At 39.5% G+C, this 54,859-nt stretch overlaps 5 protein-coding genes across 5 annotated transcripts; all 5 read right to left on the bottom strand.

Annotated features, from left to right (window-relative positions):
- Positions 1-3,684: 3,684 nt before the first annotated feature.
- On the bottom strand, positions 3,685-4,677 carry LOC100426988 (olfactory receptor 11H6). Its single transcript, XM_015143155.3, has one exon. It carries the CDS (start codon positions 4,675-4,677, stop codon positions 3,685-3,687), a length of 993 nt encoding a protein of 330 aa, XP_014998641.2.
- Positions 4,678-15,568: 10,891 nt separating this feature from the next.
- Positions 15,569-21,506, bottom strand: LOC703038 (olfactory receptor 11H4-like). The gene is made up of 2 exons (XM_001091345.4): positions 21,500-21,506; positions 15,569-16,506 (listed from the first exon to the last, which is right to left on the bottom strand). The coding sequence occupies exons 1-2, from the start codon at positions 21,504-21,506 to the stop codon at positions 15,569-15,571; spliced, it is 945 nt and encodes a 314-aa protein (XP_001091345.4).
- A 5,970-nt stretch (positions 21,507-27,476) lies between these two features.
- LOC702914 (olfactory receptor 11G2) lies at positions 27,477-28,502 on the bottom strand. The gene has a single exon (XM_015143153.3). It carries the CDS (start codon positions 28,410-28,412, stop codon positions 27,477-27,479), a length of 936 nt encoding a protein of 311 aa, XP_014998639.3. The 5' UTR covers positions 28,413-28,502.
- Positions 28,503-39,324: 10,822 nt separating this feature from the next.
- On the bottom strand, positions 39,325-40,092 carry LOC700872 (large ribosomal subunit protein eL20-like). Its single transcript, XM_077940478.1, has 2 exons — positions 40,036-40,092; positions 39,325-39,895 (listed from the first exon to the last, which is right to left on the bottom strand). The coding sequence occupies exons 1-2, from the start codon at positions 40,050-40,052 to the stop codon at positions 39,382-39,384; spliced, it is 531 nt and encodes a 176-aa protein (XP_077796604.1). The 5' UTR covers positions 40,053-40,092; the 3' UTR covers positions 39,325-39,381.
- Positions 40,093-46,661: 6,569 nt separating this feature from the next.
- Positions 46,662-47,910, bottom strand: LOC100424007 (olfactory receptor 11G2-like). The gene is made up of 2 exons (XM_015143141.3): positions 46,986-47,910; positions 46,662-46,711 (listed from the first exon to the last, which is right to left on the bottom strand). The coding sequence occupies exons 1-2, from the start codon at positions 47,908-47,910 to the stop codon at positions 46,662-46,664; spliced, it is 975 nt and encodes a 324-aa protein (XP_014998627.3).
- Between the last annotated feature and the right edge of the window lie 6,949 nt (positions 47,911-54,859).

The raw sequence follows: 54,859 nt of genomic DNA, 5'->3' as shown, positions 1-54,859 counted from the left end.
TTGACTGATAAGAGGATAATTTGCCTTATATTTTTTTCAATTAAAAGTAGCACATATATAGTATTTGATTGAACTGGTGTGTGTGTGTGTATATATATATATACACACACACATATATAGTGTGTGTGTGTGTCCGTGTGTGTGTGTATGCATATATATAATATTTATATACTCATTGAACATAATCAAATAGAAAAAAACCCTCCTATTCAGTGAGGCGCATATATATGGTATTTACAGTACTCACTGAACATAATCAAATAGAAAAAACCCTCCTATTCAGTGAGGTTATATTAAATAAGAAATATATTTATGATCATGAAGCTGTTGCAGTTAGTAATGCACAAGGTGAACTATGAATCTACCCATCTAGAAGGAAATGTAAACCTTTTCATAGAGCTGGTTTTGCAAAAGATTGTAGTCTGGTGGACAAGAAGCCAAAAAGAGAAAGAAACTGCAAGATGGGGATCAGTAATTTTTAATTTTTTAAACTAGGATGATTATGAAGAGCTAAGTTAAACCTGCATCAATGGTCATTTTCGTAAGACATCATAAAAGAATGGTTCCCCACTATGGGTATTCTATACATTCTCCTTCTTTCCGAGCAAGAAACCTCTCTCCTCAACAAGATGAGAAAGCAGCGATGCAGGGAGCAGCCACTTGTGCTTGGAACAGAGAAGGAGCAACAATGATTTTGAACTCAGATTCACAGACTTTGACCCAAAATCAAAATGCACAAGACTGAGCTGCTTCTTTGAGCTCAGACTACATTCATTGACATTAAAAACAACAAACAAAAACCTTGCAGAAAAACAATTTGCCACAGGGAAAGCATGGTAAATAAATATCACAGATAATTTCCAACATAATTTTAAGAAATGGTTCCTAATATATTCACCACTAAATCTATGTGAGATCTTAGTCCTCAAAAACCTTGATTTTATCTTTTCTTTTTTTTTTAAATGTCACTTCTCCTGAAGGTGCAGAATGAGTAATGAAAGGGACAGGGAGAGGAAAACTGAGAGAGAAGATTAAAAAGAATTTCCAATTTTCTGTTGGTTTTAGTCCCAGTGGATAAAGCTAATTCCATACTATTAAGCTCAAAATCTCTACAAATGTCATAGCATTCCTGGTGCCTTGGCTCTTCCTGAGAAGGAGAAGACCTGTGGATGACTAGTGCGCTTATTTTGGAAAGTGTGAATTGCATGGAGATCTAAACACTCTGAGGGATTTTTTTTTTCTTTTGGTTTTTGAGCTGAGAGATAAACCAATATTCTTTGATACTCAACCTCTGAAGCATGTTGAATGAAGAAATGTATGGGTGAGTAGTTCCTCTGTGGTGTATAACAGCAGCAACACCCAACAAAGAATACGTGTCCTACATACCGGGAAGCTTTCCTAGGTCATCCCGGGGAGAGCCTGCAGGGAGGCCTCATGGATTCTCTCCTTCACTGGCTCTAATATGGAAGTCCTGTGTGAGAGCTTCACCAGTGGCTCATTTCACTTCTCTTGTACCCTAAGATTCTAGTGGCTTGTTTCTCACTGAGAGTGTTGAACCATGTGTTGGTCTTAATTTATGCCTCATTTGAGCCACTGTTGAGAATTCTCTGGTCTCCTTTCATGTTCATGTGATTCTGTAACTTTCTGTGCTGTCCCTAAGGACCTTCATACATCTTACCTGGGGGTTTAATTGATATTTTTGTTAACATTTCCTATAGGGATTATTTAAAATAACATGTTACATTAACTCTGAGGAAACCCCACGGTCTCCTTGAGTTGTGCTCAAACAGCATGTGCTATGGGATATGTAAGGCCCCAGACTAAATGTCTTCCTGAGGGGCCAATTTTACCTAGAAAGGTAATTTTATATCACACTAAATATGTATGTACTATGAATTAGGAAGTATAATTTATGATAATTTTTGAGATAAAACTTTGAATTTAAAGAAATATTATCCCCCAATGCCCCGTGTTCTCTGACCACTGTTGCTAAACATGCTTTGGTGGAAAGATTTGAGAAACACGGTATGAGAGCATTACATCACTTAGCACCGGCAGGCCCATCTTCCTTGCACGCCTGATTTCATTGTGGGGTGGCCATAACTAAAAGGTGTGTTTTCATTTTAAGTAGATTCGACTCTCAGTTGATGGCCTTTTTTGTTTCAGCATAGAGAAACATTTCAACAAATGAAATTTGTTCTTGGCATAATTTTCTCTGAATATTTTTCTAACTTAGACTTTGCCCTACAGCCTCTGAGAGGCACCTGATGCTTTGTGGTTAACATGAAAACTGCTAGGTACAAATAATGTTTAGGGCATTGTTCCGTAGTATAAGTAATATTGGGGTTGTCACAACTCATTTAGAGAGGAAGTACTATGAGTAAAGATATCCAGTTGGGAATAAATATGTTTGAGGACTGATCATGAAGTACAAGACTTGTACAGTGGATCACTAGGAGAGAAAACTGAATGGAGCAGTCTATTGAGTGAAGGCTTTGAATGGCAAAGAGTTTGGTTTTCATCTCTAAGGGATAGAGGTATGAAGCATAGAGGTTTAAAGCGTACTCTGTTCTTGGTGTGAAAGACAACCTCAAACAATGGAAGATGTCTATTACTACTTTTTTTTTCTGGTGGCCTCTTGACACACAAATATTCTTTAAGAATATGTATTTTCTGGCTGTGTGGTGGCTCACGCCTGTAATCCCAGCACTTTGGGAGGCCAAGGGAGGGTGGATCACCTGAGGTCAGGAGTTCGAGACCAGCTTGGCCAACATGGTGAAACCCCATCTCCACTAAAAATACAAAAATGACCCCGTCTCTAGTAAAAATACAATTAGTCAGGTGTGGTGGTGGGTGCCTGTAATCCCAGCTACTTGGGAAGCTGAGGCAGGAGGATCACTTGAACCCGGGAGGTGGAGGTTGCAGTGAGCCAAGACTGTGCCATTGCACTCCAGCTTGGGCAACAAGAGCAAAACTTTGTCTCAGAAACAAACAAACAAACAAACAAACAAACAAACAAACAAATATATATATTTTTTCTGAATTGAAAAGATCTCATTTTTTTTTTTTTTAGATGCAGTCTTGCTCTATCATGCAGGCTGCGGGGCAGTGGCGTGATATCAGCTCACTGCAACCTTTGCCTCCCAGGTTCAAGCAATTCTCATTCCTCAGCCTCCTGAGTAGCTGGGATTACAGGTGTGTGCCATCATGCCCAGCTAATTTTTGTATTTTTAGTAGAGACAAGGTTTCATCATGTTGCCCAGGCTGGGGTTGAACTCCTGATCTCAGGTGATCCTCCCTCTTTGGCCACCCAAAGTGCTGGGATTACAGTCATGAGTCACCGTGCCCAGCCAGATCTCACTCTTTTGAAAGGCTTCAGTACACATGCAATTGATTTCTTCCGTCAGCTAAGATTAAAACTAGCAAAGATACATCACAGAAAAATAATATACATATATATACACCCACCCACCACATAACTACTCAGTGAGGCCACATATGTTTAAAATGTTTTATTTAGCATTGGCATTTATCATTAATGAGCTGAACTTAACTGCTAAGGAACTGTGAAAGATAAGTCTCTCTACCTGAGTGTGAGCCAGAACATATTACTGAAGCTACTTTCTATAGTTATAAAAAATTAGCGTCAGAAGTGGCCAATTTGGCTTCTTTTTCAAAGATATCTCAGTTTCGACTAACTGTTAACCCCAGGACTCTCTTTAGAGCATCTTTCATGTCTTTGTTTCGAAGACTGTAGATAAGGGGATTTAAGAGTGGAGTCATTGCTGAGTATACCAGAGTGATGATCTTCTGCATTGCTGCTGGGTTCTCCGATCTTGGGCTCACATACATCACCATAAGGGTTCCACAGAATAGAGACACCACCATTAGGTGGGACCCACATGTGGAGAAAGCTTTAGTTCGACCAGCACCAGAGGGAATACGAAGCACAGCTCTGATGACCAGAGTATAAGATCCCAGGATGAAGAGGAAGGGCCCAAAGATAATCATCGAGTTGAAGGTGTAACAGATAAGCTCAGTGGAAGGAGCAGAGATGCAGGCCAGTGCAAACAATGGGCCTGGGTCACACACAAAGTGGTCAATGATGTTGGGCCCACAGAAGGGAAGCTGGGAAATAAGAACAATAGGGACTGGATAGCAGAGAAATCCACCTACCCAACATACACAGACCAGAATTACACAGAACTTCCCAGTCATGATGGAGGGGTAGTGTAATGGACGACAGATGGCCAGATACCGATCATAAGCCATAACTGATAAGAAGAAACACTCTGTTGTACCCAGTGAAAAAAAGAAATAGAATTGCAGGAAGCAGCCAGAGAAGGAGATGGTTTTAGTCTCTGAGAGGATATTGACTAGCATGTTTGGGACAGTGGAAGAAATGTACCAGATCTCTAGAAAGGCAAAGTTTCCCAAAAGGATGTACATGGGTGTGTGGAGCCGCCTGTCCCATTTCACTGCACAGACGATAGCTCCATTCCCTAGCAGTGTCATGAGATAGAGAACAAGGATGAATGAGAAAAAGCAGCTCTGCATCTCTCTTTGACCATGGAAACCCAGGAGGACAAACTCAGTCACAAAATGCGTTGTTCTGTTCTGGGGTCCCAAAGCTGTTAGAAAAACAGAAGTAATCAAAGAATGAATAATAAAGAACATTTGGAGATTTTGCTAACTCATGCTGGATGATGTACTATTTTTACACACGTTATCTCATTTGGTCTTCCTAATGACTCTTTGAGCTGCGAGGAGGTATTCTTTACCCTTCTCTTTCACAGACAGGGTAATTGAAGTTCAAAGAGATTTGAAGGGTTCACTTAAACATATGTACAAAGCCAGTAATGCCCAGATACACTGGCCTATTTGGAGATTGGTTTGGAACAAATCCCAATTCACTTCAAATGTTTCTATAACCCTGAGTCTCAGTAATGTTTCATCTTTAATGGTAAAATAAAATACCTTAGATACTCTACATATAAATATAAACTTTGGACACATCCTTTTACCTTAAAGCAAAATTGAGTATAAATCTGAAGCAAAAATAGCTGCTATATTAAATTGCCTTCTTACAGCCTCATATGTAGAAGTCCAGTAACAAGCAGATAGGAATAAAACTTTTGGGAGTCTTCAGCTCCCTTCCTTTTGCTACTCTTAGGGAGGTGCTGCAGAACCCTCAGGAATCTGTAAAATGGTTTGAAAGCTACAAATCTAGTTCCCCCTAGATCATATTCTCCCTGGTGGCATCTGGATTTGCTGAAAAATCAAGCCCCTTTTTCTCCTGAGGAGCTCGAGTTCTCCCAAAGCCCTTCTTTACGAAATGGTGAGCAGACTTTGTCTCCTTTATTACTTTTACCCATTGATCTTGGTACTCCCCAAGTCAGCAGGTAAACTTCAATTTTGTTGAAACTATACAAAAGAAGTCTAATTCCTGGCCGGGCGCGGTGGCTCAAGCCTGTAATCCCAGCACTTTGGGAGGCCGAGACGGGCGGATCATGAGGTCAGGAGATCGAGACCATCCTGGCTGACACGGTGAAACCCCGTCTCTACTAAAAAATACAAAAAAAAAAAAACTAGCTGGGCGCGGTGGCGGGCGCCTGTAGTCCCAGATACTCGGGAGGCTGAGGCAGGAGAATGGCGTGAACCCGGGATGTGGAGCTTGCAGTGAGCTGAGATCCGGCCACTGCACTCCAGCCTGGGCGGCAGAGCGAGACTCCGTCTCAAAAAAAAAAAAAAAAAAAAAAAAAGAAGTCTAATTCCTCTCCCATGATGGTGGTAGTGAGGTCTTAAATAACTGAAGGCAACTGTTATGTCCCTTACCTATGACTTCTTTGGCAGGCCACCATTTTCCCTGCTTGTCAACCTCCTTCTCCACCAAATTGCACTATTCTACATCATGCCTCAGCTCTTGAGGGACCTTGCTATTGGGTAAATCAATTTCTCTAGTAATAAAACCACGTGCCTTTATTTTTGCTAGAAATTAAGCCCTAAGCTTTACAATTTGTCCCTTCATTATCTTGCTTTTCACTAAATTAAATAATGAACAAAAGGGACCACAAAGATCTTTCTGATATTTGCTAAATCAGGAGTTGAGACAAGACAAATAACTTAGATATTTTGCTAACAATTTTCTAGAAACTATTGGTCCAGCAGGCTTATTTCTATGTCCTCAAATATCCTTGTTAAAGTTCAGAATATTTGGCTGGGTAAGCCACTATCAATATTTTAAATTTAGCAATATAATGACTTTAAGAGTAGGATAATTTACTGTATTGTTAGTGTCACTGTTAAGATACTCACAGAATTCCATCTTTACATCATTTATATGATCCACAGAGAGCAAGGGGCCTGCCTTTCAGTACTTGATCAAACCTGGAGCAAACCCAAAAGCATAAATGTTTTATTGCCGAGGTAACTTTGGATATTCATGTTAACAATATTTTAAGAATAATACAACAATTTCTCTAATAAACATGATTTTGATAAAAATGTAAATTTTGTCCAAGCAGTTCAGTTTAATGAATGATAATTATGATCACATGTATCAAAATTTTTAGGACAGTTGTAATTTCAAATATACTTTCCATAACTGCTTGTATTTGCCAGGCTACATGCTGTGTCATTCTTGGAAAATATAATTACTGGGCTTGCAATTTTAAAAAAAGGTTGGATGCTAAATTTAAATCATAGCATTTCGTATATTTGTTTGTTTATTCAAAAATTTAACACATGCTTATTCACCATTTATTATATTGCTAGCAGTGTGTTGAGTTCTGGGGGTATAATGGTGAATATAAAAAATAAAATTCCTCCCCTTTTGGAACTTAGGTTTTATGAAAGCAATCAGGATTACAGCCTACATCTGCCCAGTCATGTGCATAGACTGGGGATTCCTTGAGTCGTGTATTTTTGCAGCATGTCCAACTGCATGCTGTGGGTCTGAAAAAATATATTTATTCCAGTTAGAAATAACTTGAATACATCTTTATAGTACAGGGGACATGATAACAAATTTTATTTGGCATAAATTAGATAGTTTGGGCCTTTCGAGGCAGTAGGCAGAGAATGAAACATTAGTTAGTTTACCCTACTCACAGGCCAGCAAATTTTTGGTACTGAGAAAAGAAATGTAATTCCAACTGATGATTGATCTGGAACCAGACCTCATAGGTCTTGACTCCCACCTGCTTATTATTAATTATTTTTGAGACAGAGTCTTGCTATGTGGCCCAGGCTGGAGTGCAGTGGCATGATCTCCCTGCACTGCATGGTCACTGCAACTTCCGCCTCCTGGGTTCAAGGGATTCTCATGCCTTAGCCCCCTCAGTAGCTGGGATTACAGGCTTGGGCCACCACACCTGGCTAATTTTTTTTTTTTTTTTTTGAGAAAGAGTCTCACTCTATCCCCCAGGCTGGAGTGCAGTGGCATGATCTTAGCTCACTGCAACCTCCACCTCCCGGGTTCAAGTGATTCTCATGCCTCAGCCTGCCTCAGCCTGCCAAGTAGCTGGGATTACATGTGACTGCCACCATGCTCAACTGATTTTTGTATTTTTAGTAGAGACGGGGTTTTGCCATGTTGGTCAGGCTGGTCTTGAACTCCCGACCTCATATGATCTGCCTGCTTTGGCCTCCCATAGTGCTGAGATTTCAGGCGTGAGCCACTGCATCCGGTCCCCACCAGCTCATTATTTGGCTTCATAATGTTCAAGACCTTGGTGACATTATTTCAAAAGCAGTGAAATTTTAGTTATCTATGGAATACAGGGTCAGAGAAAGATGGATAAATAAATTTCACAGATAATTAAAAAATCTCACTGAATTCATTTCTACTGCCTCCATCACCAAAGTACATTCATTTGTAGCTCAAATTCACCTCTTTTGTCTTTCTATTCACCTCAAGTGAGAGTACACATGGGCAATTGGAGAGGAGGAACAAAGCGCTTGGGCAATGCATTCTATGTGAACTGACAAGGGAGTCACATCCTCCTCCAGTCCCATCCACTTGCTGGGAATTTAAGACACTTGCCCACGGAAGAGCACTTTTAGAATTATAAGTGCTGGGGCTCTTCTCTTAAGTATTTACGTTTTAAAAGTTAATCTGTAGGTAAATCCAAAGGAAAGGAGAGTCTGCTGTTCTACTTCTTTCTCGAGAGGTTTTCACTTGCCACTTGTCACTTGCCAACAACTGAAAAAAATAACAGCTTGCTTTAATTACTGCAGCTGAAGAACAGTCTGTCAATAAAAACGTCACTGACTAATTTACAAAGAGGTGTAAGACTCAGGATACATTCTAAGGGAATTTAATGGTCGCCCCAAATAAGCAAGACATTTGACCATTATTGTCCCTAACTGAGTTGTATAGTGGGAACTCTGAGATACCTGAGTGAGCCCTTAATGTGAATATATCACCCGGGCATTCATAGGAGTATGTTGGAAGAAGAGAAGTGAGGGGCCAATGTTCCTGCAAAGAACAAAGGAACAAAGAATTCACAAATTTGCAGAAGAACCATATATTCTTAGCATCTGGCAGCGCTGAAAGCACGGGAACGGTGGGGTACTGCTGCAGGGAGACTTTCCTTACATACCTAATGGCATTTTTGTCTCCAAGAGGAAGATGTGAGACAAACTCCAGTCACAGGAATCTCGTCCTTTACGCAACCAACAAGCTGAGTCATGGTTGGAGAGTGTTATGTGTGGTTCCAGAAACTTGCTTCCTTTAGTATTCCGAACCAAATGAACTGTGTTTTTCACATCAGCAATTATTAAGAGTTTACAAGTCTCTTCTGAATAGGATCATAGTTCCCCAGTGTTCACTGGCAGGCACCTACTTCCTTTGCTTGTGAGCATGTATAGAATTCCATCTATATCTGTGTATAATTTATGTTTTCCCCAGTGGTTTGACTAGTGAGACACAGAAGTCAGGATAACTATCCAAGAAATACCATAAATACTTTCCCCTTTGTGGAGATATCCTCCTTCTAAGGAACTGATCTACCTGGGGATGGGGGGTGGGAGGTTAATGGAGGAGGAGAAGAGAGAAAGAATATGGGTGTACATGTGTGTATCTGAGTGTATGTATTTGTGTGTGATTTTCTCTCTAAAATAAACTTCATTCTTTTTAAAAAATTCCATATAATTAGCAAACATTTGTCAGTTATACATCAACTGTGCACCTACTATGTGTCAGACTCTGGGTTAAACATTGAGTATACACAGATAGGAGCCAACAAGGTCAAGACTTCACAGAGATTACATGTTTGTTTTGGGCTCAAATAAAAAGATATGAAGCAAATCTTTATTATATAATTTGAACTAGACTTGCTTCATACTTGGTGCCTAACCTGCAAACACTTAAATTTTTTTTATCTATATATTGTTTGCTTAATTTTGTTATAATGAACATAAGATAAAGAATCTCCTGGCCGGGCGTGGTGGCTCATGCCTGTAATCCCAGCACTTTGGGAGGCCGAAGTAGGTGAATCACTAGGTAAGGAGATCGAGACCGTCCTGGCCAACATGGTGAAACCCTGTCTCTACTAAAATACAAAAAATTAGCCTGGCGTGGTAGTGCATGCCTGTAGTCCCAGCTATTTGGGCGGCTGAGACAGGAGAATTGCTTGAGCCCGGGAGGCGGAGGTTACAGTGAGCTGAGATTGCGCTCCTGCACTCCAGCCTGGCGACAAAGAAAGACTCCATCCCCCCACCAAAAAAAAAAAAAAAAAAAAATCTCCCTTATTAATTTTAAGTATAGCTTGAACATAGATATTTGAAAAATTCAGTTATCTGTAAAGGCAGATTTGTAATTCTAATTCTGTTGACTGACATGATTCAATATTAGTGAAAATGAAAATTTGGCACTGTAAATGGTTATGAATTCTTTCAATGATATAAGGTGAAAGAGAACAAACTGAGATGAGAACCTGAGATTAATATAAACATAGCAAGAGCTCAAATGGAGAACATGACTGAGCTTAAGGGTAAGGCTGTTTAAGTGTAGAGTGGATTCTTGAAAATTTAATCCCTGTACCAGCAGTATTAGTATCACTTGAGACCTGTTAGAAATACATGTTCTCAGTACTTACCTAGATCTAGTGAGCCAAAAACTTGGAATGTGGAGCCCAGTTGTCTGTCTTAACAAACTTTCTAGGTGTTTCTTTTATTTTGCTTTCTTCCTTTTTTTTTTTTTATGGAGTTTGTTGCCTTGGCTGGTATGTAATGGTGTGGTCTCGGCTAACTGCAACCTCCACCCTCTCAGGTTCAAGTGATTCTCCTCCCTCAGCCTCCTGAGTAGCTGGGATTACAGGCATGAGCCCCCATGTCAGACTAATTTTTTTTGTATTTTTAATAGAGATGGGGTTTCACCATGTTGGCCAGGCTGGTCTTGAACTCCTGACCTCAGGTGATTTACCTGCGTCAGCCTCCCAAAGTGCTGGGATTACAGGTATGAGCCACTGTGCCCGCCCTCTAGGTGTTTCTAATGCACGCGGAATCTTGAAAGCCACTATGGATGATCATAAAATGTTAGAGTCTGGGTTAGGGATGTTTGAAAACACTTCTAAGTTTGGGAGGGATTTCAGTAGAACTGGGAATTAATTAAACATGTTTGGGATACAAGGTTAAGACTGATATTTGAAGGGATAATTGGCCCATGGAACTAAGTTACAGGTTATTTGTATGTCAGGCTAAGAGTTAGGTATCTGGAAAAGCATTAGTAGATTAAACATCTAGAGGAGCTTTTGAGAGAGGTCTGGGATAGGCAGAAAATGGTGGAGAAGATTATCCAGGCATTGTATGAAATGAGGTGACCTGGGTTAAAAAAAGGGAGCACTTGGGTAGGAACAGAGTTGAACTTAAACAGAAGGTGGTGAGAAAATATAAAGAAAATCATGACATAGAAAGTATGAGTCTTAGTTTGAATATTTTCACTTATTAGCTGTAAGAGCTTGGTGTGCTCTAATTTCCTCAATTATTAAAGCCATGTTTATCCTCCGTGTGTAACTCATAGGGCTAATATGAAGATTAAATGAGATAATAGACTTGCAAATGTTTTATAAATGTCTATATAATTATAATTATGATTAAGTGTCATTAAAGAGCCTCAGAAGCATTGTCTCTTAATTAATGTCATGGAACTACTCCAGAATTAGAATTTCTTAGGGTCCAGAGGACTTCCTATTCCTCTGGGGCAACTAGAGGATTCTTTTCCCCTCCCCATATATATATTCTCAAATAGGTTACAGATACAAATTCCTTTAAAAAGAAATGAGTGGGGAGCAGTGGTGCGCATCTGTAATCCCAGCCTTTGGGAAGCTGAGGCAGGAGGATCACTTGAGTCCAGGAGTTCGAGAAGAGCCTAGCCAACATGGTGAAGCTCTGTCTCTCCAAAAAAAAAAAAAAAAAAAAATTATTGGGCATGGAGGAACATGCCTGTAGTCCCAGTTACTCGGACAGCTGAGTTGGATCATGTGAGCCTGGGGAGGTTGAGGCTATAGTTAGCTGTGACTGCATCACTGCGTTCCAGCCTGGGTGTCAGAATGAGACCCTGTCTTGAAAAAAATAAAAAAATAAAAAACAAAAACTTTCTAAATTTGACAATTAGAAAGAAGAGTTTTAAAATGCCCATTTCTCTTTCTAGTGTATTGCCAACAAAACAGTCAGGGGGATAATTCTTTTATAATGTAAATAAGAGTAAGTTACTTCCCTGCTCAAAACCTCCCAAATGCTTCTCATCTCATGCAAAATTACATATAAAACATGAATAAAATAAATTGAAGAAGACACAAATAAATAGAAATATATCTTGTGTTCATGAATTAAAAGCATTAATATTGTTAAAATGTCCAGACTACCCAATGTGATTTCCAGAGTCAATGTAATCCCTATTAATTCCTGTCATACCAATGACAGCCTTCAGAGAAATAGAAAACACAGCCCTAAAATCCATGTGGAATCACAAAATCCCTCAAATAGCCAAGGCAGTTATGAACAGAAAGAACAAAGCTGAGGCATCACACTGATTTCAAACTATACTACAAACTAATAGTAATTAAAACAGCATGTCAATTAAAATTAGTGTAAAAAAATGACTCATCAACCAATGGAAAAGAATAGAGCTCAGAAGTGAACCTATGCATAGTCAATTGATTTCTGACAAAGGTGTCAAAAATACACATTGGGAAGAGGACAGTCTCTTTAATAATGATATTGGGAAAACTGTACATTCATATGTATAAGAATGAAATTGGATCCTTATTTCACTCTATATACAAAAATCAACTCAAAATGGATTAAAGACTTGGACATAAGACCGGAAACTCTCAGCAATGAGAAGGAAACATAGGGGAAACACTACCCAATATTGGTTTGGGCAATGATTGTATAGATTTGACCACAAAACACAGACAACAAAAGCAAAAATAGACAAATAGGATCATGTCAGTATAGCTCTAATCTGCAAAGGAAACAATTGATAGAATGAAGAGATAACTACAGACTGGGAGAAAGTATTTGAGGCCATTCATCTGATAGGGGTTAATATCCAAATCCATAAGGAACTCAAGCAACTCTATAGAAAGAAAACAAATAATCAGATTAAAAAATGGGCAGTGGCCCTGAATAGACATTTCTCAAAAAAAAAAAAAAAAAAAAAAAAAGACCTACAAATGGCCAACAGGTATATGAAAATTGCTCAACATCACTAATAACCAGGAAAATGCAAAGTGAAACCACAATGAGATTTCACCTCACAGCTATCAGAATGACTGTTATAATAAAAGACAAAAGATAACAGGTGTTGATGAGAATGTGAAGAAAAGAGAGCCCTTGCACACAGTTGGTGAGAACGTCAATTAGTACTGTCATTATGAAAAACTGTCTGGAGCTTCCTCAGAAAACTAAAATAGAATTACTATATGATCCAGCAATCCCAGTTTGGGTATTTACCTAAAAGATTTGAAAGCAATATGTCAAAGAGATGTCTGCTCTCCTATGTCCCTTGCAGCCTTATTCACAATAGCTGAGTTACGGAATCAACCTAAATGTCCATCAATAGATAAATGGATAAAGAAGATGTGGTGTATGTACCCAATGGAATACGATTCAGCCTTAAAAAGAGGGGAATTTTGTCATTTGTGACAACATGGATGGAACTGGAGGACATTACGCTAAGTGAAATAGGGCAAGCCTAGAAAGACAAATATACCACATGTTCTCACTTATTTGTGGAATCCCCAAATTTAAAACTCAAGGAAGCAGGACAGTAGAATGGTGGTTACCAAAAGCTGTGGGAAGTGGGGTGTGGGTAATGTTGAGGCAATGATGGGCAAAGGGTGCAAAACCTCTGGTAGGAGGAATTGTGGTGTTTTTTTTTTGGCAATATATTGCCGAGGGTGGTAAACATTGTAAATGATAATGTGTTATACATTTTTAAATTGCTAAGATAATAAATTTGAAATATTCTTTTTTTTTTTTTTTTTTTTTTTTTTTTGAGACACAGTTTTACTCTGTCACCCAGGCTGGAGTACAGTGGCACAATCTTGGCTCACTGCAACCTCTGCCTCCCAAGTTCAACTGATCCTTGTGCCTCAGCTTCCTGTGTAGCTGGGATTACAGGTGCGTACCACCATGCCCAACTAATATTTGTATTTTTAGTAGGGAGGGGGTTGCACCATGTTGGCCAGGCTAGTCTTGAACTTCTGGCCTCAGGTAATCTGCCTGCCTTGACCTCCCAAAGTGCTGGGATTACAGGCATGAACCACTGTGCCCGGCCGTAGATTTCAAATATTCTTACTACAGAAAATATTTGAGGTTATGGATATGATAGCTGATTCAATTTTTCTGCATTATATTCATAAATCATAATATCGCTTTGTTCCCCATACATATACACAACTCTAATTTGTCAATTTATAATTTTTAAAAAAGTTATTACTATAGTTTACAAGGTCCCACAGAATTTGGAACGCTGTTCACTCCCTGACTTCATCTCTAATACTCTTCCCCTTAAATTTTTTCTTTTTTTTTTTTGAGATGGAGTCCCTCTCTGTCGTCCAGGCTGGAGTGTGGTGGTGCTATCTCGGCTCACTGCAAACTCTACCTCCTGGGTTCACACCATTCGCCTCAGCCGCCTGAGTAGCTGGGATTACAGGCTCATGCCACTACACCCAGCTAATTTTTGTATCTTTAGTAGGGACGAGGTTGCACCATATTGGCCAGGCTGGTCTCGAATTCCTGACCTCATGATCTAGCCTCCTCGGCCTCCCAAAGTGCTGGGATTGCAGGCGTGAGCCGCTGTTCCCCACCTTAAATTCTTTACTCCAGTCAAACCAACCTCCTTGCTGCTACTTGGATACAATCCTGCCTCCAGATCTTAAAGATAATTTGCTTCCCTCTCTTTGGAATGCTCTTCTCTCACTGTCTACATGGCTCATTCCCTCATCTACTTCAAGCATTTGCTTAAATGTTGCCTTCTCAGTGTAGCCTCCCTGATCATCCTGTTTAACAATGGCAGCTCTTTTCTTTCTTCCACATTTCCTGCCCTCTTTGCCCTTTTTGCATAGCACTTATTACTCTCTGATATGCTATATATTTTACTTATTTTTTTATCGTCTGTCTCTCCCTTACGAGAGTGTAAATGCCAGTTGGATAGTGGTTTTGATTCTTTTGGTCATAGTATATATCTAGTGCCTGGAACATAAGAGGTATTCAATTAATATTTGTTGAGTGAAAGAATGACCACTATTTTACTATTTTTTTTTTTTTTTTTTGAGACGGAGTCTCGCTCTGTCCCCCAGGCTGGAGTGCAGTGGCCAGATCTCAGCTCACTGCAAGCTCCGCCTCCCCAGTTTACGCCATTCTCCTGCCTCAGCCTCCCAAGTAGCTGGGACTACGGGCGCCCGCCACCTCGCCCGGCTAGTTTTTTGTATTTTTTAGTAGAGATAGGGTTTCACCGTGTTAGCCAGGATGGTCTCGATCTCCTGACCTCGTGATCCACCCGTCTCGGCCTCCCAATATTTTACTATTTTATGTGATGCTAAAACATATGCTGCTTACATAAGCATTAAACTTTCAGTCTGTCCCTTGCCTGTAAGACTCTCAACCATCAAGAGCCAAGGGGGCAAGAAAATTGTTCTGTTACTAAATCCTTTAGTTCTGTATTCATTAGGCATTTAAATTTGATTCTTTATTCACTTTAAAAATATTGCACAGTCTTAGGAAATACCTTAAGTATAACTGCTCTTCTGTCTTCCACCCCATCTCCAATAATCAAAACTATACAGTATGAAATAGGACATATAAAATACCCTCAAATATCATCTATTGGAGTCACCCATGTTGAAAATATGATTGTTTCATTTGGAATGTACTATGATTCAAGTATGATTTAGCTCTGCCAGGTTAGTTAAGAAACAAAACAATGAGAGACCTCACTGAGAAAATATCTTCTTTAAAGTGTGTATTGGAGAAGTAGAATCAGAAAATCAGGTCTTTCTTAGTTAATGTTTTATGTCTGAACAATGGTTTGCTTGGTCTCAGGTAGATGACCTTGTTCTCATTCTATCCTCAGGACTTTCTTCAATGCAGCCTTCATCTCCTTGTTTCGTAAGCTGTAAATCAGGGGGTTTAAGAAGGGGGTCACCACAGAATAGAACAAAGTTATAATCTTCTGAATTGCAGCTGGGTTATCAGTTGTGGGGCTCACATACATTGCCAATAGAGCCCCAAAGAATAAACACACTACTGTCAGATGAGATCCGCAGGTGGAAAAGGCCTTCTGCCGGCCAGCTGCTGAAGGGACTTTTAATACAGCTAACAGTAAAAGCATATAGGAGCCACAGATGTACAGAAGAGTGAGGATGATAATGAGGGAGCTCAGGATATAGAAGACGATCTCAGTGATAGGAGCTGGGGCACAGGACAGAGCCATCAATGGGTCCATGTCACACAAAAAGTGATTGATGATGTTGGGCCCACAGAAAGGCAATTGAGACAGTTGCACAGTGGAGACAGAGTAACTGAGGAATCCAAACACCCAGCAAAAAGACATCAATATGTAACAGAGTTGTGGGGTCATGATGGTTGGGTAGTGCAATGGGCGGCAGATAGCAAGGTACCGATCATATGCCATGATGCAGAGGAAGTATGCTTCTGTTGTACCAAGGGAAGTAAAAAAGTAGAATTGGAGGAAACAGCCAACAAAAGAGATGGTTTTTCTCTCTGAGAGGAAGTTGACTAGCATGTTGGGTACAGTGGAGGTAACGTACAAGATTTCAAGGAAAGCAAACTTCCCTAGGAGAATATACATTGGGGTATGAAGCCGTTTGTCCAATCTCACAGCAAAGACAATGGTCCCGTTTCCTATTATGGTAAATACATAGATCACAAAGAACAGTGAGAAGAGGAAACTTTGCATCTCCTGACAACCAGGAAAGCCAAGGAGAACAAATTCCGTCACAGTGCTTGTCTCTGAATTGTTTATGAATTCCAGGGCTGTAGAGACGACAGAAAACACCGTTTATACAAATAGTTTTGTTTTCTGAAAAACTCGTAGGGAATCTATGCTAGCTATATATGTTGGCTATTTGGCAATTAGTTTGCAACAACCCATCCACTGACTCCTAACTTTTATTCAGAAGCTACAAATCAACAATGCTAATGATCCCAAATTTCTTTCTTTTTTTTTTTTTGAGATGGAGTTTCGCTCTTGCTGCCCATGCTGGAGTGCAATGGCATGATCTCAGCTCACCACAACCTCTGCCTCCTGGGTTCAAGCGATTCTCCTGCCTCAGCCTCCCGAGTAGGTGGGATTACAAGCATGCACCACCATGCCCGACTACTTTTGTATTTTTAGTAGAGATGCGGTTTCTCCATGTTGGTCAAGCTTGTCTCGAACTCCTGACCTCAGGTGATCCACCCACCTCGGCCTCCCAAAGTGCTGGGACTACAGGAGTGAGCCATTGTGCCTGGCCCCAAGTTTCTTTAAAATTAGGCTTATAACAATAGAATATACATTATTTGGATATTTTTCATCAGTGGGTGATTTTTGAGAAATCTCCCTTCCCTTTGAAATTGTGAAAGCTCAGAAACATTATCCTCTATGAAAGCCAGCAAAGTGGCCATTTGTATTTCTTTTTCCCACCCATAGTTAATTATTTCTAATAGAACAGCTGTTAGTTTGACTTAATTTTTAAACCAAGAATTAGGAGTAAAATAACTGCTTTTTCTGACATCTTTCCCAAGGTGGAAAATACTTGACATACTTCTCAGATACTTGAGAGCTGTAAGTGACCATTATTCACTCTGTATTAGTGAATTTTAAGTCTAAGCATAGAATCCAAGAGAAAATATCATGGCAATATTTTTCTGGAGAGTAGAGAATTAATAGTTACCTGAGATTGTTCCTTGAGTTTACTTCACACTTTTAAACTTCCCTGTAAATAGAATTTCTACTACTGTAAACAAATGCAGTGTTTTGAATCATTTAAACATAAATCTCTCATTAAAATAAACAATTTGTTACAATATATTGTTCTGCTACAAGAATTCATTCTTGTACTTGTTATAGATTGTAGGTTTCAACATCTCAACTGTAATCTCTACTGTCCACCTACAAGAAACTCAGAATCTAGATAAGTTTGGAAGGTCAGTGATCAAAAGTCAAACAGAATGAATAGGTAAAGAAAGTGTGGCATATACACACAATGGAATACTCTTCAGATTTTAAAAAAGAAGGGTATCCTGTCATTTGTGGCAACATGGATGAACCCAGGGACATGGTACTAAGTGAAAAAAGCCAGCCTCAGGAAGACAAATACTGCATGGTTTCACTTGTATGTATATGTGGACTCCAGAAAAGTTGAATTTATAGCAGCAGAGAGTAAAATGGCGGTTACAGGGACTGGGAGGTTGGGGAGATGTTGGTCAAAGGATACAAAACTTCAGTTAGATAGAAGAAATAAGTTCAAGAGCTCTATTGTATAACATGGATAACTATAGTTAATAATTATTTTTTTCTTGAAAAAATGCTAAGAGAGTAGATTTTAAATGTTCTCACCACAAAAAAGTGGTAAATATATGAGAAAATGCATATGTTCATTAGCTGGAGGTAGCCATTATACAATGTATATATATTTCAAAACAACATGTTACACATAATAAATATATACAATTTTTATTTGTTAATTTAAAAAGTCAAACATAAATAAACATAGCTCTAAATGTTGCTAATGGCAAATTCTTGCTGAAGACAAATGATATTTTCTTTCATTTGGTGATGAAAGAAAATATATATGTAAAAAATATTCAATAAGCCTTCTCCAAATGTGAGGATATTTATTAACGTTAAGTTTTTCAATGCATTTCAAATGATCTAAAATGCTTATGTCTTGTTGTTTAAATTTATTAATGCTACACTGTTCAAAATTTACCAAAATACTGTAATTGTTTTTTATAATTATAAACATAAAAGATATAGAAAAAGATAAAAAAAATTCTACCTCCCAGAGAAAACAAATTTTAACTCTTTGGAGGAGTGTGCTTTTCTTTATAATTAAAATGGAATTTTTCAAAATTAACTGTTTTATAATTTGTTTTTAAACTTAATATATTTGTCTTTTTTCCGTGTCAAAAATAGAGCTCTGAATCATCAACTCAATGGCTTCATTGTTCTTCTTGTCTATAGATTCAATCAACCCTCTAATGATAGATTTAGATTGTTATCAATGTTTTCTATTATAATCACCACTGTGATGAATACTCTTGGACATATATCTCAGTATCGTTTGACCCATAAAGCCTGAGCTTATCAAGATTTAACAAATTAATAATTACACTTGTCAATATCGGATGTCTTAGATTTTGATGATGATTTTAGATATCCTTTTGATACCTATCGTATGTTAAAGTCAGCAAGACAAAACTCTGTAACATATAAGATAAATTTCCTGTTTAATATTTACATAGCATGTTATATATTTTTCTACTACAGCGTGCACCATAACGACCAAATCATATGGTTTCATGTTACCCTACAGACTGAAAATGTCTATAATTCACAAACGATGTTTAATTTATCTTTCATTTCTCAGATAACTCAGCTTCTGGTACACAGTAGGCACTTGTTGAATAAATTAATGGTTGGGTGACTTTCAGACTTGCCAAGCCTGTCACCGAAAAAGCTAATCTGAGTTTATGAACGTCGCCATCACTGAGTCCTCAGTCCGTACATCTCTGGGCAGTCTTGTGTAACATGTCAGTTTGGTCACATTTAGCAAAATCACATTTAAACCTTGTGATCCACTAATTCTACCTTGCCTCGTGACCCTGTCATTTGTGAGCATCCACTCTAAATATTGGTCTCTCTAGTCATTTATATTTTCAAACGTGTCATCACCATTTTGCTCAGTATTATCTTTATTCCATTTTTTTTTCTTTGTAAGGGCTCCCACTTTGTACTTGCTTCTTGGCGAATGGCTCCACTCTTCATTCACCAATCCAGTTAGCATTTGCTAAAGCCAGAAACTTGAGAAACACTGAAGGAACCTTTTAATTCCATCACCTCCCATATGCGGTCAATCTCCAAATCCTGTTGATTTTCCTTCTCAAAGTATATATATATATATATATATCTCCACACACCCACACACATATTTTTTTTGAGACAGAGTCTCACTCCCTCACCCAGGCTGTAGTGCGGTGGCGCAGTCTTGGTTTACTGCAAACTCTGTCTCCTGGGTTCAAGCAATTCTTCTGCCTCAGCCTTCTGAGTAGCTGGAATTACAGGAATGTACCACTACGCCTGGCTAGTTCTGTATTTTTAGTAGAGATGAGGTTTTGCCATGTTGGCCAGGCTGGTCTCAAACCCCTGACCTCAAGTGATCCACCCACCTCCGCCTCCCAAAGTGCTGAGATTACAGGCATGAACCACCACCCCGGCCAATTTTCCTTCTCAAAGTTTTTCAACACTGTCTCGTGCACATGGTAGATCACTGTAAATGCTGGATGTTACCACATAAAGTTGGATAGTCCAGTGGTGGGATGCGGCAGCTACACATGTGAACTAGAAAGAAAAATGGGCTGCTCCTTAAGAAGAATTGGGAGCATAGTTTTAGGAGGCAAGCACATAGTTTGGTGAGGAAGGAAGAGAATACTCACTGTAGCAGTCTATGTGGTGACATACCACAGTTGGATTAGGTTCACAACTGACTGACTCACTCCAGTAATACTTAAAGTAATCCTGTTATATAAGTGACTTAAAAGAAAATAAATGATAAAGTCAGATTGACTTGGGTTCAAATACTGTACAGCATACTATGTGCCTGTAGGCAAGTTACCTTCTGTTTTGCTGAGCTTTTGGGAAAACATAGTTGAAGTACAGTTTCCTAGTACATGTTGTAGTGCCTAGTGCAGTTCCTGGAATATATTAGGACCTGCAGCACTCATAGCTGTTAGTGTTCATAATACTACTACCAATAAATATAATTACAAAGTAACTAGAATAATTTTTTAGCAGAATCATTTAAAAACCTAAATGAAAAACAATAAATTAATTTTAAATTTTTATTTATTTATTTTTGAGACAGGGCCTTACTCTCTCACCCATGCTGGAGTGCAGTGGTGGGATCATAGTTCATTGCAGCCTTGACCTCCCAAGCTCAAGCGATCCTACCGCCTTAAGCTTCTGAGTAGCTGGGACGGTAGACGTACGCCACCATGCCAGGTTAATTGTTAAATGTTTTGTAGAGACATGTTCTCATCATGTATCTAGCCTACGGAACATGATAAGAACCTTTCTCTACAAACCCTTGGCCCCTCGAAGTACTGGGATTATAGGCGTGAGCCACTGTGCCCATCCAATGAATTTAAGTGAACCTAAATGACTAGATTAAAAAGTCACTCAATTCCCATATATCTCATAGTGAAGCTATGGACAGTTCCTTTTAGTTGCTCAGATTTATTTTTTCGACCTTCTTGTATATTCTGGCACAATATTCTGGTATATTCTGGTTGGTCTGACATAAAGAAAGAAGATATAAAAGCACAGTAGTGTTAATAATTCAAAATGCAGAAGATAAAGTATTAAAGGAAGGACATCACATTTCCTGGGATGTGCATAAAAGTAATGGGAATAAGTTATATTTAATCAGGGGCATTGTAGAAAGTGAATTATTGAGCATGACTTCTAATACCAAATTATGTAATTTATCAAATTTCCAAATAATGAGGCATTCCTTTGCAAAGAATTAGGCAAGAACATTGAAGGAAGTGTTCAGCTGAGGAAGAGCTGGGTAGCTGGGCACAGGTGTCAACAGTTCATTATAACACTATACTGGAGATGCTGTGCATGAAATCACATGTCTAGAAACTCATAAAATTTTGCAAAAATATGCTCATATTATAAAGGCATTTCACTGGAGCTAGCATCTATGTGTAGATGTCTTAGAAAAAGTCAAGTGAATCCTAGACAGGGAAAGAAGTTACTTACCCTTCATGATAGAGCTATGTGCGGACAGTCCTAGGAATACAAACCGAGCCTGTGCCTTCTCATTGATACCTCTGTTTGCCTTATGTGGATTCAAAACCTGGAGCCTGATCCAAAGAATCCTAGGATATATAAAGATAACTGTTGAAACTCCCTTTTCTCCTTTCCTGAAGCGCTCAAAAGAAACGTTTATAGGTAATTCTGTTGGGCAATAGTTATAGCCAGAGGAAAGAAGCACACTCCTCCTATGTTTAGCCCTTGAGCTGTGGGCCTTGATTGACAGGGTGGTTATTTTCATCAAGGACCTCAGTCACCTCCAGGCACCCAGACCTTCCAATTATCTCGTCCAGCAGAGAAAGGTCAACAGGTGAGTTTTGTATATGAATTACTTTTGTGGTAGAGTAGTGCCACAAAAGCAGCGGTATATGAACCTCATGAAGAGATTTCAGAAAGAGGGTGCAGGTGAATGAAGAAGTAAGTGTCACTGCGATTCAGGGGTGCAATTAAAGTTTTATCTTGGAGATTATGTGATGATTTCAGTCTTCCCTTGGGCTGGTTTATGACTCCCTCAGGAGTCCTTGGCATAGCATCCTTTCTTCCATCATAGTTTTCATGTAGTTTAGGGCAAATTGGACCCCAGAGCAAAGGCAAGAAGAATGTTTTGAAAGGCGATGATGAGATGTCTGTGTGGAATTCAAAATAACTTCTTTTTGTTCTTAGGAAAAGTTATAAAAACCTCATTTCTAGAAAATCAGTTGTAATGTCCTCACTTTATTTCTAATTTGTGTTGAGTCTTCTTTTTTTCTTATTCTAGCTAAAGTCTTGCCCACTTCGTTTATCTTTTTGAATAGCAAACTTTTGATTTTGTTCATTTTCTCTACTGCTTTATATTTTCTACTTCATTTATCCCTGCTGTAATCTTCATTATTTCCTACTATTTGCTAGCTTTGCATTTAGTTTGCTCTTCTTTTTCTAGTTTCTTATGGTATAAAGTTAGGTTTTTGAGTGGAGATTTTTCTTCTTTTATAATGTAATCCTTTATAGCTATAAACTTCTCTCTTAGCACTGCTTTCTTTTCATCTTGTAAATTTTGGTATGTTGTGTTTTCATTTTTATTTGTCTCAAGATACTTTATAATTTCCCTTGTGACTTCCTCTCTGACTCATGGCTTGGTTTAGAGTGTGTTGTTGAACATCTACATATTTGTGAAGATTTTAGTTTTCTTTTTGCTGTTGATTTACAGTTTTATTCCATTGTGATTTGAGAAAGATAGGTATGATTTTAATCTTTCAAAATCATTAAGGCTGTTTTGTGACTTAACGTATGGTCTAGGCTGGAGGATTAAAATATTTTGAGTTGTGTCCATTCATAAAATGAAATAAAGGAAAGAGGATGGCAGAGTCTTTAATAGAAAACCTACAGCCTGGGCGACATAGAGAGACCCAATTTCTTAAAAAAAAAAAAAATTAGCCAGGCATGGTGGCATGTGCCTGTGGTCCCAGCTACTTGAGAGGCTAAGGTGAAAGGATTGCTTGAGCCCAAGAGGTTAAGGCTGCAATTAGCTGTGATCATACCACTGTACTCTAGCATGGGTGACAGGGTGAGACACTGTTTAAAAAAAACACTCCCAAACCCCAAACAACAACAGCAAAAAGAAAGCCTAACACCTTTGAACCAAAAAAAAAAAAAAAAAAAAGAATAGATTGCAGCCAGTGTAATGGGGAAACTGAAGAAAACGGCATGTATAAAATCAAACAAGAGCTAACCCATGGCCACAAACTTCCAGGGATGACTGATTCCCTTCTGAGTGGCATCGGGTCTAGCTCTGGTTCATCCTTACCTGAGGATGAAGACCACTAGGGCACCAGCTTTGTGTGACTTTCCCCCTCTCCAGCACCAGGTTCCTGTTTCCATCTCCTTAGCTAGGCATTGTCCTGAAGCATAAGGATTTGAACTACAGTCAAGTACTCTCTGAGCATGAATGGCCTTAGTGCTCACCTCTCAGGCTTTCATAAAAAAAAAAGACTTAGCTATTTTCTATTCTGTCTTCAGATTGGCAATGTTTTTAAGTTTTTTTTTAAATTTAGTATTTTTATTTGATCACAGCAAGATGGTAGATCAAAGCAATGCAACATTCCATTACTAAAATCTATATTTACTTAACATTTTAAATAATATCTCTCTTTGGTATTCAATTTATTTTATTACTATTATTATTGTTATTTTTTGAGATGAAGTTTCACTCTTGTCGCCCAGGCTGGAGCGCAATGGCACGCTCTCGGCTCACTGGAACATCCACCTCCTGGGTTCAAGCGATTCTCCTGCCTCAGCCTCCCAAGTAGCTGGGATTACAGGCATATACCGCCATGCCCGGCTACTTTTTTTTGTATTTTTAGTAGAGACGGGGTTTCACCATGTTGGCCAGGGTAGGCACAAACTCCTGATCTTGGGTGATCCACCAATTCGGCCTCCCAAAGTGCTGGGATTATAGGCATGAGCCACCACGCCCAGCCTATGTTATATTTTATAGTCATACTTGCTTTGTCTCTGGGACCTTAGCAGTAACCACTAGCGTGGTTGATTATATGATAGTGTAAGATAATTTCTAGAAGCACTTCTATTCTGTAACCTGAGGTGCACTTGCAAAGAGACAATGCCTATGCTGTGCTTACAGCCTCTTTCACACAAGTTCCATACTTACACACGTGCAGCTTCCCGTGAGCTTCCACGGTAATTAGGCCGTCCCCTCTCAGTGAACTTTTGCTACTTAACAAAAAGAAAACCTTCCAATTTTCTCTATCACAAGACTGTGAATCCTATGAGGGAAGAAAATGTGTCTTATATACCTTTGTCTCAAATTTATTTTCTGGCTCAATGTTTGGTACATTGTAGGTGCTGAACAAGGGCAATAAAAATCAATAATTGAAAAATAAGGGAGATGATGTCTAAATATAAAACTGTGATAAACTCGTTAAAGTTTTATAACAGTATATTTGTACAAGCCCTAAGATAAGGAAGATGTTCTCAGGTTTTTTCTAAAGTACAAAACTGTCCGAGTGAGATGATGTTAAGGGGCTCTGAAGACACCGCTTCAACATTTCTGTCAATAAACAGGCTCCTAAGGAACCTTAGCATTGTGGGAAAAAATGATTTTCCAAATCTAATGATCAGAAAGTTCCCCTAGAAAATTGTTCTTTGTTGGCAGGGCGCAGTGGCTCAGGCCTGTAATCCCAGCACTTTGGGAAGCCGAGGTGGGTGGATCACCTGAGGTCAGAAGTTCGAGACCAACCTGGCCAACGTGGTGAAACCCCGTCTCTACTAAAAATACCAAAAATTAGCTGGGCATAGTGGCGGGTGCCTGTAATCCCAGCTACTCAGGAGGCTGAGACAGGAGGCTCGTTTGAACACGGGAGGCGGAGGTTGCAGTGAGCCGAGATGGTGCCATTGCACTCCAGCCTGGGCAACAAGAGCGAAACTCTGTCTCAAAAACAAAAAAAGAATTGTTCTTTGTTTAACTAAAGAACTTACTCATATAACCAAACACCACCTGTTCCCCAATAACCTATGGAAATAAAAAAATTTGACAAAATATGTTTTATTATTTATTTTTGCAATAAATAATACAGGCACATGATAAAGAATTTGAAAGCACAAAAGGAGTTATGAAAAAAAAGTCTCCTTTACTCTCTTGCTCCTTAGACACCAAATTCTTCCCGCCTGAAACAACCGTTGTTATCAGTTTCTTGGAGCTCTTTCAGGAAATATACACATTTCCCTGGAAGGCAACTACAATATGCTCTGCTACTCACTTTGCTTTTTTCATTTAACAGTATGTCTTGGACATGTATATCATTGCATATGGAACTGCTTCATAGTTTATAAATTGAAGACATAATATTCCATGGTATAACTCACCATAGCTCATTTTACTAGTCTTCTATTAATGGGAACTGATGTTTTTCTCAATATTTTGCTATTACAACAATGCTGCAGTAAACATTTCCCACGTGTGTAAAAATATCTGTAGGCTAAACATCTTAAAAGTTGGGTTGCTGTTTTAATGGGTATGTGCCTTCTAAATTTTGATAGAGGTTGCCTTGTCACCCTATATAGTGTTTGTAAAACTTATATGCCCACCAGCTAAGTGTGAGAGAACCCATTTCACAATCCTCAGACTTAAAATGTCTTATCAAACTTCTTGATCTTTGTCAATTTAATAGATAAAGTGTGAGATATATTTATAGGCTTATTCTACTTTTACCTTTTTATGAATTAGTTAGTGCCCTTTCCATGTTTAAGAATCTTTTTCTGGATGTTATTCATTTATATCGTTTTGCTCATTTTCTTACTGGGATACTGTTCTGTTCTCTTACTATTTTACAGAGTTTCATTTATATTAAGGAAATAAACTTATTGTGATATGACTGGCAAATAAGGGAGAAGTCCTAAAGGGAAATTCAGGGTTACTTTTCAAAGAAAAGGGAACTTGGGCTAGTTAAAAGGGTGGTGAATAGGAACTTTTCTTTTTTTTTGAATTGTTAAAGTCATTATCCTCAGCAAATTGCTCCCTGATTCCCAATTCCTATTTATTTAACCTGAAAAACAGGTATTTGGGTTAGTGAAGACACTTCAATCACAGCATGAACTTTCACTCCAGGCCTAGGGGAAAGTTCAAGGAGAACTAGCCCAAGCTTCTAATACAAATTCTGGGTAACTATTTTCCTGACCTACAATTGCTGGATGCCTTCCATTAAAAGAAGGCCTAAATCTGTGGTCCCGGTTTTATCATTTATTTTACCATAGGTAACCTTTCCCCTGCTTCTTGCAGGTGAAGAGTCCTCAGGGATTGTTTGCTGGTTGCAATGAAAAGAAAAGCAGGTGTGCATCCCAGATTTGTGTTTATGCCAGCCTCTATATCCACCTGTCCCTCTGATTTGCGGGCTTTTGAACACACATGCTACATGATCATCCTCTGAAAGTGAAGGAAGAAGTGAGAATGTATGGAATCTAGATAGAGTAGAAAAAACTTTCTGATCATGACTGAAAAACTTGTACTAAACCCCAAGTAATTTCTATCAAAAGTAAAATCTGAACAAAATACATAAAACAACCATTTGAAGGCATTCGGAGCAATTGGCATAGGCAAGCCTTCATGGGCTACAGTCCAAGATGAAGGGAAGAAAAGGGAGGTGAGTTTCACATTCGCCACGTGTTTTTCCCTGAGGATATTTGACCATTTACTGGGCTGGGAGAGTATGAAGAAAGGAGGAATAAAGCCTGAGGAGAAAGCAGTAGTTTCACTGAACTGAGAAGGTAGAGAATTTGGTGTTTTCAGTTGCCAAAGCTGCTAGTGTTTGCGAAACAATTCCTGGAGAGGGGAGGACCACAGAAGCTAGGCTAAAAATATGATGCAATTCCCCTTCAAGGCATTTTTGGATTTCTAAGCTGTGTGTACATGGCGAGACCTCAAAATAGCTAGCAGAAACTAAAGCTGAGCGTCTAGAGAGCAAAGCAGAAGTTTCAGGAGTCATGGGGTTCAAGAAGCATTGAAATAGGAGGCTAGGATCAGCTGAAGTGAAGGGGCCTTCTAAACAGTCCAGATTTGCCCCGAGGTCTCAGAAAGGCTAAAACAAGCACAGACCATTTTAAGAACACATACAAGTAGCGCTTGAATAGAATCAATGTGATCTGCCTCTCCTCCATCTACTTGCTAGAACAACACTTAACCTTCATTAATGCACATATTGTCTTTATAGTTTTTTTAAAAAAATGCCCACCAGTCAATTAAAAAACACTGAGGCATGCTACACAACTGGGCAAATAATCATGGTCTGAAAGGAGAAATAACAGAAACATGCTCACAGGTGTTTTAGCTTTGGCCAATAGTAAGATGAAAAATTAACTGTATAAGACCAGTTTTTTTTAGTCCCCCCAAATTAAAGACAAGATTAATTACGCAAGGATCTTTTTGATTAACATTTTATGTTCCCCATAATTTCTTCAGAGATTTTTTCATATCTTTGTTCCTAAGACTATATATCACAGGGTTAACGAGTGGGGTAACAACAGAATAAAACAGAGTCACAATCTTCTGCTTTCCAGCTTCATTCTTAGATGGTGGGCTCCCATACATGACTATCACTGAGCCGTAGAACATTGAAACCACAGTCAGGTGAGACCCACAGGTGGAGAAAGCCTTTCTTCTCCCAGCTGCTGAAGGGACTGTCAACACAGCTCTCAGGACCAGAGCATAGGACCCCATGATGAACAGAAAGAGCACAAAGACAGGCAGAGGACATAAGGCAGAAAAGATAAGTTCTATCACAGGGTCTTTTTTGCAAGTGAGTGTTAGAAGAGGAGCTGGGTCACATAGGAAGTGGTCAATAATCCTAGGTCCACAGAAGGACATTTGGGAGATGATGACAATAGGAATCAAGAACCAGATGAAACCAAGTACCCAACAATTGATCACAAGATTGGTGCAGAGACGTCTGGTCATAATGGTTGGATAGTGTAGAGGCCGGCAGATGGCAAGGTATCGATCAAATGCCATAACTGCCAGGAAAAAGCATTCTGTAGAACCCAAGGAGAAGAACAAGTAGAACTGGAGGAAGCACCCAGAGAAGGAGATGACCTTGGTGTCAGAGAGGAAGTTGGCCAGCATGTTGGGGACTGTGGAGGTGACATACCAGATCTCCAGGAAGGAGAAGTTGGCGAGCAGGATGTACATGGGGATGTGGAGTCTCTGATCCCAGTGCACAGCACAGATGATGGAACCATTGCCCATGAGGGTCAGGAAGTATACAACAGTGAAGAGCACAAAGAGGAGGATCTGTCCCTCCCTGGGGCAAGGGAAGCCCAGGAGGATGAAGCCAGTGAAGGTGCTGGAATTGCTGGGGATGTTGAAGATTTTCATGTGTCTGTGAATTGTAAAAGCAACAGCAATTACTGGATGACAGTGCAAACATAGATGGGGAATCAGGTTTATATTTAAATCATTTTGGGAAAGAAATGCATATTATGAGCTATTGAAATAAAAAAAAAGAATGCAGATATGTCAATAGTCACTTTTTTTCTTTTAAACCGACATATTGATCTGGATTGATTCTTTGCTCGCATTCACATTTTTACCATAGGCTCAAGAAAACTTTTGACCAATATTGATAAGCTGTCATATACATTTTATCAGGTGTAAAGCCTTTGTAGTTTTCACATTTACAACAATCCCCTTCAAGAGCCTTTGTATAAATATATAACAGAATACGTATTTATGTATATTCTTACAGAAATGGAATTTCATTTTCAGAAGGTGAAATCATTGCAGCTTTTTGTGGCAGAGACTGAGTGAAACTGTAGCCAGGCAATATGGGCCTATAAAACTGAATTACTTCTTTTATATAACTTTTGACACTGGTCTTAGTCTAAACTAAATGGCTAACTTATTAACGTTATAATATTAGTCACTTGTTTCATGAGTAACACAGTCAAATCAGTCAGAGGAAATTAGCTGTTGTTAGTTTCTTTTTTGTTAGGACAGCAGTCCTAGCCATCCTCAATAGACAAGGCTGAAAGAATTATTAACTGGCCATGCTGAAACATGTCTGTGCTTGCCTTGAAGAATATACAAATTTGCCTAGACTATAAAGATATAATTAATTCTATTCCAATAATACAAATTATGGATATAATTGATAACATGGAATTCTAAATAACAGTTCATTTGTAGCTGATATTAGACTAAAGCTTTGGTCCATCTCCCAGTAACCACTTAGGATCATCTCAAGGGAGAGTGGCTTTTGAAGGCTGAATATCTGCATGATGCCTTTAATTTGTTTTAAATGAATTAGAATATCTTTGTTAAACATTAATGTACTCAGGTCTTGGAAATAGTTAGAGCCCTTTCTAAATAAGTGCATAAATGAGCATACTAAAGAAAGTCTGTGTCCCTCTTTCTATGTTAGATCCACATTTTACTTTTTGAAGTTGGCACAGGGACCCAGGAAGTTTTCAGGTAGCAGAATCTGCTGCCCCCAAATATGCCACTTTGGCATGAGATTATTTTCAGCTGAGGGTAATTGAGAATACAAGAAACTTCTCTGTCTATTATTTGCATAGAGGCAGGACATAACTTTGTAAGGGTGGCCTTCCTCCCCTCGCTACCAGGAAGGACAAGGTAAAGTTACCAGAGACAACTCTAAACGCTTTCAGTCTGGAGATGGCACCAGAGGAATCTATATAACAATTTTACCAACTTTAGCCTGTATCTTTCATTAGTTTGCCCATAATATTTATTTTCCCCAGTTTCCCACCCTAGAAATGCAGAGTTCTATTTCTTTGTCTTGTCACTTCCCTAAAACATTATTATTCTTTAGTTGAGATGCTATGTAAGCCTAACGTCTAATCACACCTTTGAGTTACTCATCTCCCAGCGCTCCAGTGTGTATTTAAGATGCATATGCTCATAAACTTATGTTTGTTTTTCTCTTGTTGATTTGTGTTTTGTCAGTCTTACTTAAAAGGCCCCAGCTGAAGAACCTAGAAGGACAGGAGAAAAAATTTTTTTCCTCCCCTGCAGAGTCTACTAATTTCTTACTAGAATATTTAAGTTCTGTAAAACTTACAAGACCAAAACCAAAAGATGTCGGCAGCAAGTTGATATCCTTCTCAATCATAGATGTGGGTACTTAGAGGTTTATGTTGGAAGAATACAATTTCATTGTTGGTGGTATGAACTGAGGGAGTAATTTTAACACAATCCATAATGATTGCTTGATTTGTTTATTTATTTTTTGAGAGGAAGTCTTGCGCTGTTACCCAGTCTAGATTGCAGTGGCATGATCTTGGCTCAACCTTTCACTCCAGGGTTCAAGTGCCTCAGCCTCCTTAGTAGCTGGGATTACAGGGGCACACCACCATGTCTGGCTAATTTTTGTGTTTTTAGTAGAGACAGGCTTCATGCCATGTTGGCCAGGCTGGTCTCGAACTCCCGACCTCAAGTGATCTGCCCCACCTTGGCTTCCCAAAGGGTTGGGATTACACACGTGAGCCACCACGCTTGGCCCCATAAGGTTTTAAAACACCTTGTAGGTCATTTGTAACTCAGGATTCCCTAATTCCCATGACATGGAGGATGCTTGGAGACAAAAGAGTCTCCACAGGTTCTGCCAGACTCTGTTTTAATATATATAATCGAAATAAGAATTTAATGTATTTGGCTCTTGGTGGGAGTAGGGTGGAATAGGTTCTGGTAACTGCACCATAAACATTCATTTTCTGTAAGTTCTTTTCTTCTCTGCTTCTCTGCTTTTAAAGTCATTTGTTTAGGGGCCCAATAAACTTCTAAGACTGCATATTTATCTTTTATAAAGAGAATTGAAAGCAGATAGTGGACAGGTTGAATGATTTTCTAAAATAAAGTCACTCTGCACCACTTTCACCCATGATCAAGGACATTAAGCATTTAGTCATTTCTATGCCACACCTTTGCCTTTGTAGGGTGTTTTAAAAGTTATTAGCTTCACTTGAGCCATCCATGGCTAATGAATAAAACTAATGAATTACTAATGAATCAAAACACACAAAAAAGAATTCTGCTGTGATGTGTGAAGGTCCTTTATGTTTTCTAAAAAAGATTAAATGTATATGACTAGTACTAATTCAGAGGAATATAATTTTATTATGATCAATTAAGAATAACACTTACTAATAATGCTTAGGTATTTTTGACCAGGATATTTTGCTAGTGTTCCTGAAATTTTATTTTAGGACCAAGCATCTGCTCAACAGTCTAATAATTTGACTTCTTGGATTAAATGTTTAATCACTTTTTTTTTTCTGACGGAATTTATTTCAGTGTAGTATCTCCTTTTCCTCACATCTTGTTCACAAATAATTCCTCACATCTCGTTCAGAAATAATTCCTTTTAGTTTTGTCTCAAAAATAAGTGTCATGTCTGCTCACTTCTCCCCATCTCCACTGCCAACATCCTAGTTCAAGCCATCATCTTTTCCCCTGGACCACGTGATGCTGTTCTAACTGGCTTCCTGTTTCCACTCTTGCTCGTCTGCCACTTGTTTTCCAGGCCACAGCCAGAGTGACTCCTTAAAAGCAGAAAATCAGACCAGTTTCTTTCCTTGCACATAGATTCAATTAGTTTCCCAATGCTCTTGGAATAAAATCAAACTTTCAAACTGTGATCTTTGATTTGACCCTTCTTAACATTTCCAACATCATCTCATGATTCTCTTACTCAAACTTTCTCATACACACCAACGCACACTCTGTTGTTCAAAGGGGGCGCAAATATGCTCCACTAACACAAGCACTGCAAATATAAAATAAGGATTCACTGGAGTAAACACTAGCAAGCAGAGGGTAACAGAGTGTACATCATTCCCTGGGCTTTCCTGGTCCCACTGAGGGGTGTACATATTTGGACTACACACACACTAGCCAACATTTCCGTACCAAGGGATTCTATCTCTGTGATACTTATACCAGGGTTGGCAAACATTTTCTTAAATAGTTTAGTCTTGTGGGCTGTATAGCTTCTGTCAAAACTGCTCAGCTCTGCTGTTGTACTGCAAATGCAACCATAGATAGTACGTAAGTGAATGTATGTGCCTATGTTGCAATAAAACTATTATGTCCACTGAAATGTGAATTTCATATAATTTTCATGTGTCACAAAATCTTACCTTCCATCAATTTTAAAACTTATATTAAAAATGTAAAATCAATTGTTAACTTGCTGGCCCTACAAAAATAGGCAGCAGGCCAGATTTGCACACTGGCTATAGTTGGCTAACTCCTACTGTACACATTTATAGGGAAAACAGAGCAAGGAACATCCATTTGACTGTGGAACAATGGAAGCTCCTTGGTGAGGCAAATGCCTTTGTTAGAAACAGAGGGGAGACTGTAATCCCAGTGTTTTGGGAGGCTGAGGTGGGCGGATCACTTGAGCTCAGCAGTTCAAGACCAGTCTGACCAACATGGTTAAACCTCTGTCTCTACTAAAAAGACACAAATCATCCAGGTTTGGTGGCACACACCTGTAATCCCAGTTACTTGGGAGGCTGAGGGACAAGAATTGCTTGAACCCAGGAAACAGAGGCAGCAGTGAAATGAGATTGCACCACTGCACTCTAGCCTTGTCAATGAAGGGAGAGTCTGCCTCAAAAAGAAACTCCAAAACAAAAAAACAGAACAACAAGAAACAAAACAAAAAATAAACAGAGGGGACTTCTAAAGGTCAACAGCTGGAATCGGTCTGTTCTGCTGAGCTAACTCCGACCTCTGGGCCAACTTTCAGCTAAATTATATTTCCAAAACCATTGGAATTTGCCTCTCTGACTTGTCTCCTTTCTATACACAGGTATGCACACACTTAACATGTACACCCTTCCTCCTCAATACTTCAGCAATATAATACTGGCCTTCTTTCAGTTTCTACAAACAGCTGGGTACTTTCAGGACTCAGGTTTTTTGCTCTTGTCCTCCAAGTTCACTCTTTATTGCCAGTGCCCCGCACAGTCTGTGGAAGATAGTAGGTATTTCTCAAATATTTGTTACAAATGATTGTCTATATATAGAGAATATAGATAGATGACACATTGATAGATATTTACCAATTACTTCATTGAACTGCAAAATGAAGGAGAGATGAAATTTGAGGAAATGAAATATATAAGAAAGGCTTCAGATTACCCTGGGCTACTAGAGTGTTGTCCTAGACTTGAGAGGAATTCCAGTCAAAGGAAGCCACGGGAAATTGAATGTTCTGGGCGACAGAACATGTCCCATCCCAGAGAGTTTCCTCCTGACTGCTAAAGATAATTACGGTCCCACAGCTTTGGATGTAGAGTTAGGACAGAGCTAGAGGGAAATTCTAACTTCAATATTGCAACAAAGTTGCAGAAGAGTTCTAGTGGTCTTTTAACTTCTATAAACTTCACTTTCTTTATATGAAATGGGAGTTGGATTATATGATTTTGATTCCTTTTCATTATGAAATACTTCTATTCCAAGTATCCCACAAATATACATGATATCAAGACTTATGGATCTAGAGGTGATTTATTTCTCAGATGAAAATGCCAGTTGGGGGCTGGGCGTGGTAGCTGACACCTGTAATCCCCGCTATTTGGGAGGCCAAGGCGGGCAGATCACGTAAGGCTGGGAGTTTGCGACCAACCTGGTCAACATGTTGAAACCTCATCTCTACTAACTACAAAAATTAGCCGGGTGGGGTCGTGTATGCCAGTAATCCCAGCTACTTGGGAGGCTGAAGCAGGAGAATCACTTGAACCTGGGAGGCAGAGGTTGTGGTGAGCCGAGATCATGCCACTGCACTCCAGCTTGGGATCTCAAAAAATAAATAAATAAATAAATAAATAAATAAAATAAAATGCCAGTTGGGTAGTTTGACATTTATACATGAAGCCAAAAGTTCCAGGCAAGCTCCCCCTCAGGGCAATGTTTCAACTTTGAGAGTCTAACAAAGCTGTCCTAGAAAACAAGAAGGGTGTGAAAATGATTCTCTCTGTGCCATCACCATTTGATGCTTGACCTAACTAGATTAGCAGTGTGTGACAGCAAAAAGATATTTCTAACAAGAGTGTAATGTTACTCACCTTTTATTACCTAGCTCCTCTGCACAGAGAGCAGCAGTGGTGTTCACCTAGCACAAGGCTAAGCTGGAGCTGTCCAAAGTGGCAGGCGGATTCCACTGAGTTGGTTACAGAAGCAAGTGTGAATACAGGTACAGTGGTGTTAAAGCTGTGCTTATGTATATGGGACGCTTGGATTGAGTCAGTTAACTTTCCAAACAAGAAAACAACAGCTTCACCCTCATTATGTGTCAGAAATGTTGGGTTAGACACACTTTAAGTTAGCCAGCTCCTGTACTATAATGCATAATATGAGAGAAAGGCATTTCTCTGATGTTTTCCTTTTTTCCCAAGGCTAGCTCAAAAAGGCATTGTGGATCGGAAGCATTATTGTTCTGATCTCAACAGCACATCCATCTGCTTCACTTGGTTTGGACTGGAGATTGTCACACCTATTTAATTTCTGCAAAGCGCTTGAAAATTAGAACAACTTTCCCTTTTAGGAGAAGTGGTAGGCAGCTAAGGCATAATAGAAAACCAGTAGATTTGGAGTAAGGAGCCTAGGGCTTGAATTACAACTCATGCTTTGCCAATCCTGGAAACTTTGTCCATTGCATCATCTCCTTTCATGGACAAGAGGGGATCGCAAACCTGAAGTTTCTCTGAGAGTGTCTGATTGTCCTGGAGAGGAGAGATGGTCCTTCTATGATAACCGTTAAGGAATGAAGGAGCGGAAATAGGGAGACAATCTCTTGGTGTTTGCTGGAGGATGGAGGCATTATGAACAAGCCCTCAGGGAGTGAGCCCTGTTCCTGTGCTCAATGAGGATCAATTTATTAGCTAGAGGAACAGTGTCAGGAGACTGTTCTGTGTTGGTTCTTTCCTTCCTCTGGGGCCTCTCTTCTCTGGAGATCCTTGGTGCCTTCTGCTTTGTTTTCCAGTAGAGAAGAAAATATTTTTTCCAGCCTCCGAATTGTCAGGGATGGTATGAGATGTCATCAGTCTTCGAGCTCACTCAGAGCAACTACCAGGTATCCAAGGGAAAGTCTACCAGACTAAAATAGAGCATCGTGACTGTGATGCAGAAAACTGTTCGCTGGGCCTCCAGTGAGTGGTGTCAGTTATGGGTTTTGGGGACAGAGTTACCTCTGATTTTTTGAGGAAAAAGAGATTTGTGATGAGATCTCAGGTATAGAGGGCAGTGTAGTGACAGCAGGAATCAATCTCCTCTCAGGACCACCATGATTTTCTTATAGACCTTTTCCTTTCTTGCTTGGGGTTGGCGCCTGTGACTCTCAAGCAGTTGCTTCTCAGGGCACACTTGCCAGGCCCAAGAGAGGCCAGAGCAGGACACTAGCTCTTCTCCAGCAGTTGCATCTGAAGTTGGGCTCTAAGCCTTTCTCATCCCTGATACAGGGGCAGGTCTTTCAATACAACTCATTTTCTTTTTCTTTCTTTCTTTCTTTTTTTTTTTGAGATGGAGTCTTGCTCTCTTGCCCAGGCTGGAGTGCAGTGGCGCCATCTCGGCTCACGGCAACCTCCACCTCCTGGGTTCACGCCATTCTCCTGCCTGTACAACTCATTTCCTGTCCCTCTATCTCCAACTGTGGAAAAAGTTGTATCTCAAAGACTGAGTTAATTTTACTTCATTCTTTAAGCAGCTTTTTTTTTTTCTATGTTGACAGCATTAGATCTAAAATTGGCAAATAAAACCCCCTATGATTTAGCTCTAACATATTATTATTTTTAATAATTTTAACTTTTATTTTAGATTCAGGAAGTATATGTGCAGGTTTGTTACATGCTTATATTGTGTGATGCTGAGGTTTGGGATGTAATTGATCCTGTAACTCAGGTAGTAGGTACCTAGTAGTACCTACTAAGCATAGTACTTAGTAGGTAGTTTTTTAGCCCTTCCTCCCTTCCCTCCTCCTCTGGTAGTTTCCAGTGTCTATTGTTGCCATCTTTATGTCCATGTGTACCCTGTGTTTAGATCCCACTTGTAGGTGAGAATATGTGATATTTGGTTTTCTGTTCCTGTGTTAATCTGCTTAGGATAATGATCTTCAGCTGCATCCATGTTGCTGAACAGGACATGATTTCATTGTTTCTCATGGTTGCATATTATTCCATGGTGTATATGTACCACATTTTCTTTGTACAACCCGGTGCTAATGGACGCCTAGGATGATTCCATGTCTTTGCTATTGTGAATAGTTCTGTGATGAACATATGAGTGCATGTGTCTTTTAGTAGAATGATTTATTTTCCTTTGGATATATATCCAATAATGGGACTGTTGGGTAGAATGGTAGTTCTAAGTTTTTTGAGAAATCTCCAAGCTCCTGTCCATAGGGTCTGAACTAATTTACATTTCCACAAACAGTGTATAAGCATTCCCTTTTTCTCTGCAGTCTCACCAGTACCTACTGTTTTTTGACTTCTTTCCAATAGCCATTCTGACTGGCTTGAGAGGATATCTCATTGTGGTTTCGATTTGCATTTCTCTGATCATTAGTGATGTTGAGAGCATTTTTAAAACTATGTTTGCTCACGCCTGTAATCCCAGCACTTTGGGAGGCTGAGGTGGGTGGATCACAAGGTCAGGAGATCAAGACCATCCTGGCTAACATGGTGAAACCCCGTCTCTACTAAAAAAACCCAAAAACTTAGCTGGGCGTGGTGGCGGACACCTGTAGTCCCAACTACTAGGGAAGCTGAGGCAGGAGAATGGCGTGAAGCTGGGAGGCGGAGCTTGCAGTGAGCCGAGATCGCGCCACTGCACTCCAGCCTGGGCGACAGAGCGAGACTCTGTCTCAAAAACAAAAACAAATCTATGTTTGTTGGCCACTTGTATATCTTCTTCTTCTTCTTCTTTTTTTTTTTTTCTTTTGAGATGGAGTATCACTCTGTTGCCCAGGCGGGAGTGCAGTGGCATGATTTTAGCTCACTGCAACCTCTGCCTCCCAGGTTCACGTGATTCTCGTGCCCTAGCCTCCCGAGTAGTTGGGATTACAGGCATGCACTGCCACGCCTGGATAATTTTTGTAATTTTACTAGAGGCGGGGTTCCACCATGTTGGCCAGGCTGGTCTTGAACTCCTGACCTCAGATGATGCACCTACCTTGGCCTCCCAAAGTGCTGGGATTACAGGCATGAGCCACCATGCCCAGCCTATCTTCTTTTGAGAAGAGTTTGTTCATGTCTTCTGACCCCTTTCTTACAGTGTTATTTGTTTTTCTCTTGTTGAATTAAGTTCCTTATAGATTCTGGATAGGATACTTTTGTCGGATGCATAATTTGTGAATATTTTCTCTCATTCTGTATGTTGTCTGTGTACTCTGTTGATAGTTACTTTTGTGATGCAGAAGCTCCTTAGTTTAATTAGGTCCCACTTGTCAACTTTTGTTTTTGCTGCAATTCTTTTGAGGACTTAGTCATAAATTCTTTCCTAAGGTCCATGACCAGAATGGTATTTCGGAGGGTTTCTTCTAGGATTCTTATAGTTTGAGGTCTTACATTTAAATCTTTGATCTACTTTGAGTTAACTTTTGTATATGGTGAAAGATAGGGTCCAGTTTCAATCTTTTGCACATGGTTAGCTTGCTATTGCAGTATTGAATTGAATAGAGAGTCATTTCCCCGTTGAATAGGAAATCCTTTCCCCATTGCTTATTTTTGTTGACTTTATTGAAGATCAGATGGCTATAGGTGTGTGGCTTTATTTCTGGGTTATCTATTCTGTTCAGTTGGCCTATGTGTCTGTTTTCATATCAGTATCATGATGTTTCGATTAGTGTAGCTTTACAGTATAGTTTGAAGTCCATCAAAATGATGTCACCAGTTTTATTCTGTTTGCTTAGGATTGCCCTGGTTATTTGAGCTCTTTGGGGTCTATATAAACTTGGAATAGTTGTTTTAATTCTATGGAAAATGACATTGGTAATGTATTAGGAATAGCATTGAATCTGTATGTTGCTTTGGGCAGTATGGCCATTTTAGTGGAAGGATATTGATTCTTCCACTCCATGATCATGGAATGTTTTTTCCATTTGTTTATGTAAAACTGTAGCAGAGTTAACAGAAGACTTTTTTTTTTTCCAGAGGTGTAGATTCTCCAGCTGTATTTTAATATGTCTTCTCATCTAAGCACTACATTACCTTCTTTTCTGAAAGCAGGAAAGGGAATTTCCATGGGGGCTTCTAAGTCAGCTTTTTGTGGGCTTTCCTGAGAACAGAGGCAGTTGTCTTTGTAATACTGGCTGGGAGAGTAGGTGTGAAAATATGTTGGGATGGAGATGAGCAAATGTATTTGCTGTAGAATTCAAGTACTGTAAGCTGAGCCTGTCCTTTGCTCCTTGAAGATTCATTTACTGCCTGTAGAAGAACAGTGTTAGGAGACAGCTCTCTACTGGGTATTCCCTTGCTCACCCCCACTCTTGTCTGGAGACCTAGGGTAAGAAATCTGTATTGCTGGAGTTTAATTTTTCCTTCTGATAAGTTGATGTGAGTTGTGGGTTCTAAGGACAGATTACCTGTTCCCACGAGAAAGGGTAGACTGGCTGGGGGAGTAATGGATCTTAGGCAAGGGGGCTGTGGAATTTCAGCAGGCATCACTCTCTACTCAGGACGACCATGGCCTCCTTAGTGATTTCTCTCTCTTCTTTCAATTAGAGCTTCTGGATCACAAGAGTTTCACTGAAGAACCCTGTCTCTCACAGGACACTTACCAGGCCTGAAGCTGCTCTTGGTCAGGGACCGGTAGCAGGACCATTCTGTAGCAGTGTGCAGAGAAGCTGCAATTGGGGTTTGGGCTTCAAGGTTTCTTCATCCCCAACAAAAGATCATGTCTTTTAGTACGACTCATCATATGTCCTTTCCTACACCTTGAAGGATTTCTTTTTCTTTTCTTTTCTTTCTTTTTTTTTTTTTTTTTGAGACAGAGTCTCACCCTATCTCCCAGGCTGGAGTGCAGTGGTGCGATCTTGGCTTACTGCAACCTCCGACTCCTAGGTTCAAGTGATTCTTCTGCCTCGGGCTCCTGAGTAGCTGAGAGTACAGGCGTGCGCCACCATGCCTGGCTGATTTTTGTATTTTGAGTGGAGACAGCGTTTCACCATGTTGCCTTAAATTCCTGGCCTCGAGTGATCTACCCGCCTCAGTCTCCCAAAGTGCTGGGATTACAGGTGTAAGCCACCACACCCAGCCGATAAAAATTTTTTTTTTGGCATTCCTGAGTTTATTTGGGGCACACCCAGGCGAAGGCCCTGCACCTAAAAGAAGGTGTTGGGCCTCTTGGTGGTGAAGCGTGGCTTGTGCTGACGGCGCAGGACCCGTTGGGGCAGCGGGAACTTGATCTTGGAGTTGTGGAACTGCTTGACAACCGGCCGACGGCACTTGCTAGCTGCAATCTCCTCCACCTTCATGATCTGAATGGAGTGGGCCCGGGCGCGGTGCCGGGCGCCCATGTCTCGGTAGCACTGGGTGACAGCGCCCGCAGTGGTCAGGTCCAGGTATTCCCGGTACATGTTGTGGGTGCCGCTCCGGGGGTCATAGCGCAGCCAGATTCTGAAGTTCTTCACCCGCAGTGGCGACTTCTCAAACACCTGCCCGCAGTAAACAATCTCCCCTGAAGACTTCTTCATCTTCTTTAACTGAGATACGAAGTACCAGAAGCGGGACTTGGCGACGACATGATTAGGCGCAAAGATTCGCATGCGGTAGAGGGGTGGTGTGTGGCATTTGGGGGTGGGCAGGCAGCGACCCACCGCCTTGTACTCTCGTAGCCACTCCATGGGAGTCCGGGTTCTCCTATCTCTGTGCCATAGCGCCGTTTGGTTCTATCCAGTGTGTGTCACGGCGTTAAGCCTCACGCTCCCCGTTTCGGCTCATTGTCAGCAATTTTCATCTGCTTCTCACAGCCGTTTGTGCCAGAAGCCTTCATGGCGTCCTCTCCGCTCTCGCAGCCACCAGCAAAAGGAAGTGAACTCTCCAGCTGATAAATTTTTATCTTAAACATCTCACTTCCAGTTTAAGCACCTTCAGTGTTTCCCAAGGCCAGTGAAAAAAACTCAAAATCCATATCCTGCTTAGTAAGGCCCTGCAACGTAGCACTGCCCTATCTTTCAAGTCTTGCGTCTAGAAAAGACACACCAGAAGCCCTTTAGGGTAAAGGGCAAGATATCTGTAATGTGCTCTCAAAAGGTATATATGTAGAGAAAGAGCCACGGAAGGGCAGAAAGGAAAAAATAAAACAATTGTGGTAAAATTTTAACAGTTTGGGATGTGGATAAAGGGAATATGGAAGTTCTTGCAACTTTTCTGCAAAAAATTATTTCAAAATAAAAAATTACAAAAAATTATTAGATTACCCGTACTTATCAAGAATGCTTGTTTTTTGGTTCTCCAGGTCATGTTTGAAAGAACATTCTCTCTTTAAACATTTGCAAAGAAAATTCAGTTTTCCTTATGATTTAACTGGGTCCTAGTGAAGATGTCAAGAAGGAAAAATGCAAAATGTGTGCAAAAGCTGTATGGAATGATTTTAGTTGTAGTGACCTGTAAGTAGGTAGAGAGAATTCTGCTTTCTGCCGAAGATATTTTATGCCTGGCTAAGCATACAGTTTCCAGAAATCGGTCATCAGTTAGTTAACATTTACTATGTATATACCAGTTTTCTGGGTTGAGAATGAATATGAGGATTGGACAAGTAAAGACATTCAAATATCTGTAAAAGATTGTCCTCATATACAAGGCATTTATTTATCATGGGAAAATTAACACTAATATTCCAGAAAAAAATAAAAAAGATGCCATGAGAAAAACAATGCTTATACACTGCTGGTAGGAGAGAAAATTGGTTCAACCATTGTGCAAGATAGTGTGGTGATTCCACAAAGACCTAAAGACACAAATACCACTCAACACAGTCATTTTATTACTGCATATATGCCCAAAGGAATATAAATCATTCTATTATAAAGACATATCCACGGGTATGCTGATTGCTGCACTATTCACAATAGCAAAGACATAGAATCAATCTAAATGCCCATTAATGATAGACTTGATAAAGAAAATGTCACACATATACACCATGGAATACTATGCAGCCATAAAAAGAGCGAGATCATGTCCTTTGCAGGGACTTTCATAAATCTGGAAGCCATTATCTTAGTAAACTAACACAGGAACAGAAAACCAAATACTGCATGGTCTCACTTGTAAGTGGGAGCTAAATAATGAGGACACATGGACACATGCATGGGAGAGGGAACAACGCACACTGGGGCCTGTTGAAGGGTGGAGGGTGGGAGGAGGGAGAGGATCAGGAAAAACAGCGAATGGGTACTAGGCTTAATACCTGCGTGATGTACAAGAAACCCCCATGACACAAGTTTACATATGTAATAAATCTGCATGTAACCCTGAACTTAAAATAAAAATTTAAAACATGCCACAGGTAATTTATAAAATTAGTTAACAAACAAGAATTTTGGATCTCTAAAGGGCATTTACCTTGAGATAGAAATAGATACATATTGTAAATATAAAGGTCTTTTCATAACCCAAAACATATTTCATGAGGCTCTATCACTGAAGTAAAATGAGAGCTTCTCCCATGATAGATTTATAGTTTGTGACATCTCTCGAGAAATATTTTTCATATTTTCTCAAGTATATATACTTGTATATATCAAATCTCTATCTCAACTATCTATCTAATCATCTATCTATATTTAAATTAGTAGACTGGATTATCAATTGTTATTTGTGTTATATTTTACAGCCTACTCACTTCATTCTAGCAGTTCATTTCTACTTGTAAGAAAATCAATTTAAATAGTAATGAAATAGGAACAATCTGACAACATTTTAGGGATACATCTACTCAGGAGTATGTGGCAGGAGAAACTGTACAGTATGATTGATAACGATCTTCAGTTTGAAATATTGCTAGCGTGGCTTCATCACAATTCACTCTGTCATGGACAGTGGTCAGCACTTGGCCATCTGCTACCCACTGCACTGTCTTATCCTTGTGACTGATGAAAATAGAGATTGAATGTTTAAGGAAATTGACCAGCCGAGAGAGACACACCATGATGTGCTTTTTTTTTTTCTTTTTAAATTTTCTTTCTAAGTGGCATGGTGTTGTAGGTTGGGTTCCCTGGAAACAGATCGTATCATTTGTTTGCAGAAGATTTCTTGTGGAGTTCTCTTGGGAAGAATGTGATGAAAGTAGGATTGGGCAGAAGCTAAATTGTGATGGAGTTGCAACAAACGTCTCAGCTGATGCCATGTGGAGCTCTGGAACTGGGATGGCCATAGTTGTCACCAAGTGTCAGGCCTTTGTATGCCAGCATTGACCAACTGTTGGATTTGAGCTGTCCCTGGGAGGAGGGAAAATAAAATGACAAGTTCCTTTGGCTTAGGGCAACTTCTGGCAAGGGATTTAGCTATGATCTAGTCATCAGCATACTACACTTCTGACAGCTGGGGGAATGCATGCCTCAGGCCTGAAGGAAAGATCTGGGCAGCACATTATAACATCCACTACACAACACATGGGCCCACTGACAGCCTTGCCCTATGCTGTTGCCACATCTTAGAACATGCACTATGTAAATTTTCTTATTATTCTCAGTATTTTGTGCATCCCTGGACCGTATACATTGATCCTAAGAGCTATGCTTCAGCTGCTTTCAGCAGCTAGCCAACAAAATGTCTTTTCTATCCGTGGGTCTCACTTAATGGTGGTGTCTCTGTCCTGTGAAACCATATGATGATGTGTGTGAATCTCATATCTGACCATTTAGTATAAATGAAGATGATAAATCACAGTATCATAATGATAGCCTCCATAAAGACTCTAGTTTTAAACTTCCTCAATTACACCTTACTCAATATGAACCTGAAACCTACCTTCAGTTATTTTGTTTATGGAATGAGTATAAGCCAAAGCTCAGGAACAGGTCTTCCTGCCCTGTCAAAGGACCCTGCTCTTCTTAATTATCTATTTCTGGCCTACTATATGAAGTAAAAATATTTGATATACCTAATCTTACTTTGGAGGGATTCGCATATTGTAAGGTTAAATGCAAAAGCAAGGTACAGAGAAGACTATGATTTATAATTTGATTTTTTAAAGATAAACAATGAAAAAACCTGATATATGATAATAAATATTTATATAGAATTAGAAGCATGGAGAATAGTATGAAAGAAGATACTGGGTTGTTAATGTTGCTTGTCTAGCATAGATGGAAGGTGGTAGAATGAAAAGTAGATTGGGAAAGAAGTGGTGGTGGGGGCGGGGAGTAGTAAGGAAAAAACAGAGGAGTCTATAAAAAAATCAGCATATACAACACTTCCAGTTGCACTTGTGAGTATGTGTGTGTGCATGTGTGTATGATAGCATACATGGAAGATGTTCACTAAAATTAATGGTGACTACTCTGAGTGGTGGGATTTTAGATGATTTCTAAATTTTTTTATATTATACTGTTTGATAATTATTACAGTGAGTATTATTTATATATTGATAAAAGAGCAAGCTATTTTTTCTTATTGTGAACAAAAAGATCCATTGCATTAAATAAGTCTTTCTTGAATAGAAATAAATGTCACTGTGTCCCTTGGAGTTAAAAAGAAAGCTAAATACTGAATTCATAAAAGAAGGTCAGATACACAGGTACATTCCAGATAATGTGATTCTGTCTCAAAGGAAAACAAGTTCTGAGCGTAATATTTTAAATACCAGTATAATATTTGAACTTTAATGCACTTTGAATATTGATTTTCGTATTTCAGTACCCAAATGACATATTTATTGCCTTTTTCTTTTCGTCTATCTATATGTCTCTATTTAATTGTTAGTTGAATTGTAAATTATATTACATCTTTGAGCCATACTCATTTGATTAAGGATGCCCATTAATAAGTCAATTGGTGTAGCTAATTATAAATTATGATAGATAGTAAACGCTATATGGATACTTATTCCATGTATCCATAGAACACTTTGATTCTGTATATTGTGATATGCTTCTAAATAGACGGTGACCTGAGGATGGCTATATGCAGTTTTCAGAACTTGCCCGGCTCCTTCATCCCTTAATACTCCTGGCTTTTATCTGTGCTGTTCTTCTACTTGCTCCCATGGCAATTTATAATGGCCCTGGTTTATAGCACATCTTGCTGCATCTGCCACTGGCCTACCACTGGCTTATGGGCCCCACAAGGGAAGGAACTGTGTTTTGTTCACTTACGTGTATGATTCACCCTCTAGCTCAGGGCCTAGAATACTGAATGAGTCTGATTTTTAAAATAAATTAGTGGCCATGAAGAAGATGATACACAATGATAATAAAATGATCAACTTCAGTTTTTCATGGTTTATTTAGTCTCACAGGTCCTCAGGCAAGGAGGACATTTCCTGCTTCTTCCGAACAAAGCCAAAGCATTTGAGTGAGATGACACGAAGAGTGTGTCAATTGCCTTCTTTTTTCATTTTTCATCAATAATCAGTTCTCTTCCTAGTTTCCTAAAGGATCAAATAGTTATGAAGAAATGTTTCCCTGCTTCTAATTTAGTAGTGAGATAGTTTTAAAATTTATTTTTTAATGTTAACATTAAATGTTGTTTAAACACAATACAGGCACATGGAGAACATTTTAAAAATACAAAGACATGTCAAGGGGAATATCTCCTCTCTCTGTCCCCAGAAACCCAATTCTCCTTACTAACAGCAATCACTGTTACTAGCTGCTTCTTCAAGAAACATATTATGTATTTATGGACATAAATATATACATACCTGTACAGTCTTTCTTCTTCATATGAAAGAGAGGCAGATAGAGCGCTCCTCCACCTTGCTTTTTAACAATATAGCATAAGGATACATTCTTATTAAAAGATACATACAGATCCTCATTTTAAAAAGTTACATAGTATTCCACCCTATGATTATACACTAATTTACCTGATCAGTTCTTAGTGGGAATTTAGATTGATCCAATCTTTTGCTATTAGAAACAGTAGTCAATATTCTTGTACATGTGCCATTTTTCTTGTGTGAGTATACCAGTAAGATAGGCATCTAGGATTTTGGAGTTGTTGAGTCAGAGGAAATGACTTTTAAATTTTGATAATTATTGGCATGATATCTTCCACAGATGTTGTATGAATTTATGCTGTACTAGCAAAAACTGCCATTTTTTTCCAACTTCATCTTTGATCTTTGTTAATTTTGGGGAAAACCGCATATATTTATTATGGTTTTATTTGCTTTCTCACCTTATGATAAAACAGAGTGCCTTTTTACTTGCTTAAAAGTTTTTTACTGTTGGCTTTTTTCAGATATTTGACACTGTTCCTATTGTGCTAATGGTCATGAAGTCTTTGCCTAAGCCAATGTCTAGAAGGGGTTTCGATGCTATCTTCTAGAATTTTTATGGTTGTGCTAATGGCATTTTTCTTATTGATCTGAAGATATATTGATATATCAAAGATATTAGTATTTTGTCTCTAATATTACCATGAAGAATATTCTGGAAGACAGAAATATAAGCTCAATTCAAGAAATAGAGTCAACTTATTGTTGCTGAAAGGGAAATAGAAAACTTTAGATTTTGCCCTAAGGTTATGACCTTGTATAACTTGTAAAGGCAAATACAAATAAAAAAAAAAATAAAAGGCTTAATTATCCCTGTTGAAAATGAGGGAAGAGACTTTCTTCTCTCCCTTTGCATAGAGCATTTACTTTAGAAAACCTGTAATTTTTTGGTGAAGATGTATGTAAATTTTTTTTCCTTATCTTAGGGATGGGGTCTCACTCTTGCTCAGGCTGGAGTGCAATGGTGCAGTCATAGCTCGTTGCAGCCTTGAACTTTTGGTCTCAAGCGATTTTCCCACCTTAGCCTTCTGAGTAGCTAAGGCTACAAATATGGGCTACACCCAGCTAATTTTAAAATTATTTGTTTTGTAGAGGTGGATCTCACTATGTTGCCCAGGCTGGTTTGAGCCCAAGCTGGTCTTGAACTCCTAGTCTCAAGCGATCCTCTTGCCTCGGGCTCCCAAAGTGCTGGCATCAGAGGTATGAACAATTGCACCTGGCTTGTAAATTTTTGCAAAAGCTAAACAAGCCTCTGGTTAGCTTTATGACCCGGGAACGTCTTTCTCAAGAACCTCAAAAAAGGAAGTTAGTGCTCCCATCTCCCTGTTTCTGTGAAAGGGTAGAAGCCTAATTTTGGCAGTCTAATTTTTAAATTGCAAAACGATTTCCTGTCATAAAGATACGAATTTAGTTTTCCTTTGTATAAAGTCAATGAGCAAATACCAATGGTCACTCCAATTACCAGGTGAACCCAGGGTGAACTATGTGTGACAAATTGCGCTGTCAGGTCCTCTTGAGGACTAGTTATTGTTTATTTTGAGAACATACACGTATTGGGTTGTATTTACTTTGCTATATAAAAGGGAGAGATGTCTTTCTGTCCTTGCAGTCTCTCGGTGGATTGTTTGTGATATGTATCACATTCTGGTTTAACACTTACTCAATAACAAAACTACTTTCTTTCTCTGACAGCTTTGTGGAGAAGTTTTCTGGGTTGGTAAGAGATTTGTTTTTAGTTATATTTCCCCAACAAACTCAACCCAATTTTTTCAACTTACAGGCCTATCATTTGTAAAATTAAAGAGATAGAATACATATTTGACATTTCTTGTAGCCCTATGAGTTCTAGAAAATAAAACACTACAGTATATAAAGTTCAAAAACAATATAAACAATTTTCTGAGTGCTATGTTTTTTTAAATAAAGAAGATTCTGTCTCTCAAAATCTTGTAAACTAAGACTCTTAATTTTGTGTTCTCAGTATTTTCCTCATTGCATGTTTCATTCCCTTGTTCCTCAGGCTGTATATGACAGGATTAATAAGGGGAGTAACCACAGAATAGAACAGAGTCACAATCTTCTGCATTCCAGCTTCATGCCCAGATGTTGGGCTCACATACATGACCATCACTGAGCCACAGAACAGTGAAACCACAGCCAGGTGGGAGCCACAGGTAGAGAAAGCCTTTCTTCTTCCAGATGCTGAAGGAACCCTCAACACAGCTCTCAGAACCAGAGCATAGGACCCCATGATGAAGACAAAGGGAATAAATAGAAGTAGAGAACTTAAGGTGGAGCTAGTCAACTCTAGTAGAGGGGCTCTGGTACAGGTGAGGGCTAACAGAGGACCTGGGTCACATAGGAAGTGGTCAATAATCCTAGATCCACAGAAGGTCATTTGAGAAATGACACTGATAGGAATCAGGAACCACAAGAAACCAAGTACCCAGCAGCTGCCCACAAGAATGTTGCAGAGATGTTTGGTCATAATAGTCAAATAGTGTAGAGGCCAGCAGATGGCAAGGTATCGGTCAAATGCCATAGCTCCCAGGAAAAAGCATTCTGTAGAGCCCAAGGAGAAAAAAAAGTAGAACTGGAGGAAGCACCCAGAGAAGGAGATGATCTTGGTGTCAGAGAGAAAGTTGGCCAGCATGCTGGGGACTGTAGAGGTGACATAACAGATCTCTAGGAAAGAGAAGTTGGCGAGCAAGATGTACATAGGGGTGTGGAGTCTCTGATCCCAGTGCACAGCACAGATGATGGAACCATTGCCCGTGAGGGTCAGGAGGTATACAACAGTGAAGAGCACAAAGAGGAGGATCTGCCCCTGCCTGGGGCAAGGGAAGCCCAAGAGGAGGAAGCCAGTGAAGGTGCTGGAGTTGCTGGGGGTGTTGAAGATTTTCATGTGCCTGTGACCTGTAAAATCACTAGCAGTTACTGGATGACAGTGAAAGGATAGATGGGAACTCAGATTTATATTTAAGCTATCTCTGGGAATGCAATAAGCACATCTATCAATAGTGACTCTCTCTCTCTCTCTCTACACACACACACACACACACACACACACACACATTTGATTCAGGGTCTTGCTCTGTTGCCCAGGCTAGAATGCAGTGACGCAATCATGACTCACTGCAGCATTGACCTCCCTAGCTCAAGCAATCCTGCCTCAGCCTCCTGGGTAGCTGGGACCACCATGTGGTATGTGCCACCATACCAAGAAAATTTCAAAAGTATTTGTAGAGAAGGAGTCTTCCCATATTGCTCAGGCTGGTCTTGTCAATTAATCCTCGTGCCTTGGCCTCCCAAAATGCTGAGATTACCATCCTGAGCCACCTGTGCCTGGCCAGTAGTGACTATTTTTGTCTAATCCTGAGACATTGTCTACTTGGACAATAGTTGTTGGTCTATAAAATATACTACAAGTCAGTATCATGAATAAACACAGAAGTTTCCTTATTGTGAAATGTATGGAAACATGCATAATACATAAATATTCATCTTAATAAAAGATCATAATGGAAACATCATTGTAACTACCACTGAGGTCAAGAAATAAAATATTGTGTCCTAGAATCTCCTCACATGCCCCATCCCCATCACTCTCTGCCCTTCCCTCCTTCTAATCATAACACTCTTTCTTCTTTATGATCATCACTTCCTTGTTTTTCTTTACAATTTAGTAACTAAGCATGCACCTCTAAATAATAGTACAGTATTATGTTTTGCTTGCTTTTGTTCTTTGCATAAATGAGATCATACTATTATACGTTTGGATGGTTTCTTTGTTCAACAGTAAGTTTTTGAAAGTCATGTTGTTGCATATATCTGTATTCTGACAATTTTTTACTGCTCTATACTGTTACATTGCAAGAATGAACCATTACTTTTTAAAAAGATTGAGATAGGGTCGCTCTCTGTCACTCAGGCTGGAGTGCAGTGCACCATCTTGGCTCACTGCAGCCTCTGCCACCCGGGCTCAAGAAATCTTCCCGCCTCAGCCTCCTGAGTAGCTAGGACCACAGGATCGTGCCACCATGCCCCGCTAATTTTATTGATTTTTTTTTTTTTTGTATTGTTTGTTTTTTGGTGGAGACAGGGTTTTGCCATGTTGCCCAGGCTGGTCTGGAACTCCTGAGCTCAAGTGATACTGCCTGCCTCGGGCTCCCACAGTGTTGGGATTACAGTCCTGAGCCACTGCGCCTGACCGGAACCATCACTTACTTAAACATTCTACAACAGATAAATATTTTGGTTTACTTCCAGTTTGGGGCTGTTAGGGGGTAATGTTACTATTAAAGTGGAAATATTAAGAGAAATTAAATTTACAGTGTAAGGTTAAGCTAGAATGGGCATGAAGTAGCCACCCTCCCCTGAAGTAAGAGTTAAGAAAGAATATTAACTGCTCCTCTGTAAGGTCTGTGAAGCATTAACCATATCTCTCCTCCACGTATTTTCTAAGTTCTGTAAGCTCCTGTTTTTCTTGCTGTGCAGCTGCAAGGTCACAAGATAGATAAGCATGAGTTGCAAGACATGTTTTCCCAAGATATAAGCTGAGTCCTAAGAATGTCACCTGATAATTAATTGTTTTGTTCTCGCTTTTGTAAGCCAGCTTCCTGTATCATGTAATTCCCGCCTCAAGGTGCATAAAAGTCGTTTGTTTTCTTTTTCTTTCTTTCTTTTTCTTTCTTTTTTTTTTGAGACGGAGTCTTGCTCTGTCGCCCAGGCTGGAGTGCAGTGGCGCGCGGCTCACTGCAAACTCCGCCTCCCGGATTCACACTATTCTCTTGCCTGAGCCTCCCGAGTAGCTGGGACTACAGGCGCCCACCACCACGCCTGGCTAATTTTTTGTATTTTCAGTAGAGACAGGGTTTCACCGTGTTAGCCAGGATGGTCTCGATCTCCCGACCTCGTGATCTGTCCGCCTCCGCCTCCCAAAGTGCTGAGATTACAGGCTTGAGCCACCGCACCCGGCCCAAGGCGTTCCTTTTCTTTCTTTGCTGCTCACACTTTCAGAATGCATGTCTGCTGAGCCGATGTACACCTAAAATATACCCCCTTGAACTGCAGTTGGTCTCTCCAGTCCTGATTTCCCACTACACTATGACCATATAGTTTATCTCTCCTGGTTCACATGTACATGCATTTCTATTAGCTGGATCATAGGAGGTGTATATCTTCAACTGTAGAAAATTAAGCTAAAGTTTTCTATAATTATTGGACTATTTTTCACTACCATTGGCAGTATATTAGAGTTCTCATTATCAATATCCTTCTCTAACATTAAAGTCTGTATTTACTAGAGTCTTCAGAATGATATATAGATTACATTTTAACAATTTCTTTTTTTTTTCTTTTGGTAATATTACCGTGGATAGTTATCTTCTTGGTAGTACTTTTATTTAAAGTAGGTGGTTATATCAAAATCATTTTGCTTTCAAGATAAAATATTGCAGAAGTGATAAAGAAAACTGTCCTCAAGCGTGGCTGAGGAGAACATTTCAAGGCATGATGTAATTTATAGCCTCTCTGGGAAGTTCATTGACTGTTGAGATGAGTTCTGTTATCAATCTTACTATTTAAACCAGGCATTCTTTACTGTATCTTTTACTTTTCCTATATGCCCCTACCCAGGGAGAATTCTTTGAACTGACTCACTCAACAGCATCTTCCTGAGCATCAAGTTTCAAATAGAATTTTGTCATGGGCTTGAAATCAATTTGAGAAGTTACTTTACCAGAGATGATTAGGCATTAGCACAGTGCTTTGTACTTAGAAAGCTTTCAATAAATATCCATAAAATGAATGAATACATAAATACACTTTCTTATTTCCCAGAAAGGGATCACATCCACACAATATTTTTGGGCAAGGATGACTCAGATTGTGTGTCTGTGGAACAAAAGACCCTTGGAACTATTTGAAATCACTTTTCCCTTTTGAGATAGTGAACTAAGTCATTGATTCATGCTATTTGGTAACACAGTTTACCAATTTTAGGAGTAAAATGTTCAAATTAATAATAGGTAGCTGCTTCTCACTTCTGTTAAAATAGTTCCCCATCCATCAAGGTAGATAGAGCTGAGGAATAGAATCAGGTTTAATTTTGTCTTGTTGAAACAGGTCTTTGATTGTCTGGTTGGGAATATGAGTCTGCAAAGTCCATTGGTTCCTATTCTAGTTATATAAACAGTAGAACCTGATATCAGTGATCCAATGTTAAGATAGGTTTAACAGGAAACTTGAAAATAAGAAAAAAACTTTACGTATTTTTGCTTCCTTTTCCAATCACTGTTTGGGAACACCTCAAGGCAGAATGACTTTGGGTGGTTATACTTTTGCATAATGACTTTATGTTCTTTTGAGTTAACAGTCTTAACCAGACTGTATTGTTACTCACCTTTTATTACTTATCTCTTCTGTGCAGAAGAAACTATGATGTTTACCTGCCACAAATCCCAGCTGGATTGAAAAAAAAGAAAAGAAAGTAAAAAAACAAAACAAAGGAGAAAGAAAAAATCTAGCGGATTCACCCTGCATTGACTGTAGAGGGCACTGTGAACACGGGCACAACATTGTGTTTTTGTACCCAGGCTGCTTGGACCAAGTTAATTAACAACAAAAACTACTTAAAAAATCTGTTTACTCATTAAATTAGTCAACCCCAGAAAGCAGGGTGAAGAAAGACTGTGATTGAATGAGCCAAGCTGTGTCACATGCAGCGTGATATGAAGGCATTTCCCTGATACTTTAGTGTTCCCCCAAAGTTCAATATGGTAGAAGTCTGGACATCTAACTTGGCTGACCCCTCCTCCTCAGCTAGCCCAGAGACGTCTCATGACAGCACACTTGCCTCCTCTTGTTTGTTTGCGCAGGTTCAGTGAGGGGGCTGCCATGTCTGTAATGTTGGGCAATCTGTTTCTAGAAAGTTCTTTAAAAAGTAAGGATAAGATAATTTTCCAGATTGGGACAAGTGGTAGGCAGCTGTACAAGATAGAAAAAGTCCTGGATTTAGAGTCAAGAGTTTTCTTTACTAGTCATAGGAAGTTAATACTTTCTTAGTTTCCTTAACTATAAAATGGTCATAATTATGCCTTCTTTAAGGGCTGTTGCAAAGATTACTGTATGAAATGGAGTACCTTGACCAGTGCCTGATTAGTAAGAGCTTAAGAAATATTGGTTGTATGTGTGTGGTTGTGGTGAATTCAAAGAGAGGTGTGGGTAGAGCCTATTAGATTCTGCAACTATACTATATGACTTTTCTATTCTTGTAACAATAGAAATTGATTTCTCAGTTCTCAAGGCTGGAAAGTCTACCATCTTTTTACCTGTATCAGCAATGAAAGTCCCAAACGAAGATTCTCAGATATTTCTTTTATATTTTCTTAGAGTAAAGTGGTAGTCTTTTTGGTAATAATTAGAGAGGAGAAAAAGGGTGGAAATTCTGATAAGGATTCTTGACTTTGTTTGCTGAAGGATGGAGGGGTGTAAATAGATCCTCCCAGAAGTAAGTTAGCCTGTATATTCTGATCTTTGAGGACACATTTTCTGCTTTTAAAAGGAGAACAGTGTCAAGAGACAGTTCTGTGCTTGTTATTTACATCCCTTGGGGCATTCCTTAATTTCTGTTTATTTTTTCTAAGAAAATTGAAATAGTGCCTTTGCCTTTCTTCAAACCTCTCACAGGTGGAACACAATATTAATAAATCAATTGACTGATTAACCAATCAACCAATAACATATCTCTAACTCCCTAACTGTGACTACCATGTGGCCAATGAAAAAATCTTACAAGCTCGAAGTTAGAAAAACAGCCCCAGACATCTATAACTTATTTGATATTACAGCAAATCTCCAAGATATTCAAGCTGGTTTGACACTCATAGCTATTTTTTCGTTGGACGTAATCTCACAGAATACACCCTCAGTCAAGTTCTCTCTGAGACAGTAATAAAATGAGACAAAACAAGACCACTTCATTATCTTGTCTAATAGACAAAAACAAGATTACTGCTATCCGTAAAATATCAAACATTCTAAAATAAGTGACTGCTATCTTTCAGAAAAAAGCCAATTACAGCTTTATTCTCTTTCTTCTCTGCTTTCTGTGTAGATTAGATTTGTTAAAATACCTAGTCATACAAATACCTAATGCATGTGGGGCTTAAAACAGATGATGGGTTGATAGGTGCAGCAAACCACCATGGCACATGTATACCTATGTAACAAACCTGCACGTTCTGCACATGTATCCCAGAACTTAAAGTAAAAAACAAAAAACAACAAACAAACAAACAAACAAACAAAAACCTTACTCATAGAACTGCCCTTGCTTTCTGACAGTATCCAACTGGAGCAAACTACCACTTCCTTAGACCCTCCCCGAAATCACCTAACCATAGCACAAATCCTGTAAAAGGTTCTTTCTAACATCTTCATACTGAGACATTCCAGGATTCTCCTTTGAAATATGTTATCCCTTGCTATGCTGAGTGATAAGCACAACTTGTTCATCAGGTATTCCTGAGATCTTTGACTAAATGGCACTGACAAACCTAACATAGAATAAGGTGGCCGTGAAGCAGAAAGTTTCTCCATGAGACTTCATTTACATCTCTCTAAGAAGACAGCTACACCTAGGGACACTTTCCAAGTCAAAGGATGTTCCTAGCTGTAGTCAGTTAAACCAGAGCCCTCTTTGACCAGATATAACTGGAGCAGGGTGCTGAGGTTTCCTATCCTTATCAGAGGGGCAGATCATTAAACACAACTGATGTCTTATCTCTTCATTCTCCCGACTGTGTCATAAGTTTTCATTTAAAACACTGATGAATTCAGCTCACTTCCTTGTTTCTATTTGTGTTTCAAAATATTTCAAAGTCCTCAGCCTGGTAAATATGGCAGTTTGCAGTGAAGCCTCCTTAATTTTTCTATCCCACCTTCCCAGATTTCTTGCAGGTGTCTCTACATCTTGATAAAACCAAACCACCCAAGCACACAGTGGCAGCTCCAACAACATGTGTAGGAGTAATTTTACCCTCCAGAAAATGTCAAAGCATATTTAGTCCATTTGGGCTTCTATAAGAAACTGGTCAGCTTGTAACAATAGAAATTGATTTCTCAGTTTTCGAGGCTGGAAAGTCTAAGATCAAGGTGCCAGCAAATTCACTCTGGGGAGGGCCTACTTCCTGGTTCATAAATGGTGCCATCTTGCTATGTCCTTCCACATGTGGTGGAAGGGCAACGGGTTCCTTGGGTTTCTTTTATGAGGACATTAATGCCACATCTGAAGGGGCTGCCTTCATGACTTAATCACCTCCCAAATACTCCACCTCCTAACACCATCATCTTAGGGGTTACAATTTCAGCGTATAATTTTTTTTTTTTTTGAGACGGAGTCTCGCTCTGTCGCCCAGACTGGAGTGCAGTGGCGCTATCTTGGCTCACGGCAAGCTCCGCCTCCCGGGTTCACGCCATTCTCCTGCCTCAGCCTCCCGAGTAGCTGGGACTACAGGCACCCGCCACCACGCCCGGCTAATTTTTTGTATTTTTAGTAGAGACGGGGTTGTGTTAGTCAGGATGGTCTCGATCTCCTGACCTCCTGATCCACCCGCCTCGGCCTCCTGAAGTGCTGGGATTACAGGCGTGAGCCACCACGCCCGGCGTATGAATTTTAGAGGAACATAAACATTCAGTACATTGCAAACACCACTATGAATGACTTGCAGTGGGAGGGTCAAGCCCTGTGGAGAAAGTGAACTGGAAAAGTAGATGAGGAGGCTCATCAGTTTAATAGTGTTCAGGAGTATCTGTATTACTCTTTGTCTCTTTTATGTTCTTTCTATATCCCT

The sequence above is a fragment of the Macaca mulatta genome, chromosome 7 (genome assembly GCF_049350105.2).
Source record: "Macaca mulatta isolate MMU2019108-1 chromosome 7, T2T-MMU8v2.0, whole genome shotgun sequence".
NCBI lineage: Eukaryota > Metazoa > Chordata > Mammalia > Primates > Cercopithecidae > Macaca > Macaca mulatta.
Note: the sequence above shows the minus strand (reverse complement) of the source record. Positions and strands in the feature narration are given on the sequence as shown.

What these genes read in the sequence shown, in the direction of transcription:
- LOC100426988 (XM_015143155.3), bottom strand. Translation starts at nt 4,677, where the DNA reads ATGTTCTTTATTATTCATTCTTTGATTACTTCTGTTTTTCTAACAGCT.
- LOC702914 (XM_015143153.3), bottom strand. Translation starts at nt 28,412, where the DNA reads ATGAAAATCTTCAACATCCCCAGCAATTCCAGCACCTTCACTGGCTTC.
- LOC100424007 (XM_015143141.3), bottom strand. Translation starts at nt 47,910, where the DNA reads ATGAAAATCTTCAACACCCCCAGCAACTCCAGCACCTTCACTGGCTTC. An exon ending in ACATGCAATGAGGAAAATAC is followed by an intron (nt 46,712 to 46,985) that starts TGAGAACACAAA and finishes CCAACCCAGAAA; the next exon opens with ACTTCTCCACAAAGCTGTCA.